This window comes from Benincasa hispida, chromosome 2 (assembly GCF_009727055.1).
Source record: "Benincasa hispida cultivar B227 chromosome 2, ASM972705v1, whole genome shotgun sequence".
Lineage (NCBI taxonomy): Eukaryota > Viridiplantae > Streptophyta > Magnoliopsida > Cucurbitales > Cucurbitaceae > Benincasa > Benincasa hispida.
In genome coordinates this window covers 31,313,556-31,384,196 of record NC_052350.1, presented here as the reverse complement: position 1 = coordinate 31,384,196, position 70,641 = coordinate 31,313,556, and the positions used below count along the sequence as shown (strand labels likewise).

Here is a 70,641-nt window from a genome sequence, read left to right as displayed (position 1 = left end):
AGGACGTTCGGTGCTTTCCTTCTCAAAGTCAAGCATATTTACCCAACTGAGAGAATCAGAGGATCAAATATTAGAGATCGAACCACATCGCATCAAATCAACTCCAACATCAACACCAACTCAAGTTCAACTCCACGAAACACGTTTCTCCAGAAACCTCGTGCGAACAAATTTGAAATTAGTTAAAATTTTACAATATATAAATTTTGTTCACACATTCATCTAGCTTAATTTTAATATTTTACAACAAGACATGTACATAATATTATAATTGAGTTGGATTTAAGTCACATCATTTAAGATAAATGACTTGAGTGAGAAACAATTGTATTAGTCATAAATAATATTTCAAATCAAGTGGAAATGTTTTATAATTATTTTTTATATTTTAATGCATGTTATATATTTTTTACATAATTAAATTATATTTAAACTACAAAATAAATGAAAAGGTAAGAGAAAAAAATATACAAGAAATGAAAAACAGGAAATAGTTGTCGCTATGTATTCAATATGACGCGGAGCGGTCGATGGTCTCTTAAAAGGTTATTTTTAAAAGAAAAATAAAAATGAGTCGTCATCATTCTTTTTTATGGTGTAATTGGACACCGAAATAAAGTGAACAAATTGTTCAATAAAAATCAATAAATTTTTTCTTCAAAAAATTAGAATGTGGTTCGAAAGTCATTTGTGTATGGTGAAGGTGTTAACACCCCACAACACTCGATTAAAAAAGATGGTGACCAAATTATTGAACTTTGTCAACTTATTTTACCCCACATTACTCCAATATTTGAAGTAATAATCTCATAAAATAAGTGGATAAATAATCCACAAATTTGACTATATTAGATTGAGAAAAAATCACCTCAAGAATGTGAGAAATTATTATAATTTCTCAAAATCCATCATAGGAATAACCTTAACATAAAGGAATTTAAAAAAAAAATTAACTAAATTCATTTTTTTCTTGGGATCAAATCTCGAACTCCAAAAAATATGATCCTTCACCTGAAGAATCTAGAAAAATGGACTCCTAGATATTTATGGATTCCATTGTAGGATTATTTTTATGAAAATAGTATGAAAAACAAAGTTATTAGAAAAAAATTATTGGAAAACCTTTTGAATAATATATTCATTTTTTAATATATTCCCTAAAACGAACAAATACAATTTCGGGTAGAAAAACTAACACAACATGGAAAATAATGTGTGTTTGTTCATTTGATATGTTATTCACATATGTCATGTCTAGTTGGAAAGGATCGACCAATGATTCTTGCATACTCCTTCAATGTATAAAAAATTCTAAGAATAAATTTTCTATGTTTAAAAGAGGTATATAATTATGTATTTTAATATTTTAATTCAATATTTTACTCATTAATAAGTTCTTATCTGTTTTATATTTGCAGATTAATACTATCTTAACGATTCATGATATTCAAATATGCCTGGATTTTTAGCACCATTCTACAGCCGAAATACCATTCACGAGATTTTAGAGAAAAGAAACAACATCCTTGAGGCAGATAAGAAGTTTTTAACTATCAATATTCTTTACCATGAAATGTAATCGAACTTTGTTTTTGCGTGTGAAGGCTTGATTCCCTATTCTCAAACAAATACCTCCTTACCCAGTCAACACACAAAATATATACCATCCGCATGTTGCACGATTCACAATTTTATTAGATCGAATGATCGTCCAAATGATCTATTTAATGACTTTAATGTTGAATCGATGATCGTTGAAGATACAGAAAGTTTGAAAGACAATTTGCAGAATGGTATAGTTGAGTTAGATGTTAGTCAAAATCATTTGAGACAAGTGGCTCGAGTTAGAGATAACATTGTCGATCAAATTTGGACAACATATGAAGGATAGATACAATTTTGTTATTATATTTAGTTGTCATCGAGACTTGTATTAAATAATATAAACTTTTGATTATATCTTTTTTTATATTTAATGTTTGATATATCTTATATATATATATATATTATCAAATGGACCCTAAGGTACTCTGTGTAATATGTTTTTGGTATTATAGTAATAGATAAAGGGTCTGTCTATTTCATCAAATTAAAACATAGGGTATTTTAAACTCATTTAAGAAAGTGAGTTTTTAAACTATATCATTGTTTTTTATAGTTAGTTTCATGAAACTACAAAATGATGATGATGATGATAAAAAAAAAAAAAAAGACATAAACCGTGACTTTGAGATTCTTAAAAAAAAAAAAAAAGAAAAAAAAAAGACCGAACTAGAAAAAAGACCTTAACATTAATTAGGAACTTAATTGTAAATATTATTTAATCAAATACGTAGTCTTTAATACTTTCAATTTTAGTTCATTTTGATTATTGGTGTTTTTAAAATGTTCACTCTAGTCCCTCTATTTTCAACTTCTATTCATTTTAGTTATTATACTTTCAATTTTGATATTTTTTTTTTTTTTTAAATATCATTTACATTTCTTAAAGCGAAATAAAAATGAAAGTGAATGATCAAAATGATAACTATTTAGAAGTAGTAGTTACTTAACATGTGCATTGCACGTGACTGTATTTAATTTGATTGGGTCATATGTTGAATTTAAGTTTTTTTTTAATGAAAATGTTCAATATAAATTTAATCATTCAACTATGATCTATTTCAAAATAAGTTTTAATGTTTGTTTTTGTTCTTTTAAATAAATGTCATCAACTATAAAATAATTACAAAATGATAATAGCAAGCGAGAAAGATGAGGCTTTTACATTTATGAATAGTATTTTCAAAGCAAGTTCTACCTTTTTTTCAATATGAAAAAGGCTCTAGGAACAATGTATTGTGATAAAAGAAAGAAAAAAAATTGTAAGAGTTAAAGTGAACATAACTCAACTGATAATATTTTCGAGTTGTAGGAAGTTTTAATTTAATTATCGTAAATTATTGAGTTTTAGTTTCCCTAATCTTTGGAATTTGGAATCAAATTGATGTAGTTGAAGAAGTTTTATTGGTTAATGCGAATTCTTTTGAATAGATATTTAAATTAATTGGAAGGGATAATTGAATTATTTGGATAAGATTTTTTTTTTTTTTTCGAATTTGGAGTTTTTTTAAGGAATTGAAAATTTAGAGGAAAAACAAGAGATTGTGTTTTTAAAATTTTACCCTATTATTATTATTATTATTATTATTACTACTACTACTACTACTGTAAATTGGTTCTATAATCTTTAATTGTGACTTATGCTTAGGTCGGAGTCCATTGGTGAAGTAGTAAAATGGGTTTCAATTTAGTCTGATTTTTGGAATCTAATTCAAAATTTGTGGAAAGCTAGAAAGGAGATCGTTTGCTTGGATTAATATTTGGACTCAATTTGAGATAAATAATCTTACTACTGGAATTGTTCATGTGCCAGGCAAAAATTTAAGTTTTATTGAGGTTCTGAGGTTGTTTGTTTAGAATGATGTTTATGTAATTTGAGGAACTAATTACGTATGAAAGATGTTTGAATGCTAGCATGATTTCAGTATTTTGTTATATGAAATTCTAACTAATCTACGAGTATAATGTGAATTGCTAGATGAACATTGGCATAATGCTATGTATTTGCATGTTGTGAGACTATGTTTTATGATATGCATGTTATGATTATGATAGTGGTAGTTACCCCAGCCGTGATTAGTTATCCACCATAAGTTTATGTCTCCTTCGGGCTTCACCAAAGGTTTGTGTCTCCTTCGGGATTCACCAGAGATTTGTGTTTTATTTGAGATTCACCAGAGGCTTGTGTCTTCTTCGGGATTCACCAGAGGTTTGTGTCTCCTTCGCGATTCACTAGAGGTGGTGATCTTCTTCGGGACTTTACTAAAGGTTTGTGTTTCCTTCAGAATTCACTAGAGGTTTGTGGGTATACCTAATCTACGATAGTGTAGGTTCAACTAACCACTAATTAGCCATCCCATAGAAAATAGAGGTTTATGCATGTCTCACTAAAAAGTCGTATCTAGAGGACATAGATGCTTATCCTCACCCTGGTAGTGGGGTTACTTACTGAGTATTTTATACTCATCATTTCTTATATTGTGTTTTTCAGGCAAATGCAAGGACGTACAGTCGAGTGACAGAAGGAATCCGTGACTGTGCCATTAGATCCAAAGGAATGTTTCCGCTCATGTTTTCATATTTTAGTGTTTTACACTCCAATCTTGATGTGAGAATTTAGAGTTCCGTGGTTAAATTTATTTATTTATTTATATATTTATAAGACTTCATGAAATTTATTTAGAAAGATTTTCAGTTTTTGGATGTTACAAAAGTATTTATGTAAATAAATTCGTTTAGTTTAGTTAAAATCCGTGAGAGAGTCGTTTTGAGATTTATGCATGTATGAAGTAATGGCCTAGTATAAGTTCTAGAAAGCCGAGTTGTTACAATATATATGTCAACGATCAAGAGATATATGTAGGAGTGTTCAAATAACCCAACAACTCGGACTACCCAACTCAAAATGTAAGGGTTGGGTTGGGTTAATTTTGTTATTGGGTTGGATTAGGTTGAACTTTTTCTATTTTTATTGCGTTGGGTTGGGTTGGGTTGTGGGTTAGCTAAAAAAATTTTGAGTTGACCAAACCCAATCTGAATTTTATATATATATATATATATACTTCTTTGTTTAAAGTTTGATTAATTTGTATCGTTTGATCTGTGAATTTCTAATATTTTTCTTTTAAAATTGTTATGATATTTGATATTTGGTATTTGAATTTTATGAAATTTTAGTTATTAATGTGCTATATATAAATTTACATATTTTCATTAAAAATAAAAAATAAGTTATAACCCAACATCTCATCCCAATCCCAATTTTAAAGGGTTGAGCCGGATTGAAAACTTTATTTGGGTTATTTGGTTGCCAACACAATCAATCCGAACGTTCAGGTTGTCCAAAAACAGTCTCAACCCAATCCATATACACCCCTAGATATATGTGATTTGAATTTCCCACACCATTATATATAAAAATAAACAAATTAAGAAAATAAGGTAAAGTTTTATTTTTGTGATCAAATGGATAGAAATCATGTCTTTTGTATTTTTTTAGAAAAAGGAAAAAAAAAACTAGCAAATTTTTTAGCATATTCTCAAATATTTTAAATTGCATGAGGTATCATCAAAATTCTATAAATTAATCAAAGGTAAAATTGTGCAACAGTGAAATTGGTTTAATGGTATTGACATAGCCTCCATCCCAAAAAAAATATTTTTATTTTATTTTATCATATTATCTAAAATATGACGATTCATGATAATAATAATACTAATTATGGTAATTGTTTTAAATGGTAAAACTGTTAAAAATATTTTCAAGTATAGAAAAATATCACCGTGTATTATTGACCCTGATAAATAGAGGTGAACAATGAAACCACATAATCCAAACCGATTTTCAAAATTGAACCGAACCTAACTGAATTATCAACAACGAAAAATGTGGTTCGATGTAATTCTAAAACCGAATTAAACGGTTCAGTTCGTTTTCAATTTCAAAAATTGCTTCTAAAACCGAACAAACAGTTTTTAATAAATAATCTCTCTCTCTCTATATATAGGGTTTTTAGTTGAACTTTGAATATCTTAGTCCGCCTCCTCATTTCTTGATCCCAAACATGAATCCACAATCTCATCTTCCTCCATCTCTCCATCTATGTCGATCGATCTCCGCCTCTTCATCTCTTGCGCAGACGTGAATCCACGATCTCTTCTTCCTTCATCTCTACATCTATCTCTTTTTTATCTCCCCTCCCTTCATCTCTCCATCTCTCTCGATCTTTTCTCCCTCCATCTCTTCCGAGTTTTGCCTACTGTTTCGCCTTCTGCAACGCCTAGTGGTCGCTAACTACTGCAAGTATGTTTTTTTGGTCTCTCATTCTCTTAGTTTCTTTCTCCACCTCACTCTCTATCTCTGCATGTTCTTTTTCTCTCTGTTTTGATTTGTATGTGATTTTTAATTTTTCCTTTTTCCTTCCTTTTCATTCTATCATCTCAGAAACTAGAAGGAAGAAGGAAATAAAAAGCAAAGGAAACAAAACCAAAAGAGTTTTAAAATGAGGGGAAGAAAAACACGAGACCGCTTTTGAAACTAAACTGAACTGTATATACATGGTTTGATTTGGTTTGGTTTGGTTTGAACCACACACAGTGCGGTTCAGTTTCATATACAATTTTTTTAAAAAAAATTAATTCGGTTTGGTTCGACTCCCAAATCAAACAGAGTCGAACCATTTTCACCCTTACGGATTGATATTGATAGACCGTGATAAATGATAGGTTATGCAAGAAATTTATCAACATACGCGTGTAAGAAATTTCACTATATCTTTATAGTATGTTTTTCATGATAAGTTCCGAAGGAAATCTTATTAAAGAGGACCTATGAGTGGAAGCAAGATCGTTCCAAATTCATTGTGATAGAAATACCACATTCACATACATACAACAAGTTATGCATCTACTAACAAATTATGACATGCTCTTAAAACTTAAATACAAAGGAACGAGAAACATACCTCTTGAAGAACTCTTATTCTCTTTATCTCTCACTCTCGTCAAGACTAGCAACTATCGCTATCATGTGTAAGCCAAGGCAATCGTCCACCAAATCTCGTTGTCGTTCACCACCGAATAGTATTCAACACGAACAAGTAGCAAGGAGGACACAAAAACTCGGTAACCTCTGAATTATCGGAGTGAGAATTCATGAGGTGTGGGCTCCGTTGGATTTGATAGAGGAGATGAGGAAACTACGATCATTTATAACGACCAAGCAAATGGGAGAGATTTTGTGTCTATTGTATAGACGGGTGTTTACTCATTTAGCAAAGGGTGCACGATCGTTTAGTAAAACGGGGCAGGTCTTTTAGACGATCATTTAGGAAATCTTGCTCTCGCGTGCGATCGTTTAGAAAAAGCTATACGATCGCGTAGGTAATCTGCGCGTGTACACGATTGTTTAGGAAAACTTGAGCTATCATGTATGATCTCGTTAGCTAGACGATGGGCAGTGTACTAATCGTGAAGCGATTATCCAATCTCTATACAAAATGATAACTATTTTCATTTTATCCTTTAGTTATGAAAACTGAATGTAACCTCCCACTATCATGTACAGTTATGGAGAAAACCACCAACAATTATCTCATAATTGTTTAATTAAAAATAAATATAATCATATTATATTTATAACCTATAGTTTGATATCACATCATAAGTTACATATAAACCATAGTCATTTTCTCCTCCACTAGATATAAATCATATTTATATTCTTTTCCTCCAATTAATGTATCTCATACATCATGTCAACTATATCATATATAATTGACCAGTTTGATCATATCATATATAATCAAACTTTCTCTTGTCAATTTGAACACTTCAAACTGACCCAAAAACTTATTCTCAACTTGAATCCATTGAGCTACCAAGGGGACCTTATAGACCTGTGGCTTGAAGCTCCAACGGTACGTGAATAGCCGACTAAATTCTTTAGCCATGAGATCCACCATTCATTAACTTTCAGGCATTCCACTAAAGATTGACAGCTACACTCTTCTCGCCAAAGATATATTTCTATGTCCATTTGATATAACCAGTCAACAGTATGATAACCTTTCATAGATGCTCGTAAGTACAACTGGGTCAATTTACCGTTTTTCCCCTATAGTTACATCTAACTTCTTAAGTACCACTGATCTCTCTAATGAACAATACAACATAGTCCTACTATGTGTGGACACCTCTCAGGCCATGAAGGTGTGTGGCGCCACATCGTTCAAGCCCCAGAATCAGCCGTTTATGGAGCAATCTATCTACTTACCCCTACTTCGAGAAAGGAGTAAATTCCATATTGTGTAGCTGAGTTCCTAGCTCCCAAATCAGATGAATCCTCAAAGTGGTAGGTTTGAGTTGGCAATCTAGCCACTCGCACCCATGAAAATCAAAGGATCGCCTTCAAAAGTAGGAGTTCCCAACTCACTCATGATTGAGGTCATGTTACCTATGGTCATCTTAGTGAAGTGAAGTATCTATCATGAACGGTGTTATATAGCGAGACTAAAACACTTCGTGGTCTGGTCTTATACAAACTCCTTTGTATAGGATGTCCCGCTCGCATGTCTCCACATGAATGATCAGGATCAAACCATCTATAGCAAGTCACAACTACTGTAACTATTCTACAAAATAAGTCGTATCCGCAGTGTCACTAGGATAAGGTTTCCCTCCTATATCCATATACTACAAACCATTTTAGTTATCATTTAAGACATAATCCACTTATATGTCTCCACATACATGCTTAAGTTACAACGGCAACCAGAGATCTTAGTTTATTGGTTTGTGGTAAAGCAATTAAAACATCTCATGTTTCATAGACAACAGTGAAGAAACTATCATATATTATTACATCACAAGAGCGTTTGTTCAATACAGTGTTTATAAATTATACGACCCAACGAGAGTTTAGGGCATCAACCCCAATAAGGTCAAAATTATTACAAATTGTGAACTATGTGAAACTAAATTATTAATTATTAAAGTTTAGGGACTACAATGATAAAAAATTGAAAGTCCAAAGATTAAATCGATATATAGCTAAAGTTTATAAACCAATTTGTTAGTTTAAATTAATTTTAAAGACCAAATGTGTGTTTTTTTCACCTATATTCTTCTTGGACTTTATCATTTACTCTAGCGAAGTGGACTATAAATTAAATCTCCCCGGCCTTTACAAGAAAACAACGTTGATAAGTAATTGTTGAAATAAATGGTACGTGATCATTTGTGTAGAGTTGCATTGTTTCATGAATAAATATGTCTTTTTGTATTAACCAACTTGAAGAAGATAAATGACTATTTGAATGGTCACGAATAGTCTATTAACGTATATTTTCTTCAAATTTGCTTTAAAGAACTTTTTCTTAAGCACGTTTCTCTCATGAAAATTTCTCAATTTTTATAAAGTATTTGAAGTTCGGTTTATTTTCACAAAATATAGTTTGTTGGATCTTGTGGATGATATGTTGCTTCCATGAGAAAGGTATTTTGTTCTATTTTGGAAGACAATCACTCATGCAATTCAAGCACTAGAGTGAGTAAAATTGTCTTAAGGATACACAAGGTTATGTATTTTCTGTTTTTTTTGTGTGATAATATTATTGGATATATATAATGAAATAAAGTGAAAGTTTGGTGAATATTTGAAACATAAAATGAATATAATTGTGTAGATTCAATTCATTGTTTAGAAATTTTCAAAGTAAATTGAAATTTCAAATTAAAATAATGCTTCATGTATAAATTTAATATGTATGGAAGTTAAATTTGTAGTTTTTTCGATTTGAATGAATTATGTTTGGCAAATGTTTCGATTTTTTTATTTATTTGATTTTATTTTGTAATTTGGAGAGTTACTAAGTTGTTGGCCTATAAATGACAGCATGATTCTTCATTTGTAGCATCTGATTCCAAAGTGAAGAGTTCTCTCATTTCTTTATTTCTTTTGTTCTTGAGTTGAGTTGAGAGCAACTATCCAAGAATTATGTCAAATCCGAATAGTTTGAGGTTGCAGTTTTATCGGAATTAGTTGTTGTATCCTGTTGAGACAATCGCTGTACTCTGCTTGCAGTCTATGCAAAGCGAATAATTGTGTTCAGGACAACGCTGACTAGAAGTGTGCATCGACTATGTTTTGAGTCTCCAAAGATTTTGAAGTTCTTTCACATCTTTGGTTATTTTCGTTTGAGTTTCAGGACAAATCTAAGTCTTGTTACACTATCTGATTTTCGTTTGAGTTTGTACATACATTAAATGTATTATTTTTAGTAATTAAGGTATAAACAATTTGTTAGTATTCAGTTCTATATATACAAATTTTCCATTTATTCATACAATAGTAATGTGCATGCATGTTCATAACTTTAAGCTAATTTGTTGTTAAATGTTGAACACTTAAGTAGGAAAGTAGATATTCATTATTCACTTCTATAATAATTAATTTGTAATTGACCTATCATTATCTCGAGATGCAACCCGTTTGTTTTTCTTTTGGTTGGAAGTTTTTCAAAATAAAAACGGATACAAGCAAGTTACATTCATGTTTGTTACACAATTAAGAATTTTCATCAACATTTTACCTCCAAATAATTTATTCCCAAGCATTCTCTTTTTGAGACAAGGTTTACTTTACCCTTTTAAAAATTGTGCATTTTCTATTGACCTCATTATTTTTCTGTATTTCATCTTATATATAATTTATTTTTTATATAGTTAATTGACTAATCAATATTAATTTAAGAAATTCAATATATATTATTTAGTTGAATAAATCAACAATGATTGTTTTAACATTTAACAAAACTAATATAAATTATTTATTTAAACGTTTGCGAACCAAAATTTATTAAATTAATGCAATTATACTTACTCATACAAATAATTATTTAATTAATTAGTCAATTAGGAATTAGTTAAATTAAGTAAAAAATTCATTTTCAATAATTATAATTAATTACTTATTAATTTTAGTTTTTATCAGCCTACAATGTTTTTAATAATTTTTTTCTAATATTTCTTATTAACTTTTATTATTAACATATAATATTTTGTTCTTTTTACCCTACCTTAATTTTTTTATAAAAAAATATTTTTAATATTATTTAAGTAAGTTTTATTTCATCATTTTGAACTATAATTAACCAAAATTGAATAATTTATTGTAATAAATAAACAGTCATGCACTTATTTAATTAATTTTAGTATTAGTTTCAATAAAAAATAATAATAATTTTAGTACTAGTTAAAATAACTTAGTATAAGTATCTAATTTTTTTTAGTATTACTTATAATTAATCCAATTAGGCTAAAAAGGAAAATTTTTCCACGTAGAAAAAATATCAAACTATTTACAGAAAAGAATACTAAAAGAAAAACACTGATAGACTTCTATTCATCTCTATCAAATAAGATTAAAATTTTGCTATCTTGTATAAATAGTTTATCTTATTTTTCTATTTTTGAAAATCTCCTAAAAAGGCTATCCAATTAAATTGGTTATTTTATTATTGACTAATTAATTTTGTATTAATTAATTTATTAAAACTATATGAAGTTTGCTATAATTAGTTTCATAAAATAAATATAAATATGGCAAAGCGAGCAATAAATGTATGGTTCGAAATTCCTTACCCCTAATGTACTTCAAATAATAATAATAACAAATATAATCCAAACATACTCTTAAAGACGATATCAAGTTGACACAACACACTTGTCAATGGTATATTCACGTACTCAATATTTAGCTTTTTTCCACTCATAAGGTAGATTCTTATTTCAAACTAAAAAATTATTAATCATAATCATTAAGATTGAAAAATTTCAACCCACAAAATTTATCACAATAAAACTACCACCATCATTGCAGAATGGTTCATTCTCATTCGGTTTTTCCTTTTACTCTCGTAATCAGCTGACAAGTCATGCCATTGGCGAAGTCGTTTCCACAAAAGTAGATTCTTTCATCTAATCAAGAGAATTTACAACTCTCATTATTGAGACTCGAATCCTAACCTCGTGAATGATAAAGAACTATCGATATCTCGATGGAGTTCGAATTTTGAAAAGAGAAGAAAAGAGGATGTGCACATATTATGATAGTATCACTCGAAAAAGAAGATTCTAAAATTGACAACAAAAGAAAAGAAAGAATTTCTAAGGAAAAAAGAGAGAAAATTCTAAAGAACTTTAGAAGAGAGAGAGAATATGGGATCTCATGCCAAAATTTCTTCATACACCTCTCTCCCTCTCTTTCTTCTAAATACGTGTCTATAGCAATAGAATCTAATTTTCTTACCCCCACAACGGCTTAATCTCGACCGTCCACGTCAACGGTCTAGATCTCTCCCCTCTTTAGACCTTTTTCTTTATTTTCTCCTATTTATACGCCTTGCCTCTCTCCAATTTCACCTTCGAAAAAACAAATTACTTTCTTTTTGGGGCAATTGTTCTTCTTTGTCTCGTTATTCTTCCGCGATTTTCGAAGAAGTACTCGAAAATTCCAAACTGACGTAGGGTTTGGTTTGGTTTTTCCGAGCTCTCCTCATTTCTTCTCTTCGATTTGATTTTCTTTTACTGTGTAATTTTGTGGGTTTTTGTCGCTGGACCTCCGATCTGTTTTGATCCTTTGAAGGGATCGCGGTGATGATGTCGGTACAGGGCGAGGTTCGCCATCAGCAGCTGCTGCCGGGGACTGGAGCTGTGGTTGGGGTTTCTCGAGCTGCTTTTGGTTCTGATCGCAGCAGCGAATCGTTTGTGGGGAAGGCGGAACCCCCATCACTCAGCCTGGTTACGTTCGAGAGTCCTGATTCTCATGAAGGTTTGTGATTTTGTTTGTGAATTGGGATTTGGGGATTTGGGTGTTGTTCGTTTGTGAAGGAAGTTTAGTTATTTAGTACAGCCTACCTCTTGGAGGTGCTTAATGCAGTGGTTAGTTGATGATGATTTTTTTTCCTAAATCGGTGTTTCTGGAGCGGATATCTTTTCTGTGGTTTAACTCGTTCATATATTGGGGATTTCATGCTCGTATGCTCACATTCTCAACGCTAGCTTGGGGACAAATTTATTCTTATATATCTGTTCTGTATACTGTTCACATAATTTTCCTTCACCAAATAAAAAGAAGAAGAAGAAAAGAAGTGTTTTGTAAGGATTTTTCTGTGTGTATTTGCATTTTTACTATTAATTTAAATATATTTCGAACTGGAGTTTGCATTCATTGCATCTTAACAAACATTAAAGGAAAGAAAAATAGGAAGTCGAGAAAGAGAAGCCATGTGGTTTCACTTCCTTGCCCCCCATCATTGTTATGCTGTCTACATGCATCACAAATTAAATGAAAAAGATGTTTTATTAACTTCCATTCTTTAAAAATACTTGTTCTAATATCATGTTTTTGTTATAGTTGATGAAGAAACCTATCTGGCTCTTGCTCATCAAAAGTACAAGAATGGTGACTATAAGCAGGCGCTGGAGCACAGTACTCTAGTTTATGAGAGGAATTCACTTCGCACAGATAATCTTCTTCTGATGGGTGCCATATACTATCAGGTATTTTGCTCTGCAGGGCTAGGTTTTATACCGAAAAGCTTTTTTTTTTTTAATTTTTTTTTTAAAGAATTTTTAATTATTTTGATATATGATGAATTATTGTTAATGTAGTTATCTATATCTTCAATTCTCCAGTTCTTTTACCTTTCCTTATGCTCATTTTTCCAGTCAGTAATGATTCAATTTCAAGTATGAGCTCGACTTTTTATTTTATTTATTATTATTATTATTTTTTTTTACAGTTGAGCGATTTTGATATGTGTATTGCAAAAAATGAAGAAGCTCTCCGTATAGAGCCACGTTTTGCCGAGTGTTATGGAAACATGGCTAATGCTTGGAAGGTAATCCTTGTGATTGTGTTTGGGATTCTAGTTGTTCTTTATTTGCATTGGGTGCTGATGCTACTGCCTTCATTCACCATACAGGAAAAAGGAAATATAGATCTTGCAATTCGTTACTATCTACTCGCCATTGAGGTTTGTAAAGATTCCTGATCCCATTTCATGTAAAAGTGATGCTGATTTAATGGCTACTAACAATGAACATACTAACCTGTAATTTACTTCTCTTATACTTGGGCTCATAGCTGTATACGAGGTTGACCTCATTTTATTTGATAAACTCTCATGAACCGCATGAATTGTTGCAACAATACTACGTTGTATGTGACTAAAATTGTTTGTCTCAATATCATTTGTTGTCATGACTCCCACCCTTTTGGTGAGTGTCAAAAGTTAGCAATTTTTTGATCTAATTTCAACTGGAGTTTTGATTTGAGCATCTTATTGTATCCAATTTTCTAGGTTTCTTGGTCTGATATTTAAGATTTATAATATTGGAGGAACTGAATAGACTTTAAGATGGCTTGTCATCTGGTGTTTCCACCTTATTTTATGATCTAGATGTTGATTATGGAATTTATTACTTGTTGGGACTTAATTTTGATATCATCATTAAAATGAAGGCTCTATGTTTCTCATAAAAAAAAAAAACTTAGGATCTATGTATTTCTTTCTGGCTAGATGCTTGCTTTTATTAGCGTTTATCCTTAATATTATTTGATGGGCTTGTTTGAAATAATTCTGGAGATTTTCTTTCAATGTTTCCAAGTCCTATTCTTTTATTAAGTTGCTTATGGAGAGTTTAAGGGCTATTGTTCTAGAACTGCATTCATTTATGGTTCTCAATGCCCCTTTTCACTCTGTGCAAGTGTGGTCCTCAACCTATTTTGCTGATGCTGCAGCTTCGACCCAATTTTTGTGATGCATGGTCAAACTTGGCCAGTGCATACATGCGGAAAGGCAGGCTTGGCGAGGCTGCGCAATGTTGTCGTCAGGCCCTTGCATTGAATCCTCTTCTGGTAAATTCTGACCCCCACTCTCCCTCTTTGGTCCCTTTTTGTTTAACTGGAGCCCCTTTTAGATTAGTTGGGCTTTCCTCGGGGGATTTTTTGTATTCCTCATGTATTATTTCAATTTTCTCAATGGAAGTTTGGGGTTTTATCCGGAAAACAAAATCTTCTTCTTTGTTTTTTCTCAATCTCTTCCTCTCCTACTATCAAGTGATGTTTGGATTGATATCATGCAAAATTATACTTGTTCGAAGCAACAAGCATTTTGATACCTTCCTTCTGTGTTCATTGGAAAATAGGTTGATGCTCATAGCAACCTCGGGAATCTCATGAAAGCACAAGGGATGGTTCAAGAAGTAAGTTCCTTAACTATTTTTTGAATGCCCCTCTTTAAGTTTTGCGTGTGTGATTGATAGCTGAACTTTGGACGTTTGGGATCTGGGATCTTGAGTCTTGAGTCCTCCCTTTCCAATATACTATTGAAACTGAGTTTAACTATGAACTTTCCTAACAAAATAATTTCACATGAACCCAAGTAATTTTATTGATGAGAAGAAAATGCGACAAGAGATTGGATCTGAATTCCTTTTGAGCATCACATGTCTTTTTGTTCTTCACACAATGGGTATCCTCCTTTTTTATAAGAAATTGAGATATTATATTAATAGTCAAAATAGTCAAAAGAGTAATATCCTAAGGGTTTTAGGGATGACAAATCCCTAAGCCCAATTTAGAGAAGGTGAAAAAAAAGGCCACGAAGGAGAACATAGATGTTACAAAAAGAATCAAATGAAGTGTTAACTTATGTTTGTTTCCAGTAGTTGGGAGGAAGAGTGTCATCTATTATTTAGTTTTTCATTCTTAATGTCTCTCTTCCTCCAGTAAAGTTACTAATTGAAACAATTCATTGGTGGAACTGTGTTGGAATCCACAGTTCGATACATATTTCAATTTGTTATCTTCAGGCCAGGGAACAGATGATGGTTGGCCTTGTTGTTACTTCCATGCCAAGTCTGCAAATTGTCAAGGAAACTAACATTTTGTGCAGGCGTACAGCTGCTACCTTGAAGCTCTACGTATACAGCCTACATTTGCGATTGCATGGTCAAATCTTGCTGGTCTTTTCATGGAATCTGGTGACCTTAACAGAGCACTTCAATACTACAAGGTATTCTCGCTCTTATTTAATTCACAACATTTCACAATGGAAGTGACTGGTTTCCAATTTCCATTAATCTGTGCATGGAGTTTTATTGATTGCCTAAGTCACTTATATGTCTTTCTGAACCGTTCTTGTACTGTGTAATCTTTCAGGAGGCCGTAAAACTCAAACCCCAATTTCCGGATGCGTACTTGAACCTGGGGAATGTTTATAAGGTAAGGTATCACATGCCTTGTATGAGCAGGTCCGAGGGCTGCAACTGTTTGTCCTTGCATTGGAGAGTGTCTCCTCTACCCTGATATTAGAGAAAAAACAAGAGGTTTCTTTTGATTTTTTTCCAGGCTTTGGGAATGCCTCAGGAGGCAATTGTGTGCTACCAACGTGCCATTCAGATGCGACCGAACTATGCAATAGCATATGGTAAGTGTTCATGCTAGGTTTTTGAATACAATTACAATGTTGTGACACATGGATCTTTCTTGAGCTACTGACTTTTGTTGTGGGATTGGGGCATGTCTTGATATTCTATGAGATAAACACTTCAACCATTCTTTTAGTTTGGCTTCTATCTACTGAAGTGTTTTATCTCATGTGAAATATCTGGGGCTGAGTTTTCCAATTTCGTGCTCAAGAATGGTAGCTTAAGTTGTACACGTTAATTTTATCGTTTACATTCTCCATGTTGTTGGTTAATAGTTGTCTCATTTCAACCTCTCCGCCTCCATAGTTGACACGTGTTGAATATTTCAGGTAATTTGGCAAGTACCTATTATGAACAAAGTCAACTTGATATGGCAATACTTCATTACAAACAAGCTATTACATGTGATCCTAGATTTTTGGAAGCCTACAACAATTTGGTTGGTTTCAAATGATTTATCATCTTAAGTAACCATGAGTTTTTATCTTGTCATCAAATTATCTTCTACTATCTTTTAACATCTACATTGTTCTGTTCCGCTATTTTTAAGGGTAATGCTCTTAAGGAGTTCGGCAGAGTTGATGAGGCTATACAATGTTACAATGTATGTTTTTGTCAATTGTCATTCTATTCTTCGTTTAGTTTATGGTCCTTGTTTCCAGTGATTAACATTATCTTGCTGTGTGAAGCAATGCCTTACTCTGCAACCAAGCCACCCACAAGCTCTTACCAACCTCGGGAATATATACATGGAATGGTATATGTTTCACTGTCTTTATGATCTATATATCCGTTGCTATTTATTTCACTGCTTATTTCGGCGATGATTCATAAGAGCTAAATTCGTACCTACAGGAATATGGTGCCTGCTGCTGCTTCATATTATAAGGCCACACTTAGAGTAACTACTGGACTGTCGGCCCCCTTTAACAATCTTGCCATCATATACAAGCAACAGGTAACAAATTCAGAGATGCTTTAGTCTGTGTTCTGTACCTAATGGTTTGAACAACACCAAAGTAAATTGGACATATGCATTGGGAGAAGTCCCAAGAATAAGTTACAATAGGGAGCTTGTGGGAACTGTTAGAATAGTTTGATTTTCCATTTAGAACTCCTCTATCTGTTTCTAACCCTTTAACTCAATCTACTACAGGGAAATTATGCTGATGCAATTTCTTGCTACAATGAGGTGCTTCGTATTGATCCGTTGGCAGCTGATGGCCTTGTGAATAGGGGAAACACTTATAAGGAAATTGGTAGAGTGAGTGAAGCCATTCAGGACTACATACGGGCCATTAATATCCGCCCTACTATGGCTGAAGCCCATGCTAATTTAGCTTCAGCTTACAAGGACAGGTATTTCTTCTCTCCCTGTAAAGGCAAATTTTAACTATGCCCCTAAAATTCCCGTGCAATTTTGTCTTATTTTAAAATGATCTGATGATGTTGCCTTGAACATCCTTGCAACTTCTTCTTGGCTGTAGTGGACTTGTGGAGGCTGCTATCAAGAGCTATAAACAAGCATTGCTTCTTCGGCCTGAGTTCCCTGAAGCAACATGCAACCTTTTGCATACATTACAGGTAATGTTATGATTTCATTTACATTTCCCATGGTTTTTAGTTGAACAAAAGGGACATGGACTGCATATTTTTACTGGAAGCATGCACTGTGTAAAAGATGATCCATAAGCACACTAAAAAAGGTTTCACTCATCTCTATTTAGCTTGTTTTATAAGTAATCCTAGTCGGGTGCTTATATGATTTAATTTCTTCCATTATAGTGTTTGATGTCAAAATTTTGCAGCCATAAGTTCCACATGTTTGTTGCTTTTGTTGAGAACTCTTCTGATTCTATGCTGTTGTCTATATATTCTCCTATTTGCAACATTTTAGTCAAGAGCTGTTGAGAAAAGCCCCGTGTTTTATGATGCATGTGGTACCTAGCTCCCCAAGTTTTCTGCATCAGTGTTTAGAGGCAAAATTCAAATTTGACGATTGGTGTAACATTTAGCCTTGTTTTTGGCCAGCTCGATGAACTTAGATCTGGTTCTTTGTGTTAGGCTGACACCAATATTTAAGCCTTGAAGTTTTATGAACGAGAATATATGTTCTTCTTTTGCAGTGCGTCTGCAATTGGGAGGACCGTGATAAAATGTTTTCGGAGGTAGAGGGGATTATCAAGAGGCAAATTAATGTTAGTATGACTTATTTTTCCTTTACAGTATTCACCCCTTCTTGTCCTTTGCTCCTTCCGCTTTAATTTATTTTATTCAATTACTATGCAATGTAATTTTGTGCCTGACCACTCTTTGTTTCAGATGTCTGTTCTACCAAGTGTTCAACCTTTTCATGCAATAGCATATCCTATTGACCCATTGCTTGCACTTGAAATTAGGTACAGTAATTCCCCTTTGTATACGTTCTTTAAAATGAATGCAGCGCTCTCAAGTTCTCTCTGTTCTTACAGCCGCAGTTATGCATCACACTGTTTGAAAATTGCATCTCGATTTTCACTTCCTAGTTTCAACCATCCTTCACCAGTTCCTATAAAGCGAAATGGTGGATTTGAGAGGCTGAGGATTGGGTATGCATTTACCTAAGTTGTCCTTTGTATTCTTTAGAAATTGTTCATTTTACTAAAGCTGTTGACCTGCAGCTATGTGAGCAGTGACTTCGGTAATCACCCCTTATCACATCTTATGGGATCTGTTTTTGGCATGCACAACAGAGAACATGTTGAGGTCTGATAATTTATGTTTTGGCATCTTTGAGAAACCTGTTTCTCCCATCTGTTTTTCTGACCCTTTCCTCTTTAGGTCTTTTGCTATGCTTTGAGTCCAAACGATAATACGGAGTGGAGACAGCGTATTCAATTTGAAGCCGAGCACTTTGTGGATATCTCTGCCATGACATCTGATGTGATTGCAAAAATGATCAATGAAGACAAAATTCAAATACTAATAAACTTGAATGGTTATACTAAGGTATACTTTTTGATTTTGTCCTGTTTTGCTTAGTGAAGCTCAACTCACTGTTTAATTTCAGGTTCTTTTATTATTTTTTAATGATTTTTCTTCAGACATCGTTTTCTGTAATTATCTTGAAGATTGCTTTTCATGCATTGGATGTTCAAATAATGTCCTCTCAAAAAATTATGATTTTGTGTCCTAGTGGGTCGATCGATTCTTGTATTAAAAGCATAGAATATAGGAAGATACGTTATTTCTGTGTTGTGTACTATTTTCAAGAGGACTTGCATCTTGCCAAATGATTTTTGAGTTAGAAATGTAATGCCCACTTTTGAAACCTTAAAGCTATTGGTTTAATATATTTGTCTATTTTAGTTCTTCTTAATGTTTATTATTTTTATATAGTATAATAAATATCTAGATGCACTTTGCAGGGAGCTAGAAATGAGATATTTGCCATGCAGCCTGCACCTATTCAGGTTTCATACATGGGGTTTCCAGGAACAACAGGGGCCACTTACATAGATTATTTAGTGACTGATGAGGTGAGCTTAGTATAGCTTACATCATTTTTTTTTTTGTTTTTTGTTTTTTCCCCCTCCCCTGTTGTTGATGTTGTTTTGTTAAATCTTATGAACCTATCTTTCTGCTTTCAGTTTGTTTCACCTTTACGTTATGCACATATTTACTCTGAGAAGATCGTCCATCTTCCACACTGTTACTTTGTTAATGATTATAAGCAGGTTAGTACTTCAAAATGTAATTTCGTACTGCCGAGTTAGTTTGTTTATTAGTTTTACATCTGCCTCACCTATTATTTGCTGTGCAATGCAGAAAAATCTGGATGCGTTGGATCCAAATTGCCAGCATAAACGTTCGGATTATGGGTTACCTGAAGGCAAATTCATTTTTGCTTGTTTTAATCAGTTGTACAAAATGGATCCAGAGATCTTCAACACCTGGTAACGATAGGCCTGTATTTGACTCGTTTTCCACAGTTTCTCATCTCACCAGATGCTTTCTTACTGGTACCAGGTGTAATATTCTCAAACGCGTGCCAAACAGTGCACTTTGGCTTCTCAGATTCCCAGCTGCTGGTGAAATGAGACTTAGAGCATGTATGAATAGTTCATTTGATATTGTTTTTGGCAGTGATAAAAGTTTTCCTGTCTTGAGTCATTTATGCTATCGACATTGGAAAAATAATTTCTACTGGTAAATGAGAGTTTTGATCTCGCACAGATGCTGTCGCACAAGGAGTGCAACCAGAGCAAATAATTTTCACAGATGTTGCGATGAAAAATGAACACATCAGACGTAGTGCTTTAGCAGATTTGTTCCTGGACACGTTAGTCATTCTCTTCATCTCTATGATTGTCCCTTACTATTTTATTCTAATTTCTTTTGGTTTCTGACGTAATATTCATGTTCAGGCCTTTGTGCAATGCACATACAACAGGAACTGACATTTTATGGGCGGGTTTACCAATGATTACGTTGCCCCTCGAGAAAATGGCTACTAGGGTTGCTGGGTCTCTCTGTCTTGCAACTGGACTGGGAGACGAGATGATTGTTAGCAGGTGATTATTTTTATCATTGCACAAGTTCTTGTGAGCTTGTGAAAATCATTAAAATTTTGGGAACTATGCTTTTTAATAATGGAAAGACTGGATATTACCAAATGGGTAAGTGGGAAAAAAAACAGTTGCTTTTACTTTTTTCATCTTTTCAATCTCCATCACTATAATGTGGGTGTCGTTGTTTAGCATGATGAGCAATTAGATTACGAACCGTTCGATTGTTTAAAAATAAAAAACTACAATTAAAAGTAATGCTTCAGGTTCGAATTTAGCATTCAAATGTTTTTCTTCCCTCCATGTGACACTGGTGTGGTCAGTGTTTGTTTCTGAAACAGGAACTTTCATACTAATGCTGAAGTACTGTGTTCATAGTAGTTTATGCTGCAAAAATTTCTACTGTTTGCAATGTTATTTTACTTCAGAATCAGGCAAAATCATAGCCAGGTGGTTTTCTGATTTATTTTGTTTGAAATGTTATGTAGCATGAAAGAATACGAGGAGAAGGCAGTATCACTGGCATTGAATCGGCCGAAACTGCAAGCACTTACCAACAAGTTGAAGTCAGTGAGGATGACCTGCCCTCTATTTGATACAGCTCGATGGGTATGCTCATGTGATGTTAACATTTTATGTTTGTATGTTGGATAAAAAATACTGACCGATTCGATACCATATTTGTAATAGGTGAGGAACTTGGAGAGGTCATACTTCAAAATGTGGAACTTGCATTGTTCAGGGCAGCGTCCGCAACATTTCAAAGTGACCGAAAACAATTTGGAGTATCCCTTCGATAGATAGGTAAGAGAGATGCCACGGGATTGTATATAACAAAAGAGGGAAAAAATTTGTGTAGAATATGTATCAGCAGGGGGTATAATATACTGTGTGGATCAAAACCGATGTTATTGTAGAGAGATATCATAAAATGAATTGAGATAAAGTTATTTGGCTACAGCAGCACAGCCATTTCATGCCACTCATTGTATCTGTAAGCCTTACTGGTAGTTTTGATGTGATCTAGCCTGTTGTGTTTGTTGTGGCATACCAACTTGATGTCGACATTGTATCCCGTGATTGTTTCAAGTCGTCATATGACAGGACCGGCTTCTAGTTAAGTATCATCATGCTTTTAGTTGCGGAATGAACAGGTATATGGTTGTTGGATTACATTGTTGTAAAAGACAAGCAGCGGAATGAAGCAAAAAATTACATACGTTTGTTGGTGAGATTACAATGAAATGTTAGCAGCAGCAGCAGCAGCTTTATTCTTATTATTTTTTGAGAAGTAGTGGCTGATTTTTGAGCCATTTTTTAAAAAAATGTATTATGTACGAGGGTGAAGCAGTTTGATTTGGATTTCTTGCACGGGTTTTAATTTTTCTTTGAATTGGATTGGTGAGGTTTGAGGTGAAGTAAGAAATTACTTGGGTTCCTTTTAGGTTCCAATTTTGTAACCTTAAAACTAAAAATTGGGAGTCTTTTGGGATGTTATGGGCTTTGATCAATTGGATGACCTTTGAGTCAAATTGTTCAAGGACTCAATTTTTGATTTAGTTGTTTTATTTTTTATTTTTATTTTTAGAAATCAATATTTCAGGAGGTGGTTTGTTTCATGGAAGATGTCTATATGGAGGGGGTCCTCATGAAATATGGGTTCTTAGGATTCTCAGGCCTTCTTTACATTTTTAACCATTTTTTTTCATATATATTACAAATGACACTCATATATTTTCATTTTCTGGTTAAAATAAATATTGTGAACAATATATTTTTGAGAAAACGAGTCAACTTATTTCACTCACACCATCCCCATTTTCAAACTATTAATCTAAATTATACATCAATCTCCTTATCCCCATTTTCAAACTATTAATCTAAATTATATATCAATTTCCTTTATTTGTTGCCAAAGTGAACGTAGGCAAAGTATTTGCATTATCATATTGTAAAATAAAATAAAATTTTAAAAAAAGCTCCTTCTTACCTGTTGGATTTATTTTCCCCCAATAATAAACTCGTTTCCCCATAAACATTTGTTTACTTATCTTTTTGTTGACACATACCGATTGCATACAATGGCCTTTTGGTATGAGAAAAATGTAAACAGAAATTCCAAGTCCACTTCTTTGCCTTTATTCAACTCACTCTTATTCAATTAGATCACCAATTATCTGAAGACTCACTACTAATTAGATCACCAATTCTAAGTCCACTTCTTTGCCTTGTTAGTATAGGTAGTGACTTTCCTTTTAAACAGTTTTTAACCATATTTTCATGTCTTTAATATCCCTATTATTCAATATGATCTCCTTCCATCCATGTCCCCCTCCTAAACTCGGAGCGTTACACTGTTGTGGATGTCCAGTCTACTTGTTGCACCAGCAGGACTTTATTTTAAAAACTTGTGTTTTGTGAGCTCAATTAGGGCTATTTTTTTGGGTTGATCCATCTTCTAAGCCCTAGGTTTTCTTTTTATGTGATATGGGGATGACCTAAGGGGAGGAGAGTGGAAAAGAGGCAGAAAATCAAAGAGAAAGGTAGCCGTTCAATTTTTCAACGCTCTCACAAAGTTATCGATTTTCGTATTTTGAACTGGATAGTGCTAAAATTTGGTTAGTTTAAGGACACATAAGATCTCGTTTTGAACGATTGAATTGTTGTTTGGAGCTCTAATTTGTCCATAATCACCGTCGAACAGGATCTGTAAAACTCTTTTTTTTTTTTATCTCTCATGTGTTCATCTTTTACATATGAAAGTATTGGTGGGTAGTGGGTAGTGGATAGTGAACCTTTGTATGACTAATTTGAGTTCTTTTTCTTCAATTTTATCATAATAAAAGGAGTTGCAAAGATGAACTATGAGTGGTTTGGTTTTTACTCTTCACATCAAAGGTTTCTTCACGTATAATTCGTGTGTGCTCATTGCTTTTATTCCTCCAAAATTTTATGGTTTATTGTTGTCCATTGTTGGCTGATTACTTAGAGACCATTTGGAGATTTATTTGTGGTATTTTGGAGAATAATTATTTGGTTGATTATTTTGAAAGAGATCCTAGTGAGTTGTTATATTGTTTGGATTTTATCACATAGTACTAGAAAGTTGTTTTCAACTCTCGTGTAAACTCAACATGACAAAAGCTTATGTGCCCTCCGGTGATGATCGAGAATCAAGGAAGTTGTTTGAGGTTTGAATGAAAAATCTGTAACTTTCATATCGTTGCTTGAAAATTCTAATTCTGTTTTATGTTTTTAGGTTTACAGACTTCGGCAAAATGTGTATTTGACACACAATTTAGATTCGGTTGTTTTTGAAAATTGTTTTTGAATTTTATTATCCAAACAATGCAAATCCTAGAAGCAACATTGTTACAGATTTTAAACAATTATCATTTTAAAAATAGAATATGTATTATGTAATGTATTATAAATGATAAAATACTACAAAAAATAATTATTAAAAAAAATTAATATAAACATGTTCATAAATTGATTAATAATAATTTATATACTGAGAATTTAATTATAAAAGTTTAATAATACAACTTTAATTTATGAATAATAAAGTCTTGAAAAAATAATTAGGAGCTACACGCGATGATTAAAAAATTCATGATAATTTTTCTTAAATCTATTGGATGATTTGATTACACTCTTAATATTAACCTTCAAATTAAACTATGATATATATATATATATATATATAATTTTGATTTGGATTATTTGATTATTATCTTAGTTTTAAACTTTAATTCAAACGAAAATATTGTATTTTTCTATTTTCGTATAACAAGATTTCGTGCAAACCATATGATTATGCTCTTAATTTTAATTTTTTCAGAATTTAATTTTAACCAAAATATTAATATTATTATTATTTTTATGCATATATAAACTCTTAAAACTTATTATCATCATTATTTATTTTTTTATTTTTTTTAGATTTGCATGATTTTTCTCTTGATTTTAAAAATTATTTCAAAATTATACAAATTTGAATTAGTATGTACTTAAACAAATTTGAAAAGAGAAATAAGACCAAAAGCTTGTAAAAAAAAGTAAAAATTATTATAAACCTTTAAACTCATTAGTATGCATTTATAAAAATTTAAATGTGAAAAAAACTATAAAAGCATAAAAGTAATAGATTTCTTCTCAGTCACTTTGATTCTAAATTACTTAACTTTAAGAAATTTTTTGAACTTCAAAAGTAAGGTTTTCTCTCTACTTTTATTAATATGTGAGATCCACGATATAGAAAAAACCTACAAAAACATATAAAAAAAAGTTACATTAAATAATTCTATATGTTTATACAAAATTGAAAAAGTGAAAAAAAAATTGAAATGTGAAAAAATTTGAAAAATGGACATATGTTAATAAAAAAAATAGAGAGATGTGATATCTTCTTATAGAAGACTTGAGATACTTAAAACATGGAAATTAAACTTCTTAAAAATAAGGAAAAAAAACAGGTTGTTATTAACAAAATTAAAAAAGATACCTACAATAAAATTTCTTAAAAAAAAAAAAAAGAGAAAAGAGATACTTGATGAAAAAGAGATTGAAATTAGCTATTTATAGAAAAAATTTAAATCTCAAATCATAATATGATTTTATTTTGTTTTAAAAATACTTATTTATTTAATATGAAGTAGAGATTATTAGAGATAATATATGTTTTTTTTTAAATCGATAAAAAGAGATTAGAAAATAAAATTTGATTTGTTTTTAATTTGTTTTCTCTTTATTTAAGGTGAAGTAGATATTAGAGATAAAATATGAGTTTTTTAAGAGGAATTTTTTTTTTCATGAATAAGATATTAGGGGGAAAATATGATATTTTAAAATAAAAATCCATAAAGATTGTAAGGAAAAAAATCATGTGATTATTTTTAATGATTTAAACGTGAAATTATATAACATATCCATATGATCATCAACTAAAAGAGGTAAAAGTGAAAAATAAATGTTTCTCCCCATAGCCCATTTTAGATAGTATAGATTATTTAACTTAGAATCTAATTTCTGAATTTCTTACCAAATATGTATCTGAAAGCATGAAATATATTATACAACTATTCGTTGAATTTTTATTATCAAATTTTTGTTTTTAGATTACATACCAAAAAAGACACTTTTGCTGCCACATGTTGGGCAGAACCTTGGGTTTACTTTCTTTGTTTCTTATGTGTCTACAATTCAGTCAACAAGTGACTTTGTGAACCCTAAACCCAATTTTGACAGCTCATACATAAAATCAACAAAACACAAAATTTTCCAGAATTTGACACCTTTTTACACTAAAAAAAATCTTAAATTGAAGGGCTAAATAATCGTTAATTTGGGGTTGTTTGAGATACTGAGATGATATAGGATGTGGGGAGTTCTTATGTTTGGAGAGTTTTGATGTCTGAAGAGTTCTGATCGAGTATGTTCAAGCACTGAGATGATATACGATACACGGAAGGAAAATGATGGTGAGATACGAAACACGTTTCGAAAATAGGTTCACGAACAATTAAAATCGGTGAGATAGGATAATGGGCCTCCTGAGATGATGTAGGATGTGAGGATATACCATCTCATGTTGAGCTCCCAAACAGCCCATGAGTTATCAGCGATAATAGAGTTACTAAAGGCAAATGAAAAAGTAAGGCTTTGTTTGATAATCATTTAATTTTTTGTTTTTAATTTTTGAAAATTAAACCTACAAGCACCCCTTCCACTTCTAGGTTTCTTATTTTGTTATACTCTTTCTACCCATATTTTTTTAAAAACCAAGCTCAATTTTGAAAACTGAAAAAAGTAGTTTTTAAAAAGTATTTGTTTTTGTTTTTTGATTTTGGCTAAGAATTCAATTCTTGTCCTCAGAAAAATGTAAACTATGGTAAGAAAATGAGAGAATATAGGGTTGATTTTCACCACAAACGAAATATGAAATAATTACCATATGCGACTAGGTAATTACAAAAAGTTCCCTAGTCCAAGGAAATAACTATAATACACAATGACATGGTAATGAGTATATATATTTGAAAAAACATAAGAAAAGATGCTTTTAATATACAAAATGTGTGTACTAACAAACAACTTATAAGTAGCAAAACATAGTTTTCAATTGTAGTTGTTCATATTGATACACAAAAGTTGGTAAGTAAATAAAACGTTACGTAGGTGTGTTTTACCCAACATTGAAAGCATTGAATACAATGACACAAACATTGTGCAATATAAATAATACGAGCATATCTCAATTGGCATAATGTTCGTACTATCAATCTCGTGGTTTAAGGTTTGATTCCCCCATCCCACACTTTAATTACAATACCTCTTCAAAAAGAAAAAAAAATGATACGAGCAAGCACATACATCAAATTATAATAACCTAAAACAATTTGAGATCAAGTAGCACGATTGACCGTACAAAGTTAAGACACATACAATATGCAAGATCAAATCATTAACAACTGCGTAAATGTAGAAGTCTAATTAAAAAGAAAAAAAAATACTAGAATGCAATTGTAAATGAAATGAAGGAAATGAAATGTATCAATGCAATAACATCCAATGAACCTTTTTCAATGCTTGTTCATTATGGGATAGATGTAATTATAGGGGTAAAAAAAACATTTGATCTAGACTTAATTACGAACAACTCGCGGAAGATCGACTTGTTTTTAATGATTATATCCGTGAATACAACTGGATCTACAATGCATAAGAGTACAACTCTAGACTTATATAGTGGAGTGGCCTATACTTAATGAATGAAAATTGATTAGTTAAAAAGCTTAATTAACTAATTTTGGATCATTGGAGTTTATAATTTGTAGATAAGTCTCATGGCTCTCATATGCATCATTAGAAATCAACTTTGTCGAAAGAAAATTTGAAATATTTCTATATATATATATATATATATAAAAGATTCAAATAAGAATATATATGAGAAGAATTAAAGTATTTGAATAACATCTAAAATAGTTTAATATAGGATTGTTTTTAAATATAGAAAAATGAACTAAAATATTTACAAAATATAGCAAAATTTTAGGACTATCAATGATAGATGCTGATAGTCAGTGACATTGATTTATACCGATAGACTTCTATTAGTGTCTATCAACGTCTATCATTGATAGTTCTAAAATTTTGCTATATCTTGTAATTATTTTTAACAATTTTACCATTTGAAATAATTTTCCTTTAATATATTTATTTTAATATAAGATATTAAAAGATAATTGTGGTTGCTATAGTTACATCACATAAATAGGACCTTCATGAGTTAAAATCTTAAAATTCGACTCGACCGCAAGGACATTAATTAATGCTTAACCCTTATTTTTGTTTTTGTTTAATTTTACATAAACTCAAAGTACATCCAATATTTTCATTGCTGGATGCATTATTCATTCCCTTAAGATGACACATGACATATTTGGATTTACCAATTTTTTCTTTTAAATTTTAATTTATGATACATATTAAAAATGGTTGATTTATTTTTTATTCTCTTTTTTATAAGAAACAAAAAAAAAAAAAATTGAAAGTTAATTTGATTTAGATTGAGTTATTACTCTTCGAAAAAAAAAAACTATTTGATCCCTTGATTTTAAGTTTAGTTTTTATTTGATTTTTAAATATTAGTGTTAATTTTTTTTTCCAAATTTCATTCATTTCAATCAAGACATATATATATATACACACGTATGTATATATATAATAAGTGGTCATGAAAATATCTTCCTTATGAAAGTTTACTTATTCAAATTTAGATAAATAGTGAAAGTTGAAAGTTAAAGTTGCGGTGCAATTTGCTGATATTGTAAATTTATTAGGTAAATATTGATTTATCTTTAACTTGCCAAGTTTGAGGCAATTTGTTTGGGTCCAAAGTTATTTGTACATAATGAAAACACATTATTTTGTAGGAGTGTTATTTTCAAATATTTAATTTAAAAAATAAGTTATTTTAAAGAAATTAAAGTATTTAATAGTTTTTCAAGCATATTTAAGTAACTTTTGATTTAAATAAAAATGAGTTTTTTGAAAAACACTTTTTTTCTTAAATCAATCCAAACGAATCCTAAATCTTTAGGAAAAAAAAAAAAAGAAAAAGAAAGAGAACAATTAGAGAATACAGTAAAGAAAAGTAACAAAAAGTTAATTAATATTTTCAAAATTCATCTAACTATACTTGTTGAATGAAATTGTATTCAATGTGCTCTTTTAGAGCATATTGAATCAGCCTTTTGCTATCATAATGTTGAACAATGCAATTTCAACTATTGAAATGAAGTATTGAATAATTTGTTCTAATTTCCCTTTAGAATCATATACCAATTATTTTTCCTTTCTTTCCTTTTTATCTGTATACCAGTGCATTTTTTTTTTTGGGTATTGAATATAGAATCATACTCAATACAAAATTCAAAACTTCATGCTATCTAGGATATTAGTTTTAAGCCAGAAATAACTAAAAATTGGTTAAAATTAGTTTGATTTGATTTGAATTTTTTTTTTTAAAAAATAAATTTAAGGAATACATTGACACTTATACATATATCTAACCTACTTTAGAAAAATTTTGAATTCTATGATTATTATCACAAGTTTTTAATATTATTATTTTTTTTGTTTTTATAAATATGCTATTAAAAACGAAATTTAGATAAAAGAATTCAAAGTACATATTCTTGTTGATGCAATTTGGATGTGATTTTGTCACAAAATAGTAAAATGAAAAAAAAGAGAGAGAAATAGAGATTTATCACATCTCTATGATAAATTTATTTATTTCGTAACATGAAAATAGTCTCAATCTCACGGCTCTCTCTCAATACATCCACCCATTCAAACATATAACGTAACTCAACGGAGTCATATATCAATATTTCTCCAATACGAGTCGGTAGATTCAAATTATGAACTATCTGATCATACCTTTAAAAAAAAAAAAACCTCATTACTCCAAATTGGAAAAGAAAAAGTGGAGAAAAAGAGAGAGGAAGAGCATAATAAGAGCCAAGAACTTTGACTTGCCGATAAAGGCTACTAACTATAAGGTTTCTTCAAAGCAAGATAGGCCACCTTTGTTCATCAAAGTAATGTCAAACAATTTCCTCCGATCACAGCCTCGTTTTCTCGGCCGCCTTCCGCCCGAAACAACTGCCATCTTCGACCACCACATCCTCCGCGACCGTACCGACAAATCCCCGCTATCGAAAGCGACGACGAGCTGATCGTTAAGGCCTCTTGCTTGACAAATATTTATATACAAAGAACAACTAGTTCATTGTTGTTTCAATGACATAACCGATGAAGATAGGGTTATTATTTAAAAAGAAATAGAGAAAAAGAAAAAGAGAGAGAATTTTGTTTAGTATTGAAATTAATTGAATAAAATGAAAGAATCTTAATATATATTAAAGAAATGAAAATGGGGAATCTTCCAAGAAATAACCTAACTTAATGTGACCCCATTCACAACATTAAAGGACAAAAGAGAATTGATATTAAATAATGTGAAAAAAAGGAATGAAAAGAAAGTGTTTGTTTACAATATTCATATGCCCACCAGCTCAATCCATTTGGAGCATACATATTTGGGGACAGCACCAAATGCTTTTTCTCATTATTATCCATACTACTATATCCTTTTGTCTTTTGTCTTCTTTTGTTTTTGTTTTTTTAAATATTGATTATCATCCAATTGAAAAGTGAGTCGAGTTATTTACAAATATAATCAAATATCATTGTAGTGATAGACATCTATCGTGATCTATTGACAACTATCAGTGTTCGCAATAGATATCTATCGTGGTAGGGTTGGCAACGGGGTCGGGGATTATTCGTTGGGGAAACGAGGTCCCCACGGGGCCCCATTCCCCGTTTCCCCTGGGGAGTCCCCTATTAGATCCCCGTGGGGATTCCCCATTTTTTTCTTTTAATCTTTTAAGTTTGAGCTTGACTTTTGGGCTTAAATTTATTCAATATTGGCTCACAACACTATAAGTCTATAGTATACATTATAAACATATATATAAATAAGTTATTTTATATATTATAAATATATATTTATAAAATATTAAAAATATAACTATATAAAATTGGGGTTGGGGCGGGGATGGCCCCGTCTCTGAATGGGGCCCAAAAAAATTTTCCGATTTGACCCCACCCCCGGTCAAACCGAGGATTCCCTACCCCACCCTGACCCCGCGGAGAATTTTGCCAACCCTATATCGTGGTCTATCACGATCTATTACTGATAGACAGTGACATTTTACTATATTTATAAATATTTTAGTAATTTTACCATTTAAAACAATTACCATTCTATTTTTTTTTTATCTTACAATAGTAAATTAGACAAGTAGTATAGGCAGATCAATTCATTAAAGATCAATTTGGAATTAGATTTCTTCAAGAAAAAACACTTTTCATTTATGTTGATTGTTAGTAACATCCTAGACAAAGTTTAGTTTCAAATTTAAGTTTTAAATTAGTCGATTTTACTAGTTGAGAGAATGATGATGTTTATGAAGAAAAACAGAGGGCTTGCATGTTTTTATAATTAATCGATGAGGAAGAACGTTAATTAGTTAATTAGGTATAATCATAAACAAGCTAGAATTTTATTTAATATAATAATTAGGTGAAATTTATGCATAGTTTAGACCTTAATGTTTGAGTGCCTTCTTTCATGTTTTAAACGTCTAATTTGGATATTTGCTCATTCAAAATTCTAAAAACAATGATTAATAGTAATTTTTATATGTTTTACCAATCAACAACCAAAAAATTATTGTGTAGATTTTCAAGCAAATTCAGTTATAGTAAGTTTTGGTATGTGTATACCTCCTATAAAATAAGTATTTATTATTATTATTATTTTTGAACAAATAATGTATATAGTTTTTTCAATTAACTTTTAACTCAATTAATAAAGTCTATTTTCACGTTATTATCAAATTTTCAAATAATTTGACATTTGGTGAGAATAAGGACTTGATAATTGACTTTTCTAATATATTAAAGTAAAATGGAAAATTTTAAAAGATTAGAGGCTAAAAATTTAAAAAGTACTCAAACATTAGAGATTAAAATATATGTTTAACCTATGGATTAATAGTAAGCTACCTTTTGTTTTATACATGAATTTGTTAAACTATATTGAAATTAACAATAAAAAAAATACTTAGACAAAAAAAAAAAAAAGAAAAATCCATGAGAGAATTTTTATTTTTTTAAATCTTTCGTAGATTCCTAAGTTTCATACAAATTTATACAATGTATTATTTTTTTTTTTTGTAACATACAATGTATGCTCAAGAATATTTTAATTTTAATATATATACGTCTATTAGTGTCAAGGATAGAAGCTTATCGCGATCTATCATTGATAGATAAAGACATTTTGCCATACGTGAAATTTTTTTTAAGAGAAACTCTTTATTAAAAATTTAATTAGTCTTTCAAATGATGACCTTAGTTGATTAAGTAAAACTTTTTTTCTCCCTTAAATTCTATGAACCTTTATTTCTTTTCTTGAAATCATTATTACGATTATATCATAGAACATATTCGGTCAAATATAGAATCTAATTAGTTTTCAAAATCCTATAAAATAAAACTATTATTAAATCAATAAAATTATCACCTTAAATTCTTCTTTAATTAAATGAAATTAATAATAGATATAATATGTATATAAATATTAAATAAACAATAACACGATTTAATTTTGAATACTCATGCCTAGTTAGATAACTCATTATTTTTTTTAGTTTATGAAAATTAAGTTTATAAATATTACTTTCATTTATTATTTTGCTTTGTTATTAATTATTCTTGATTTTTTTTTTCGAAATTCAAGCAAGATTTTTGAAAACTAAAAAAACAAAGAGTATTTAAAAAATTTGTTATTCTTCTGGTGATGTATTTAAAAATTTGTTATTCTTCTTTCCTTAGAAAAAGATGTAACAATTTAAAAAAAATATATGATGAGAAAACAAGAACCATTTTTAAAAACAAGTTTTAACCATCGAGATGTCCATCTTATTGGTTTGGTTTGATTTGTTTTTTTTTTATGATTTCGAGATTGATAATATAAGTACTATAATCAGTTGAGCTATACTCATCTTATAACATATATCAATCTAATTGTCATGTGATGCCCATGTAAACGCATAAGCTAGCCAACAAATGAATATATGTGAGCATTTTTCGTTGGTTAAAGCGTTACAATATATATTAGGAGATGATGTTTCAACAATATTTTCGTTGTTGGATTATATTTTAGTTGACTGTTATTGTTAGAAAAAAAATGATTTTGAGGTACAAGTAATAGTTCATGATTGATAAAGGCAATAAAATCTCTTCCCATTTTCACAATTACATATGATATTATTCATTTTGGGCATATATCCTCGTGACTTTATTTATAAAATCATATAAAAGGATTGTATACCAATGTAAATAATTGTCCTCGCTTATATACCCACAACCACTTTCTTCCTTAATCAATATGAGACTTTGTTTGCAATTCTAACAATAATAACCAATATATGGGTTATAAATTCGTTAAAGGTTAATTAAAGAGTTTAAATGTAAACAATGATATATGGTTAATGTTAATAAAAATCATATGTTTTTAGTGTTTGTCTTAAATCACCAATTGACCTAGAGGTTAAGCTTTTGGATCAATTGGTGATTTAAAATGTTATCAGAACATGTGGTCTAAGGAGGTCATGTGTTCAAGCTCCCAGCATTATTGTTTGCTCCCTGATTAATATTCATTTCCACTTGTTTGACTTTATCAACTTAAGTTTTGGGTGAGTTGGTAATTTAAGATGTTATTGGAGCAGGTAGTTCAGGGAGGTCCTCTGTTCAAGCCTCTAAATTGTTATTTCCTCTCCATTTAATATTCATTTTCACTTGATCAAGTTCAAGTAGATAACCTAAATGGTCTATAGTACCTTATTCTGAGGACACTATTGGATGCGACCAACTTTGTATTTAGTACAAATGATGTAATCTTTAATCATTCATGTGGAGGCATCTTATGCAGAGAGTTTGTATAAAATCGCGATGATCTAGATAACTTGACCTTAATTCTGAGCTAACTATGAACTCCTATTTATTTGGGATTATCCTTATATTTGCATGGGTGAGGGTTGACTCAACAATGACAACTCAATAAGCCTCCCATTTTAGGGATAAGACTGGGCAGATAGCTAGGGACATAGGTGCAAGACGGAATTCACTCCTACCCGCTTTTAGGGATAGTAAAGAGATTGTTTCATTAAGTGTTGACACCGAGTCTTGAACAAGGGGTCCCACTCTCTCATTCGTCAAAGAGGAACTCAGTCTGGTAATTGGATCACAAACCAATTGTTCATTAGAGGATCAACGGGACTTAAGGAGTAAGATTAATCTCAAGGGTAAAACAACTTTTGACCCAGCCATTATTACAAACAACCTGTGAAGGGCCGACTTACTGATTATGGTTAAACCAAGTGGATAGAAATATATCTACGTGAGGGGAGTGCAACCATTAGGTGAGTGACCCAATAGTTAATGAATGTTGATTAATTCGGTTTAAAGAGTTTAGCCAATTAATCTCGGATCGTTGGAGTCCATGATTTGTAAGTACATTAGGTTCCTCTACTAACTCATAAATGGACTAAACCATAGAATAACATGATGAGTAAATTTGAAACATTCAAATTCGAATTAAGGGAATCAATAATTATATGCGATATAATTACGTATTTAATTATTGAATTAAACGAAATTGGAGAATTAGATAATACTTAAATATGATTTAAATATTTGGTTACATGAATAGGGATTCATATTAGAAATTGATGTTTAATTAATTAAATATTTAATATTAAATTAATATAATTAATTAAATTATTTAATTAATTTTATTTAAAATTAATTATTGAATTAATTTTGTATAAAATTAATGAAATTTTATTTAATATTAATTATAGAATTAATATTTTATAAAATTGGTTTTTCATTTTTTGAAATTAGGAGTTAAAATTGATTATAATACAAAACCAATTAAGAAAAATAGAAAAACATGTTTAGTAGGTTTCTCCCACATTGGACACCTATATTCCACCCAAAATTTCATGTTGTGGTGTCAATTCTCAGTGAAAAAGAGTGGCATGTTGATTTTGATAAAAGATGTAATTCTTCTTGCTTAGAAAACACAGGCTGCATGCTGATTTTTTTTTGGAAGAATAGTTCTTCTTTCATACTAGAAAAATCAGAAAAGTTCTCCAACACTTTTGATTCCCTTAAAAAATTCCTACTCATTTTGATTCCACGATCCAATCTAAGGTCCTAGAATATAGTAGAGAAAATCAAGTGGTGGTCTACATCTTGTTAGAGAGAAGATTTAAACTAGGATCGAAGAAACGAAGAGTTTTTCAAAGGTATAATTACTAAAATCTTATTTTCTTCCTTATGATCATACTTACTAAATTACTAAAATTAATAAAATTAGAATGCTTAAGATCCTAATTACTTTCATTTGTTGAATGTCAACGCCAATAAATTGGTGATTCAAGAGTTTAGAATAAAGAAGTGATAAAACAATCAGAGAGGAAAATGTTGTGCTCAACATTGTTGAACTTGAATAGAAGGGTCATAAAATCAACAAACTGTCACCATTCAAAGGTGTCTTCTTAGAGTATAACTAATCTAGTGGGAGAGGTGTTTATGAGGTGAAAGGATGCAATTGTACACGAATGATTACGTCTATTGAGCGTAACTTGTTGGGGATGAATTTGGACCTCACAAATAGGTCAAAAATAGAAAAAGATAAATAAAGATAAATATTAGATAAAGTAAATTTATCTTATCTAATCCTAACTTATTAGGATTAGGAAAGACGTATCTCGTCTTCATCCTAAGAGGAATATGTAATCTCTATCTCATTCTCCCTAAAAATACATCATTATGACTCCATATGAAGAAACGGGTATGGGATCTGAGATCTAGATCTTGATTTTAAATTTCTAAATTCTTCTCCATTCTATAAATCTCTTACTGATTTAGGTATCAAAGCTCTTTTTCTTTGTCTTGTAGGCTCTCTTTTCTTTTAATTACAAATTTACCGTTGTTGTCACGTGGAAATCATGCGTTTTTCCTTAGCCAAAATTTGGCATCAACATATCTAATAGCGAAGGGTGAGAATCATCAGAGTTTGCCTCGATTGGTATTGCTCTTGTGACCTCAACGCATTTTTTGAGAACACATTTTAATTTCTTATTTAAATTTAACTGAACTATTGAAAGTTATCTTCAAAGGTGAATTATTTTCAAATTTCAAACAAGCACAAACTTGTAAGGTTTTAACAAATTGTTTTGAAAGCTACTTTTAAGTCCCTAAACGTTCATAAAAGTAACAATTTAATCCCTAAATTTTAGTTTAATGATTTAGTCCTTATACTTTTAATTTTGTAACAATTTAGTCTCTAAATTTTACTATAACGATTTAGTCCTTATACTTTAAAATCTATAATGATTTAGTCCCTATCTTAGAATTTAGCATTAAGATTCAATGAGATTTCTTGAACAAATAAACCAATAAACTAATTAGAGACTCAATATTTTTGTTATAAAATGAAAAGTCTACATCATAAAATAATAAAAATCGACTTTGAATATCGATGGTTTTTTTACGTTAGGGACTAAATTGTTACAAATTTAAAATTACAAGGACTATATTATTACACACTGAAGTTCGGGGACTAAATTATTGCTTTCATAAAGTTGAGGGACTGAGAGTGTGTTTTAACCAAATACGATAATTATAGATATGATGATTATGTAGACGTCCATGTACAACCTCCATAGGTTAAAACTCATCCATTAACCTCTTCAATTATCTTGTCCCCTTTTGATGTTTTATTCTTGTAATCACCATTCTCACGACCCTATAAATAAAGATTGTAAAGATCATTTGAAAACACACATCAATCGAATGATAGCCCAATCAAAATATAAAATATCAATAGAAGTATCAAATGGAAACATTTGCAAATGTTGGATTCAACAATTGTTAGGCCTTCCTTTAATTAAATAACATTTGATTAAGTAATTAAATTCTATATTGTATATTATTTGTCCATTATAATAACTTAGTGGCCAAGGTCAAATTCTTTCACCTTTTTGTAAAGAAGAATATATAAAGTGGAATGACCAATGTACATAAAATTTTTTCCCCTTTTTTACAAAAAAAAAAAAAAAACAAAATCTTTTTCAGTTTATGTATTAAACAAATATCAGTGTATGAAGGTTTATAGAAAGGCCAAATGGCCTAGCTTCCATTGAATTTTTTTTCAAAGTTATATGAATTATATTTTTCAAAATTTTTAGGATTTAATTAATTCAAACTTATGATTCCATGGTAAGATATATTGGAACAAGGATAAAGGAAAAAAACTTCTCATGTTGTTTTCTTTGACAATCTTTCATGGTGGTTCAAAAAATGGATAACCAAAAAATAATATCTAAATCAACCAAAATATAAAGCGAAGCTTTTATGAGTTTGGTTAAAAATCAACAGCGATGTCGATGTCAATAGAAATGTTGAGGTCTCAATTTTACGAAAATATATTGATAACGATTTCAATAAAATTTCGTTACGATGGATATTTTTGGAACAATTATAAACACAAAAGATATTTAAATTAATAAATAAAAATTTCACACCTTTTAAATAAGTCAAAATGTTTAGTAGTTAATATAAGTATCTAATGACAATTGTTATTGTGCTTTGAAAGCAAAATTCGGTGCTAAATCGTGTATGTCGGTTGTTGCCCAAGATTAACACAACTTCTAAGCTCAAACATGCACTCGTCAGAAAGGAATGAAATCGTTGGAAATTACTGAGATCACATAGAGAAAATAGAGAAGAGAGGGGATCAATATTTTTTATATATTTTTTCCAGTAACTGAGAACCTTTTAAAGGAAAGATAAAATCCATTTTTTAAAAATAAAAAAGAAAACCATTTTGAAATTAATTTTAAAATTATTTTAGAATTAATTGAGATTAATTCTCAGACAATCAATTCTTGGAATAATTTCAAAGGGTAATAAAACCTCTTTTCTGTTTTCCTTTCTTTTGTTAAGTTAGTCATTCCCAACAATCCCCCACGAATGATTGGCATAGCAAATAAAACAAAAAAGACATTTTATAAAACCTGTTTTCTGAACATAGTTAACCAAACTTAAACATCAATATCTTGACGATTTAAATTAATTCAGAGTGAAATGAGGCAACAACTTTGTTATAGAGAGTGAGTTATCTCTCGAACTTTCAATAACTATGGTTGAGACTCCTAATATACGTTTTACTCATTCCGTTGATTCCGTGATAAAAGCGTGCTATTTAAGGTCATGCACATAGAACCTCAGGTCAATGTGAAAACTCTAAAAAAAGATCCTTAACTATGCATAGAAGGCAGTCACACCTTCACATTCATGTTCAGTGCTACATCAAGTCAATCGCAATAAACCACTCAAAAACTGAGTTATGAAGACTTCATATCTAGTCCATACCAAGATCAACTTCATCAAGTTTGTCAAAGACAAACCACTCAAAACTGAGCAATGAAGATTTCATTATTATCCATCAAATCCATACTAGGACCACCCAAAGAAGGGCTATGGAATTTTTAAAGGTTCTAGTTTTGTCTATCAAGCCCGTACCCACCATCCAAATAAAGGGCACCATCAAGTCTATCGTAATAGATCACCCAAATAAAAGGCTATGGACCATCAAATATATCACAATAGACCACCAAATAAAGGGCTATGGACCATCAAGTCTAATGCAATAGACCACCCAGATGAAGAGTTATGGACTACTATAAGGGCTTGAGTCTTATACTTGTTGAAAATTTTAGAATTACTCTCCTTGTTAGGCCTTTAGTGAGAGGATCTACTAAATTCCTCTCAGACCTTACATACTCCAAGGAGATAATCTTCTTTTTCAACAGTTGTTTCACAGCTCCATGTCTCAGGCATATATGCCTTCTTTTACCATTATACACACAATTCTAGGCAATTCCTATGGCAACTTGTGAATTACAGTGCAAAGAGACTGGTATTGATGTCCCACATAATGATGTATCTCCCAGTAGGCTTCTAAGCCATTCAGACTCTTATTTTGCTAATTTTAGAGCAATATATTCAGACTCTGTAGTGGACTTTGCTATATAAGTTTCCTTTTCTAGTTTTCATGAAATAGCTCATCTACCTAATACAAATATCTACTAGTAAAAGCTTACTTCATCATTCTATGTTACCCAGTTTGCATCCACTGCCCTTCTAATATGGCAGAAAAATATTAAAATGCAAACAATCTTATATTGTACCCTTATTAAATGACGAAAGGCAATCAAATGATGTTTTGTCAAGATTATGTGTATATCTACTCAATCTTCATAATTCTCCTACCGTAAACCTTTGAACTTGTTTTACTAGTTAATTAAGTTTAAGTCCTCTTAATTACGTGTTTAAGACGTGTATTAGTAATTATGAAAAAAATGCCCTAAGTATGTTTAATGAAGATTGCATTTGAAAGGTTAAGAGAGGAAGGATTTTCTAAGTGTAGCTTGTATATGCGTCTAGATGGTGTACCTGGTCGACAAGTAGAAAGTTGAGAATAGTAAAGATAAGCCGGAGAAAGGGCAAGAAAATATGTTAAGTATAGAAGCATAAGCTCTCGGGTAGAAAGGTAAACATTAACGGTTAGTAGTAAGACGAAAAAAATGGCTAAGTATGTGAGATACGCGTTGAGAGCCATGGTGAGTTCAAAAAGATAAATGCATAGAGGATGCAGTAGGTGAAAAAGCTAAATCAATGGCAAGATGGGGCGCGAGACATAAGGCGTATGTTGACTAAGGGCCAAGCCTGGGCGTCGTGCTTGTGAGGTGATGACCAAAGGGTTGGAGCTTATGCGGTGGACAGGGACGCGTGTGTTAGCTTTAAAGGATGTTCGAAGAGTGAGATAGAGGCTCATAAGTGTTGAGAAGCAGCATACGTTCACGTGTGGGCTTAAGCCGTGAAGGCATGACGTAAAGGCTGAGAGAAGGGAATGTGTTGCAAATTTAGCCAATGCAATAGTTTAATAACCTAGGCGTTGGTGAGGAGATAGAAGATTTCAGCTTAATCACCCAGCTTAGTGGGACAACTGTCGTTTTTAGATGCTCTAATCATGTTTAGTGGACTAGCTGTCATGTTAAGTAGGCATGATAAACATGCACTCCAAAGTATATAAGGGAGGTTGAAAGAAGAGGTTTGGTTGATCAAATTGTGCTAAGGGAGAAGAGTTCAACTGACTTAGAAATTTCATTGAGGTTGAAGAGGGCTGAAGGTGCCAAGAAGAAATTATCTGATTTTGGGTTGGAACTTGAAGAATTTTCTAAGTGTTCAAGAGCTTGTAAACGTGATCAAGTAAGGTGAGAGAACTGATGATTTATGGGCTCGTTAGGAGGAATCGGGACCTCAAAATTTGTGGTAAGGTAGTTAATATAATTACGAATAAGTTTTTAGAAGGAAATTTCTTGAAATGATGTATGAAATTTAAGTTATTCATGAAGGAAAGTTGAAGTCTAAAAACTAGTAGTTGAATAAGCAGGCAGCTGCTTACGAAGAATAAATAGGTAGCTGGAAGCTCCAGTTGGCCGTTGGTGAGCGCATGAGTATGAATGCCTGTTGTGTGTGCAAGGGGTGAACGCATGACCGCAAATGAGAGCTTTTGGCTGAAGCCGAAAGGAGACATGTGAGCAAATGTGTGACTCATTAGCACGGTAAGCATGTCTTAAGGCATAAACAAACACTTGTGGTGCATGACACCCATAAGCCAAATGCGAGGTAAATTTGGCTAAGTATGGTATGCGTTAGGAGGTGCAATGTGATGACTAGTGTGATGGTTACCCTAAGTTTAATGTTAAGCTTTATTGTTTTAGTTAAGCTCAAAAGGGAGCTAGTGGCATTAACCCAAGTATTCTTTAATGTTACAGGACAAACACCTATAAGAGAAGCCTATCAACCAAGGGAAAAAGTAGCCCAAGACTATGAGTGACAAGTTTTAACAAAAATTTTTTCAACGTGATTTTCGTAAACAAATTTCAATGCATAGGCATTTCATATGTTTTATATCATGATTTTCCTAATGCATGCCTTAAGAATGAATGTTGAACGCACGATCACTGTTTTCACATGTTGAAGTTATTTATATATTTAGCATGTATTTTACAGTGAGACTATCCTATGTTGTATCGCATGATGGAAGTTTTCTAAGGAAATTTTATAAGCATACTCCATACAAGGCACCATGCATTACTATGAAATCATGAAATTTAATCATTTCCAACACATACTCTACATATGTTTTACGTGTTTATATGTCCGTGCCTTGTATATACCCTACTCCAATGTGGGTACTGAAGGTATATTAAGGTATCTAGATTCCAATGATGTTAGGGATCATTGACATGAAGGTATGGTAAGATGGTCAGGACCCATTTCAGCTCTGTGTGCACTGAATATGTTATTGACGTTGATGAGATCAAGCAAAATAGCTCTCTCTCAACTAAGGTTATTAGAGATTGAGCAAAAGGGCTTTCCCACATGACCAGACAATGGAGTAGTGGAGTTTTTTGAATAATGCTAATGAGTTTATTTAAGGGTTTTACATATTGTATTTTATGATTTTAGTTACATTTTTAACACCCTGACTATGGTTTAACGAATACTTCCAGTTTATATTCTTTATGATTTAAAGTATGATTTTTTATTTAAGATAGTCACTCACTGGGCTTCCCAGATCACACTTTTTATATGTTTTCCTCCCCAGGTAGCAATCGACGTCCCAAGGCCTAGCTTCTCTATAAGTCAGTCACATCCCAGATCTCATAGCGAGTGAAAGTTTAGGTGGCTCATTATGTTTTTGTCTTTTAGTTTATGTTCATGTCAAGGGGAAGGAATATGAGGAAAGTTTGTAATGTATATAAATTCAGTCTCTGAACTATTATGTATGTTGATATTGCTGAGTATAATAAACCATGTGTTGAGTTCTAGAATATTATAAACTGTTAATTAGGTTAAACAAGTGTCAGTAACACAGGTGTTCAGGAGTTTGTGGGTAGTAAATGTCATAAAAGGGTTAGCAATTGCCGTCTTCATATTCCTTCTCGGATTAAGAGGGTAATTTGGGGAGGGGTATAACACCCATTACGTCGAGACAATCTCAATTCTTGATATGTATGTGATTAACTAGATGAACCAATTGAAAGAAATCACAAACAGAGATCTCTATGAGCAGCGGAAGTGGATCGTTCCAAATTCCATTCAGAATGAACATATCAATCACAGTCTAACCGGAAACAACAGATTATGCATATACAGAAATTTTATCATGCTACAAGAGTATACAAGGGATAGAGTATGTATACCTTTGAAGAACTATTCTTCAAGTATCCCTCGATCAGTCTCCAATGCGTCCACAACAACACTCGAACGCAACGAACAGAACACCAACAACACGAACATCTTGATACTCCTCGAACCCAATCAAGTCCAACTCGATTCACGAACTAAACAGGAACACCACCACAAGTGTTATCTTGGTATTCTCAGTGTGAGAATCTAGGAATTATGGTCTCTGTATGATTTTGGATTGAGGAAGATAGGAGCAAACGATCGAGTAGATGATCAAGTAATTGGGAGATAAGAACACTGTCTATTGCATAGACAATCTATTTGATCATTTAGTAAATGGAAGCCTATCGCATAGACTTTGCTACTCGATCGTGTAGCAACGATCAACGAGTAATTATCGTATAGTCAACTCTAAGCAATCATGTATGCTCTCAACGACCATCGCTTAGTAAAAACTATTTTTACTTGATAGCCTTTTTATGTGAGAATTTTTTCGAATGAATTCAACCTCTAATTTTGGAAAAAAATTTTTCTTTCATCTCACGGTTACCATAAAACTTCCAATAACCTCCCACTCAAAACGGTTATTTGAGAAAAAGAATTAATTATCATATAATTAATATATTTTAAATAAATATGATAACCAACTTATCATATTATGTATTTAACCTATAGTTTTAATATTTCATCATATGAAACATACAAACCATAGTTCTTTTTCTATTTTATGGTACTTAATATAAATCATATTTATATTAACTCCTCCAATTAATGTATCTAATACATTACACGAATTATATCACATATAATTGAATTCCCTTTTGTTAATTTGAACAATTCAAACTAACCCAAAATCTGATTCTCAACTTGAACCCATTGAGCTATCAAAGGGACCTCATGGACCTGTAGCTTGAAGCTCCAATGGTATGTGAATAACTGACTAAACTTTTTAGTCACGAGATCCACCATTCGTTAACTGTTGGTCACTCCACTAAAGACCGACAGCTGCAATCTTCACACTACAAATATATTTCTTTGTCCATATAACTAATCAACAGTGTGATAACCCTTCACAAATCGCTCGTAAGTATAGCTGGATCAATTCAACGTTTTGCCTCTGTAATTACATCTAACTCCTTAAGTACCACTGATTCCTCTAATGAACAATAAGTTATAGTTCTATTATGACTGAGTCCTCTATTCCAAAGAGAGGGTGTGGCCACTATATTCAAGACCCGGAATCAGATCTTAAGGAAGCAATTTATCTACGTATCTTTGCTTGGGGAAGGAGTGAATTCCGTCTTGTGTAGTTGAGTTCCCGACTCTCCAATTAGACGAATCCCCAAAAAGGTAGGCTTGTTGAGTTGGCAATCTGGGCACTCTTACCCATACTAATCAAAGGATCGCCCTCATAGACAAGAGTTCCCAAAACACTCAAGATTAAGGTCATGTCACCTATCGTCATTTTAGTAAAATGTAAGTCTCAATTATCAACGACGTTATATAAAGAGATAAATGATCTCGTGGCCCGGTCTTATACAAACTCTTTGTATAGGACACCCCCACTCGCATGTCTTCACATGAATGGTCAGGATCAGACCATTTGTAGCACTTTACAACACTTGTAAATATCTACAAAGCTGGCCATATCCATAGTGTCACCAGGATAAGGTACCCCTCCTTTATCCTCATACTACAGACCATTTAGGTTATTACTTAAGGCATGATCCACTTGTATGTCATACATACATGCTTAAGTTACATAAAATAACTACGGATATTAGTCTATTGGATATGAGTAAATGCAAATGAAATAAATCTATTTTATTAATAACAATGTGTACAAAACTGTTTACAAATTACGAGACCACCGGGAGAATTAGGACACAATCCCAACATCAACATCAATAACTCTTGTTGATGTACTAGCATCAACAATCCTTGCTGAAGTCTCAGTAGTCTCATTAGAAATTTCACTTAATACCATTTTGCTTTGTAGTTTGTGGTCCTTCATGGGGGCTTCTTCCAATAAGGTAGCATTTGTCAATACAAACACCTTATTCTCATTTGGATCAAAGAAGTACCCATATCTCGATTCCTTAGGGTAGCCTACAAATAAGCATATTTTTGAACAAGGTTCCAACTTTTTGGGATTTGTCACGAGTACATGTGTCGGACATTCTAAAATTTTGAAGTGGCTACCTTTACGACCTCTCCAAATCTCATAAGGTGTTTCAGAAATACTCTTTGAGGGAACATTGTTCAACATATAAACAATCTCCATTGCACATCCCAAAACGAGTCAGGAAGTTAAGCATAGCTCATCATAAACCGAACTATGTCTAACAGGGTTCTATTTCTCCTTTCTGATACGTTATTCTACTGAGGTATATAGGGGCCGAGAGTTAGGACGTTATTCCATGTTCTATCAAATAGTCTTGAAATCTTAAGTCCATATAATTTCTACCACGATCAGATCGAAGTGTTTTTAGTTTTTTTACCTATAAATTTTCAACCTCAGTCTTATACTCCTTGAACTTTTCAAGAACTTCAGACTTGCATTAGGTAAAGATACCCATATCTTGAACTTTTAAGTTAATATTTTACTTAACCACTTTTAAGTTTGAAATTTCTTATTTTTGGTTTTTTAAAAGCATATTTGACCGGAATCTTTTGCATCGTTCAAGGGGAGTTTTCTTTTTTCCTCTTTTTCATTCCAAATGATTTTTTTTTCATTAATTACCAACGGTTGCTTTTTTTTTTTCTTTGAGAAAGATGGTTGATATAAAATCATAATTAAAATCTAAATTAGATTATTAGTTAAATTCAAATTTCAATGTAGTTACATACCTTTTATTCCAGATTTAATCTATTTTATCTGAATAATATTTTTAGATTTAACTATTGTTTGTTATATATAATAATAGTAGTAATAATAATAATAATTCACAAAGTTTTCACCACTGCATATATTGCTTTAATAATATTTTTTTACTTAGTAAAAAATTAAGAATTTAAATTTCGGAGGAATTGAATAATATATTTTTGTTTACTAAGTAATAATGTATGCTATTATTGTTTATTCCTTTGTTATCCAATAATTAGCTCAAAATATGCTATCTAATGCACCCATAGTATGTATTTTGTAATTAAGAAATGTATTATATTCTATTATTTTTTATAATTGACTTCCTTGATAGGGTTGGTATATATTTAATTATTTTCAAATTTCAAACAAACAGACGCGTAAGGTCTTAACAAATTATTTTGAAAGCTATTTTTAAGTCAATTTTCGTAAAAGCAATAATTTGGTCCTTAAATTTTGATTTGTAATAATTTAGTCCTTATACTTTTAATTTTATAACAATTTAGTCCTTAAAGTGAATGTTTTAATATTTAATCATTAAGGTCGGAATCGTAATAAAGAAAGAAATAATTATTCTATTAAAACCACATATATATAATGTTTTGAAGGAAATTTTCATTTTTCAAATGTGATGCAAAAGAGACAAAAATCTTGTACCGTCGTACAACAAGAAATAAAATCCTTATTACTAAAAAAGAAATAGCGCATAGAAGCAAATTTTGATAATTTATTTGAATCTCTCGAAGAGATCATAATTATCTTTTCAACCCCTAAATATGATATTATATTACAGAATTTCTTAGAATCTCCGGAAGAGATTATTATTATTTTTGAAAAACTTGTATATAAGACATTTAGATTTCTTCTAAATCTCCCGAAGAGAATAAGAATAAATAATATTTATGTTTTGCATATAGTACATCTATGCATACTATAATTACAAGTAGACAATATGTTTTAAAAAAATTCAAATGCTTGAAGCAAAAAATCAAATATGATATTAAGTCTTGTAGGCTCGATTATAGATTGTGAAAAAGATAACAATATTTTGTCAGAGGAGCAAAATTGACAATTGATATACTTTATTCTCTCGTAAATCAAAAAGAAATTTAGTAAATTTGGAAGGTATATGTTGTAATAGTTATCATCTAGAAAGATTGATACTAAGAATAACATATGGTATTTATATACTATATCTATTATCTTTTATGGGAAGTGCATATAGAAAAGTTATGTTTTTTCTTCTAAATTATATTCACACATATTTGTATAGTTGAAATATATGCAACAATATATGCAACAATGAATCTGAAGTTCTTTGATCCGAATATATTTTTCTTTAATACGATAAGTCATTTTTGGTCAATAGTGAAAATAATTATTGAAAATATACATTGACATCATTGAAGAACTAGAAGATTCTTCCATCTAATAAATTGTCATGGTGTCGCGTTCTCAAGAGATTAATTATCAAACCCACTAGCTAAAATTGAAATTGAACATTTCCTACTTTTGGAACAAATTAATAATTTTATGATTTTTGTTGGCGCTCTAGTTGATGATCACATATATATTTATTATTTTGTTTTGATAATGCTAGTGAATTTGCATCTCAAACTTTTGATCATTGATTGGAATAAGGGTTGAAATCCTGTAGCTTATTTTTAAATAGCAAAACTTATAGATCTGTGTAAGATCATGTTAGTATATGCTCGACCAATGACTAATGAGCTTATGGTTAGAAGCCAAATATATTTCATCAAGATATTCAATAAATGTTTAAATTGTTCCACAACAACAATTACGATGATGGGGCAATTAAAATCTATGTTGAAATTGATATTACATCAATTAATTACTTTGAACTCCTGTCGGGTGAATTATTTACTATACAATTTAATTGTTATTAATGAGACAAAATTTTCAACACTAGGGGGAGAAATTAAGGAAAAGTTGAAAAATAAATTTAATAAACTATATAAGTATTATCTCATTTTGATCATCACACAGACCACTTTGAACAAAAAGTTTAAAATATAATTCATTTGTAAATTAATGCAAATCAATGCTAGATGCATTTACAGAACATTTACAGTTGCAAGAAAATGACCAAGTTATATCTCGATGTAATGAGCTGTCAATACTAATGAGTCTGCAACACGCTTGAAGCGTGATAGACGAATGAGTTCCAAAGATAAAGATCCTTGAAAAAGAAGTAGTTAATCAATGACTCAGTAGAGAATATGGATATTCTCGAAAAAATCCTAAATATGAGCATTCATAAGAATCTTGAAGTAAATAAGAATAATAAAGAGATCTCGATAAATTATATGTCATGACAAGAAAAAGATGCAACCATACTTAAATAAGTTGACAATATTTTTGTATACAATGTTGCTTATGATATTATTTATGAAAATGAGTATTTACTCAGATATATCGAAAAATGTTGCGACATAAAAAGGATTGACTTATATGGAAAGAAACAATCCAATAAGAATAAATTCATTTTCAATCGTGAGAACTAGTAGTTCAGACAATAGAGAATGTCAAATATGTGATATACAAGTGAGTATTTATAAGAAAAACAAATAGAATTGGGTCGCAATATATAAAGTGAGACAAGTTCCACAATAATTCTCACAAAGAACTAGTATTGATTATGAAGAGACGTATTATCCTATGGTTGATACAATACCAAGAGATATTTAATTTATTATCTAATTGTGCATGAAAAGCTTAACATGCATTCTACGGATGTAGTTATTGTACATTTATATGAATCTCTTAATAATATATCCTTGAAGGATTAAAGGTACTAAAATCATATAAGTAAAATATTAGAGAATTATATATATATATTAATATATTATATATTATGAATTTGAAAAGAAACTCTTGAAGAGATTTCAAAGACAATAGAGTTTCTTACGAAATAAATTGAGACGGTAAGTTTTGCTTTAACATGCAAATAAAGCATTAAGCAAATAAAATTGTATCAATTTATACATAAAAGATCTTATATGGACTAGTTACATTACCATGGTGGTTATTCACTTAGTGTGAAGAAAAAAAAAAAAATTAAATTTGCATTGAAAAAGTAATATCGAATAAAAACTCAACTTCTTGCTTGGTGCCTGGTGGTGTTGGACCGTTGGTGCTTCGTATACGTATCTTTGATTAAAAGTTGTATATTCTAAACATACCTCTAATATATAATGTAATATTTTAAAAATCATTTAAAATATATTATTCTCTTTTATGAACAAAAACTACAATAATAATAAATAATTTCTTCAATAATCAATGGTTTTTCAAAAATCAACTGAATCACAGTTACCTATCTTCTTTTCTATCATTGAAGGTTGAATCTTCCACCAAATATTTTTGTACTCAAGAAAAATGGTGTTTAAAAGAAATATTTTAAATTGTGTTACGGTTTTATATAATAAAACTAAGTCAGGAGAAACTCATTTTACTAGCATACAGCAAGATCATTTAAATTTTTTTTATTAACAATAGAAAAAAAACCTTATAAATTAAAGTATCATATGCTTTCTTTCCCCAAAAAGTGGGGAAAAAAGAAATACTTTTTAAAAAATAAATCAATATGTTATTAAATAATTTTAAAAAATTGATGAGATATCCTAAAGAAAACCTGGGTTTCTACACTGAAGACACTGGTCTTCATTGGTTGGCCACTGAGATTTAAATCTAATGTCAAACTTAAATTCTTGATCAAATTATCAACAATACGGTTATTAACTTCAAACTAAAATCTAGGGGTGTGAAAGGGTCGGGTCGGATCAAATTTTCCGTTCGACCCAACCTTACTCAATTCAATTTCGTATGGACAAAAACTCGACCCAACCCAATTCAAGTTGGGTCTGAAGCAGGTTGGATCGAGTCGATATCATTTTCTATTTGAGTATATCATATATTCTGAAAAAAAAAATGGCAAACTCAAATTTAAGATGTGGATTAATGGAGGGGACTTAAGAAATATTTGGAATGATAAATGTAAACCCTTTTTCTTCTTCCTTCTACTCCCTCCTTCTTCTTCTTTCTCTTTTTCTTCTTCTTTTTTCTCTTTTTTCTTCTTCTGTTGCTGTTTAGAGAGAAAGGGCAAGATTCTTAGAAAGAGAAAGAGGTGAATATTTCTTTTGGCTGCTTTAGAGAGATGGGGAGATGCTTCTTAGAGAGAGAAGAGGATACGTGGCCTTCTTCTTCATAGAGAGAGAGGGAGGGAGGATTAAGAGAGGGAATTTCATACGGATGGGTCAAATTTTGAGGCCTACTCGAAATTTGACCCATCTTTTAAAAACACTCGAATTTTGGCCTTCTGATGACGTCAACCGTGTGTGAAATGTCCGTTTAGTCCCTAAAACGCTCGAAGTCACGCACGCATCTGTCTCTTATACACATCTAGATGTGTATAAGAGAGCTGTTGTCAGCTGCCTAGTTTTCTATAGATACATCCCCTCGGCCCTAGGTCAAGGTGTGCCGAATTTTGGAGGCCAAATTAATGGAGGTTAAGAAAAACTTCATCCTTCTTCATTTTCCTTCAATTTTCAGTATCTTTAGTAGTCAATCGAGTAATGTCGGATTGTAGCTTCTCATCCCCCATCGGAAGGTAAGATTTTGGTTTCTTAGTTTAGGTATTCGGAGGAACTCGATGTAATTTATGAGATTTTAATTTAATGATTTATTGAACTTGTTTTTGGGTTTTGATCTGAATCTATTTGTATGAATTGCATGATTTTAATTATTGATTGACGCCCAATAATTTTGTCATGTAATTTTAACGCTTTTGTGATTACCTTGTAATATCTGACAAATATTTGTAGGATAATCCCAATAGAAGCAATAGGTTAGTTAAGCAAAAAGTACTGCTCCTAGCAACCTAGAGAAAAACCGTATTGATTGTTTAATTAGACAATGGAAATTAACATTCATCTTAGTGTAATCCCTAGATCTTAATGCAAATTTTTAATTTGTATGGAGCGGATTCGTTTTCTGTGCATTTTGATTAATTAGATAATAAGGACCATTGGTTGGGATCCCGATCAATTGGGCTAAGCATAAGTAAGGAATTTAAGTCATAAATTGGGTTGATGATCTAAATTACATTGGGTGAATCCATTCCTCCAAGTGAAGATATCTCGATTAATTGCGCTTCTATCTTTACTTTCTCGCATTTTTATTTTCATGCAATTTCAATTATCCAACCATACCAATCCTCCCTCATTTATCACTTTAACTGAAAACAAACTTGATGAGCTAATCTTTCGTGCTTCCCTGAGGTTCGACCCCGGACTTGTCACTTGTACTATCAGTTAGCATAAGTAGTTTGTTCGGTGATTTATCAATATTATTTGTATAGCAAGGGTTCGAAAGCGACACCAAAATTTTCGCTGTGAAATTGGCGCCATTGCCGGGGAAGCCAATTAGTTCTTCTTAGTTAGATTTTTGTTAAACTTTCTTTTACTTTGATTTATTTTCTTTTTGTGTCAATTGAGCATGGTAGGATTTTTGAACCAGTCTTCGACGTCCAAAGGTCAAGTTACAAATTTGATGACGAGGTAAGTAGCCTTCGCCACAAGCTTGTCGAGTTGACTTCCTTGGTTGGCCACTTGGTGAGAAGGAGATTGCAACAAGTAGAGGTGTGCGAGAGTTGCCTATTCGAGGGGTATCCTGTCACACCCCGCCCCAAGCCCGCACTCCTGAGCCCGAGGTGAGGCATGATATTAACTGATGCTACTTTGGTTACCCTACTAGTTCTTTATATAATCTTACTAATAACAGCAGCAGAAAAATATTACATGCTTTTATTAGAAACTAGTTTACAAATCAAGTTATATTTACATGAAAACCCTATCTCGATAACCAATCTCATTTAATATTATTTCTAAACTTGTGGCAGACCTTAACCAACACCGCAACTTGGACTCGTCAGCTACCTGCAAGATAGACACAGAGACAAACCATGAGCTTTACAAAGCTCAGTGAGTGGTAAAACAAACACAAATCTTCCACAAACATTATCACAAGGTTCTCAGGCGAACCCCCACCATATCATGAAGCTTTCACAACCCACCTATACACACAGTAGATGGTTAACATATCATAACTAAGATATCAACTTATGTGCACATAGTTCTCCCTATCATGGGCTCAGAAGCTAGGCTCGTCGGCTCTCTGACCATCCCATTTCAAGGTTTCTTTGTCCCACAGGCTCAGGCACTAGACTCCATGGTCCCCTGACCATCCTGTAAGGATTCATTCTAGGCTCAGGTTCTAGGTCCTTAGACCCTCTGACTATTCCAACGTCATACATATCTTATAGCATAACCTACAACATATTAATTCATAATATGCTCAAGAGAACAAAGGAAGAAACCACTCACAGTGATTTGTTGAGAACTTTCTTCGCAGTTCACCCGATTTCCCTTGTTCCACCGTTGGACCCTATTTCAGGTTTAATTTGAAGCTTAGATTACTACCTCTTCCGGATCTTAACTCAAGACATTCTCTTCTTCAAAAATGTGTGAAATGTCCTAACTATAATACCTTAAAGTTTTGCCTTCAAATTCCTTGGCGAAAGTTCCGAGTCGTAAGTTTATTCCTCCTGGCCCGACTGTCTTCTCACTGGTAAGCACCTCTTGGTTTTCATTGATTTTGACAGCATTAAATTAAAATTTCGTTGAGGCAGCCCTGATATTGGAACTACACTTAATTTAGAAACTTTTGGTCTAAAAATCATCTGATGTGCATGAGTAGTTTGGAAGAACTTCTTGTTTGAAGTTAGCCTATGTGTCTGTCCATACAGTTTTGCTCCCTTTTGCGCCTTTGCTTGCACCTCTGACCGAACACTGCTTTCCCTTCTCTTATTTTTCCCTCTCTTTGTGGTTTTTAAGTACTTAATTGATGTGTAGGTCGAAGTGAGGCATTCTCCCCTTTTTATAGGCGTTCAACACTCTCCTTTGCCCGACACCTCCTCCCTTGGCCATATCCAAGAGTTTTCCTTAGCATCTGCCAACTTCCAGCCTTCTCCACCTCCTGCTTGAGGTGTCTTCACCTCACACCATTAATGCAACCCTTGATCAACGCAACCTTAAGTGTTTTTCTCCTTCATAGCCAACACTTGAGGCTTAACTTTGCATGTCTACTCGTGCACCCACCTCATTTCCTTAAGGCCTAAGACTCCTTCCTAGCAAGCCACATGTCTGATGACGTCCTCTATATGCGTTCATTCTCTATATGCGCTCATCCTTCATATGCGCTCATCCTTCATATGCGTTCATCCCTCATATGCGTCCATCTAACTCAATATGCGTTCAACTAAGATGATGACCAACACCCCTTTCAACGCATACTACTAGCCTCGGATATCAACGCATAGCCATCACCAACGCATAGTATATCATCAACGCATAGTATACCATCAACGCATAGTATATCATCAACGCATAGTATATCACCAACGCATAGTATATCATCAACGCATAGAAACCCTTGGCTCAACTTGGTTCTCAACTCAACACCATTGCATCTCCTACAACGCAACCCAACTCATTTACTTTGTCACTGCAAGCCTAACGCAAGGGAAAACCACTATGCGTCCCACCTAGCTCTTTCCATCGCATGGCCTCTGCATCCAACGTATCAATCGTGTATGCCATCGCATACTACCAACGCACTCCCTCGGCCGCATTCCTTCGGTCGCATACCATAGGCCGCTCTATCGCACGCCCTTGGTCGCACACTTTTGCGTAGCAAGGCTGCCACAAACCATCAACGCATAACACCTGGCGCATGTCGTCAACGTATAGCACGGTCGCATGTCCTCAACACATAGTACAGGCTGCCGCAAACCATCAACGCATAACACCTAGCGCATGTCATCAACGTATAGCACGGTCGCATGACATCAACACATAGTACGGTCGCATGACATCAACGTATAGGACGGTCGTATGACATCAATGCATAGGATGGTCGCATGACATCAACGCATAGGACAGTCGCATGTCATCAATGCATACCTTCGAACGCAAACCATCAGCCGCATATTCTCGCATCCAACGCGACCATCGCATCCGCCTTCATTGTCGTATATCTCTACCGCCGCATATCATCCACCAGCGTAAGCCTCGCACCGCGTCATCGCATGCTCTCGTATCACTGCATGCCCTTTGCATCGCGTGCCCTTGCACCACTGCAACCTACCAATGCATCTTCTTCAGCTGCATGCCTTCGGCCGTATGGACGCATTCCATCGTGTCCAATGCATCCAACGTAGCCGTCGCACCACATGCGTTGATCTAACCTCCAAAAGAAGTGGCTGCCGCATGCGTTATTCTTGGCCCTACCTTAACCTTTCTCCATGCTCAAGTAACCTCTCAAACCCTTATGGCCAACATATGGCACTACATCAATGCATAGTCTAACACTTAATTTTTTCCACCGCATGGTTATACTTAGCCACATCTTCACTAGTTATGGTTTATTTCAAAAGTACTTAAATTCTTTTCATCATTTAGGGATCTTCATACTCTTGTTTTAGAATTTTAACTCTTAGTTAATTCCTTTTATTTTCTGCTATGGACTCTGGGTTTCACACATCCCACACAAGTATGGCCAAGGCTGCAGTGGATGCCAGCACCATGTGCATTCGTCGAGGAAGGGTATTATAGTCCTTGGGACTACGGGCCTCGCCATTCTTGGTGGGGGGTGCCCTTTGACCATGGATACTCAGGATGGCAACAGAGCTTTGGCAACCAAGATTTCACAGCACCATACCAGTCGACTCACGCTCAGCCTTCAGGGTCTGTCTCTTATACACATCTAGATGTGTATAAGAGACAGCCTTGGGACTGCGAGCCTCACCATTATTAGGAGGGGAGTCCTTTGACCATGGATACTCAGGATGGCAACAGAGCTTTGGCAACCAAGATTTCACAGCACCATACAAGTCGAGTCATGCTCCTGTCTCTTATACACATCTAGATGTGTATAAGAGACAGAGGTAGAGGCCAGGACTGATTTGCAAAGTCTGAGTGACCTTGTTGCTCGAATCGCAACTTCAGCTGGGAGGCCAGACGAGCCATTGCCAGACCATTCCTTTTATTTTCTAGAGACTCAGACGTATGAGGTAGTCCACGTCAACATGGTGGAGGAGCAGGAACCACTCCCTGGAGATTCGTGCCTAGGTATGACTTTAGAGTTTTTAGTTTATGAACTTGCTAATAGTACTTCTCAATTTCAGAAGGATACAAAGAATTTTCAGTAGGATTTTCAAGCTCGGCTGCAACGATTGATCATCCATGTTGCCCAGCTGACGAGGTCATGCAGAAACTGAAGAGCACATCAGAGCAGTCCATCGTCTATACCTCAGAGGCCGAGTTCTTTGCGGAGTACTACTACTCTAGTGATGATGAGGATGTCACTCCATGCTTGCCAGTTTGTGAGGTTAAGTATGAATATGGAATTAATTTGGAAGAATCCCAAGTAAATGAGTTAGAGGCTCCCAAGCCTCGTCCTGTTCTTTGTACTAGTATTCCTCTCATTTTTGAATTTTGCTCACCTTTGCCTCACGAGTCAGTCGAGTCAGTTGAGTCAGAGTCTTTATTTTCAGTTGAATCAGTCCTTGAGTCTTTTGATTTTTCTTTTTCCTCATTTTCGAACAAAATTAAAAAAACTCGATCTGTTTGGTTCTCTTCAAAAGATGAGAAATCTTATAGCCTTACCAGACTGTATCGACTCATCCAAGAAGGGACCAGAGAAATATGAGAATTTCTTTATGCCTTGACAGGGGACGAGTCACATCGAGCAATTGACGTTAAAAATTTTCCCTTCCTAGAGGGAGCCAGGTGAAAAAGTTTACTGTTTTCTTTATTTGTTTTCTATATTAGATTTCTTTTTGTTTCTATTTTATAGGCTTTCTTTCCCTCTGCCCTAAAGAATAGGAAGACCAATTTAACGCAACCCTCTTACCACCATCCCGTGTGCAGAAATGTCATCAGGGGACGTTTTCTGTTTCTTTGACTATTTTATTTCATTGAGCTTAGATTAGAGATACATTGGGGACAATGTATCATTTTAAGTTGGGAGTGGGGTATGTTGTGATTGTTAGGGTCCTTGAGCACTATGCTTGGACAATGTTTGTGTGCTTAATTTTCTTGATTGCTCTCTTGCCTGGTTTGTTATGTTGAGTAGTTGATGACGCACCCCTTTTTGTGATTAGGTTTGCATTAAACTATGTTTAAAGAGCATGATCATGATTTTTAGCCCGTTTAAAAAAAAAAATTCTTATCTCTCATGCATCTTTAAGTCCCTTGTCCAACAAAGTTAGGTCTTGCGTGGTTAGAGTTGTATTATTTTGCTTATGTTTTTGTTGTCACCCCGAAAGGCCTAGGTGATACGTGTTAGTGACTGAAAGCTCAACCAAGTATTGCATGCCTAAGTTTTTGCGGAACTCTTGTTTTTGTTGGGGTTTGTGCCTTAAAGTCTCGTGTCCTGTAGCTTGTAAAAAATTTTGTATGAACGCTTGTGATGTATAATATATATGATATTTACTTCACTTCTTGACTTTGCACATTTAGATGTATTTATTTTACCACAAACCAATAAACTAAATATCTCTGGTTGTCTTTATATAACTTAAGCATGTATGTAGTGACATACAAGTAGATCATATCTTAAGTGACAACCAAAATGGTCTTTAGTATATGGATATAGGAGGGAAACCTTATCCTAGTAACACCACGGATGCGGCCTGCTTTGTAGAATAGTTACAAATTTTGTGACTTTTCACAGATGGTCTTATCCTGATCATTCGTGTAGGGAACATGTGAGTGGGGGCGTCCTATACAAAGAGTTTGTATAAGACCTGACCTCGAAGTGTTAATGTCTCATCATATAACTCCGTTCATGACAGAGACTTCACTTCACTAGGATGACCATAGGTAACATGACTTCAATCCTGAGTGAGTTGAGAACTCTTGCCATTGAGGGCGGTTCTTTGATTTGCATGGGTGCAGTGGCCAGAGCGCGGACACAAACCTACCACTTTGGGGATTTGTCTGATTTAGGAGCTGGGAACTCAACTTCACAAGATGAAGTTCACTCCTTCCCGAAGCAAGGGTAAGTAGATAGATTGCTCTCTTAAGGATTGATCCAGGGCTTGAAGATGTGGTGCCACACCCTGCTCATGGCCCGAGAGGTGTTCACACATAGTAGGACTATGTTGTATTATTCATTAGAGGGATTAGTAGTACTTAAGGTGTAAGATGTAACTACAAGGGTAAAACGGTAAATTAGCCAGCTGCACTTACGAGCATCTGTAAAGGGTCATCGTATTGATGATTGGTTATATCCAATGGCATAGAAATATATCTATGATAAGAAGAGTTCAACTATCAGTCTTTAATGGAATGCCTGGCAGTTAACGGATGGTAGATATCGTGGCTAAAGAGTTTAGTCAGTTATTCACGTACCATTGGAGCTTTGAGCCATAGGTTCATAAGGTCCCCTTGGTAGCTTGGATACAAGTTGAGAATCAGTTTTTGGGTCAGTTTGAAATGTTCAAATTGACAAAAGAAAGTTTGATTATATATGATATAATTGAACTAGTTAATTATATATGATTAACTTTATGTATGAGATACATTAATTTGGAGAAAATTGGATATAAATATGATTTATATCTAGTGGAGGAAAAATACTATGATTAATATATGATATTAATCCATAGGTTATGAATATGATGTGATTATATTCATTGTTTATTAATTGGACGGTTAAGGGATATTAGGTTATCGTCTCTTCTGTTTTCATAATGGATGAGTAAGTTGAAGAATCTCTTTGAGGCGCTTAAATAGCTCTTGGTGTGTTAAGCATTGGTATGTGCGGACATTGTGTTGAAGCATGTCATCGCTTAGCAAAACCTGTGCCTATACGTAGTGCTTGAACGATTTCTTACCTATACGATAGTATTGAGCGGTCGCTTCATGCTTACACCCGTGCGTGCTATTTACTAAACGATCATTTACCTTTTTCTAAGTGATGTTTTAGCACCTGATATTTACTAAACGATCATATAGACGACCGCTTAGCTTTTCCTACACGATCGTTTAGACGATCGTATACTTCACCTAAACGATCAAGCATTTTATCTATATGATAGACGAGCCTATCTCCCACTTGCTTGATTGTTGTGTATGATCTTCCTTCCTCCTTCCTCCTTCCCTCTACCAAATATGAACAAAGCCCACCCTTTGGATTCTCACTCCAAGAATATTGAGGGCTCTGAGTGATGGTGTCATCCATGTTTCCTACTGTTCATGTGAAGACTGTTCAAGGTAGACGATTGGGATTATCTGAGGGATAGCATATCGTCTCAGCGAAAGGGAGATTTGCTGTGAAGAATAAGTCTTCAACTGGTACGATCTCTCGATCTCTTATTTATTGTTTCTTTGAGCATGCCAATAATTTAACATTATGAATGCATATTAGTATCTTCGAATGTATATGTGGAAATTCTGTCACAATAAATTGAAAAGATCCGCTTCCGCTCATAGGTACTCTTGATTAAGAGTTCCTTCAGTTTTGTGTTGTAAAAGCCAAGTGTAAAGTATGTAAAAAAAAAGCAATTTGTAAAAGGCAGTATGTTGTAAAGTAAAAACAATTTTGTATGTTATTTTTTAAGGGGATTACTCTTCTTTCTTGAGTTATGATTAACCTGGGGTGGCTATGGCACCCGTAGTTTCCCTTTAAGCTAAAGTACCTCGAGGAATGAGTAAGCTTCGACATCTTGTTAGGAGACATTGCTCGTAGTTGGATGACTCGCATGACAACCGTGGGGGCAAACTAAAACAAAGGTGATGTGTCTAGATAAGGTTTCCTCTTTTGTGTAAAGTAAAAAAAAACATATAAAAAATAATAATAATTAAATAAAAGTTTGATTTCCTTAAGTGTGTCATGACAAAGTTAAGTCTACGAAGCTTGACTCTTGAACCTTCGAGCCAGTGTAGGGGGAAAACGAATTGAGGGCCCTATAAAGCCATTTCGAGCTTTGAGAGCTTAATTAGTAGGGCTTTTGACTCACTCATGCATGAAAAGTTGAGAATTATTTTTAAATGTGCTTTATTGATTGATTGTAATCAAATTTCATTTTTTGATTGAAAATCTCATCCTTCTAGACTGTTGAGACTAGAGAAACGATCCTTGTGATTGAGCAAGTATATTTTTTGTGTGAATGTGTGATTTTACCTTGCTCGAGGATGATTAAGAATTAAGTTGGGGGTGTTTGATAGAACCAAAATTGTGCTATTTTCCTCTTCTTAATTCTCGATCGTTATTACGTTTAATGTGTTTATTTGATATTTTGTAGGTATCGAGCATCTTGGAGGTTCATTACGAGCTATTTAGGGTTAATTTGGAGCAATTAGGAGAAAATTTGAGCAACCAGGCTTCAAAGGGACGTGAATGGACGAAAATACCCCTATTGGAGCGTCACAACGCTTAAGATTGGCCTAAGTCTGACGCTCGTGCAATGCTTGGAGGCCATAGCTTGGAATGCGAGGGAACGTTACAACATTGCCCTCAGCGTCGTAATGCTTCGGATTTTCACCAACGTCAGCGTCATAACGTTGCGCAACGCTTCAACCCAACGCTCTGGGACATAATGCTCAGCATTGCAACGCTCCTCTAGAGCATTGCAATGCTACGATATTTGACGGAAGTAGAGCATAGTGCGCATGCAAGTGAGCGTTGCAACACTGTTTTCAGCATTGCGAGTTTTCTATAAATACATCCCCTCGACCCTAGGGCAAGGTGTGCCAAATTTTGGAGGCCAAATTGATGGAGGTTGAGGAAAAAGCTTCATTCTTCTTCATTTTCTTTCAATTTTCAACATCTTTAGTAGTTAATCAAGTAATGTCGGATTGTAGCTTTTCATCCCCCATGGGAAGGTAAGATTTTGATTTCTTAGTTTAGGGATTTGGAGGATCTCGATGTAATTTATGAGATTTTAATTTAATGATTTATTAGAACTTGTTTATGGATTTTGATCTGAATCTATATGTATGAATTGCATGATTTTAATTGTTGATTGACGCCCAATAATTTTGTCATGTAATTTTAACGCTTTTGTGATTACCTTGGAGTATCTGACAAATATTTATAGGATAATCCCAATAGAAGTAATAGGTTAGTTAGGCAAAAAGGACTGCTCCTAGCAATCTAAAGAAAAACCGTATTGATTGTTTAATTAGACGATGGAAATTAACATTCATCTTAGCATAATCCCTAAATCTTAATGCAATTTGTTAATTTGTATGGCTCAAATTCATTTTCTATGCATTTTGACTAATTAGATAATAAAGACCATTGGTTGGGATCCCAATCAATTGGGCTAAGCATAAGCAAGGAATTTAAGTCATAAATTGGGTCGGTGATCTAAATTACATTGGGTGAATCCAATCCTCCAAGCTATTTATTGCGCTTCTGTCTTTACTTTTCTCGCATTTTTATTTTCATGTAATTTAAATTGTCCAACATAACAATCCCCCTTCATTTATCACTTTAACTGAAAACAAACTTGATGAGCTAATCTTCTGTGCTTCTCTGAGGTTTGACCCCGGACTTGTCGCTTGTACTACCAGTTAGTATAAGTAGTTTGTTCGGTAATTTATCAAATATTATTTGTATAGCTGTTTGTTCGATATGGAGGGTCATGGGATGAGAAGGAACAATGCTATAATGGAGAATGTTTGAAGGGTATTAATTCTTCAGAGTTCCAATGACATTGAAGTATAGTGAATTGAGAGATCGATTGTTTAATGTTATGAAAATTAATTTTCAGAGTTCAACTTGATAATAAGAGTGAAATATAAATTGGATTGTGAATGTCCTCCTATATTTTTTATGAACGACCACGATGTTAAATTTATGCTTTTGGAGTTGGATCGTAACAGACTATTTATATTCATAAGTGTTGAGAAAATCCATCAAGTGGCAGAATTCGATGACATAGAGGCAAAATGCAAACCAATATATGTGGGTGATATTAATAATGAATTAGATACTTTTCCATCAGTTGTCGATGGGAGACGACAAATGAATCCATGGGATTTTTATACTCATGGCTAGAAGTGGGGTCGTAATGAGAATGCTGTGAATGAGAATATTGTGAATGAGTATGTTGTGAATGATTATGTTGTGAATGAGAACGTTGGGAATGAGAACGTTGTGAATGAGAACGTTGTGAATGAGAAAGTTGTGAATGAAAATGTTGTAAATGAGATTTAGGCTACTGAAAGGGGTGGTTTCGTCCTTACTCCAACCCCGATTCTCCATTTTATTGGTAATTTGCATTGAAGGACTGGGGCAGTAGAAGAGAGTTGTCTTCTTGAAGTTCGATCATATGCGAGTATTATGAGAAATGGAGACCTGATCATGCAACCGCAGTCTTCATCTATATTGGATATTGAGGACGACCAAATTTTCTTTTGCAAGAACAATATGAAAATGAGGTTGTCAATGTTGGCCATTGATAACTTGTAGATATACAAGTTATTGTATCTCTTACATTTAAAAAAAATAAGAAAAAGATATGAAATTACGACACTTATACCAAAGAATTCATACAAAAATCGAAGTATGCGATCATACAATTTCAACATATAATATATCTGAATTACGGGCTGATATTGTTATCTTTATACAGAAAACTCGATAACGCGATCAGGCAAACACATGATTGCATGAACTAAGCACCCACTGATGAGATCAAGAAAGAGCTATAAGAGAAACATAAATATTAAAAAAAAGGTCAAAACCATATCAGAGAAACATAAATAGTTAAAGATCGTAGTCTGCATAAAAGACCCATAAATATTAAAAAAAAAAAAAGAGTCAAAACCACTAAAAAGTTCTGTATAAATTATGCATCTACTATATCTTATCTTCAACCTATCATTTAAAACAACAAAAATCAGGCAACCTGACAGAGATATCCAATCAAAATTACACATAACAAGAAAAAGAACCAGAGTAAGGAAATCTTAGGAGTAAAATCAAAGATCTTAGCCATGGGTACGAGTTGACGAAACCCAAAACTTTGACTATGGGCAGAAGGGCAATAAAAAACCTCCAAAGAGAGCAAAAAAAGAGAGACCCAATATAGGTGAAGACGAGAATCACCAAGTTTTCAAGTGAAAAAAGCTGGTGCATGAGGGACATGGAAGATAAAATAACATGGAAACCTATCAGATAGGGGAAAAAAAGGGAGAAGAGGAAGAAGAAAAGGAAAATGAAGGGTAAGGAGAAAAATATGGATTGAATGAACTGTTTTCAAACATTTGGAGAAGAAACAAAACATAAATTCAAAAGCATATGCGAAATGCCTAATGATACAACCTTAAGCATGTGCGAACTTGAAAGGAATCGATTTCTTGCAATGAAAGCGAAAGATTGTCTTTCTTTGAAACTTGTTTTACATAACTTCAAATATAGATGAATGATGGAAACTTGCAGGATAAATAACACACCCTTAAACATGCTTCTAATAAGAATTTAGAGAAGAAAATGGAAGAAATTAAACTTACCCTAGAAGATTTGGTCTTCTTGCTTCCTCTCTACTGCAAGATCACGATCAAAATTCTCTACTTCTCCCAAAAACAACAACATAACAACCTTTGCTTCTTGGACACCACCAAGAAAATCTTCCTTGTTATTCTCAAGGAGAGAATTACAGGAGAGGAATGGGCTTCCCTGTGATTAATTTTGGTAAAGAGATTATTTTGTTCTTCGATGAGAGAGCAATGCAGAGAAGAGAAGAGGAAGATGAAGAAGGGCTCCGTGAAAAACAATTTTTTCACGTTCACTCATAACCAACATTTTCTCTCTCTCTTTCTTGCATTTTTTAAAAGTTTTTTAGGGATTGATCGAAAATAACTCCCTAAGGAATTATAATTATAATTTTAAATTCAAAAAAATGAATACAAATGAAGTTAATTGAAATTCAACCTATATATATATATAGACACACATAACTTTTATATCATATATATATACATAACCTATAGTTTATAATCTCCCATTTAACGTATAATATTAATATAAACCATTTTCATGTTAATTTTAATCTGTAGTTTCTATATGAATCAAATTCATATAGTTTAATAATTGAATTATATTCAAATAACAACTTCTCTCATCCAACTATATAGTTTTAATATCAATCATATTCATATTAATTTTAATCAAAAATTCTTATATGAATCATATTCTAATGGAACTCGAGACATATGCAACAGAAAAAGGACCTAATTACACTCTAATGCTTTTAATTTAAAGGAAAAAATGAATGCAATTGAAGGAAAAAACAGTAAATTAACTTACCTTTGAAGCTCCCGAAAACCGATTTTCCTTGCTGAATCTCGACCCGAACTCTTTCAGACCACCACTAGAGTTGACCTATTATCCTTTGGACTCAAAACCGGGTTGTGGACCCGGTGGATGAAGAAAAACGAGAGAGAAAAAAGAGATGGAAAATAAGATGGAATTTGGGTAGGGTTTGAGTTTGTTTTTCCAGCCCAATTTTTAAAAACCAAAATTGGAAAAAAATGGCAAAGCCCCTCTGGAATTTAAATTCAAAAGCACATTTTGATAGAAAAAACCATGCAACAATTGCATAAACCAGATCCATAAAAACCCAACACCTAGAATCCACTATCTAAGTGGGCTTAATATCTCCACTATAAGCCAACACCTAGCTCACTATTTTGTTAGTGGAATTATCCATAAGAGTTTGAATTTCCCACTAACTTTAGTCAAAGAGCAAAATAGTCATTTGGTCAAAGTAACTCTGACCAAAAAGTCAACATTTTGATTTTTTATGATTTTTTTCGTGTTGACATTATTGACTCCCGAGCATGAATCCGCATTTATTTTCTCGAAATTCAAATCACATTTGAATATAAGGTCGGTCAAAGTTTGACTTTCAAAGTAAAAAAGTCAATCTTTGACTTTTACATATTTGACCATTTCCATCATTTCCAGAGCTTCGAATATGAACATATTCATATATGATATTTAAAGCACATTTAAATATTAAAGTTGTATCTCTAAACTGAAAAACCGACTACTATATCACATATACTTGTCGTTTCTCTCTCTTCACCTAATTAAAAAATCGAATTATTCTATCATACTGTTTTAAGTTTATTCCATATGAGTTAGTAGGGGAACCTAATGAACCTATAGATCATGGGCTCCAACGATCCGAGATTTGCTGGCTAAATTCTTTTAGACGGAGCTAATCAACATTCGTTTAACTAACGGGTCATTCCACTATAGTTCTGTAGTTGCACTCCCTTCACTATAGATATATTTGTGTCTATCTGATATAAATATAATCAATAAGCTAAACCTTCACAGGTTGTTCGTAATCTCGGCTGGGTCATAAAAACTGTTTTACCCCCGAGACTACATCTTATTCCTAAGTCCCTGATCCTCTAATGAACATTGGTTAAGGTCCAACCTATAAACTGAATCCTCTTGGGCCAAGGAGAGGGTGGGGCCCTTGTTCAAGACTTGGATTCAGTACTAAAGGAACAACCTATCTACTATCCCTATAACGGGTAGGAGTGAATTCGTCTTGCACCCTATGTTCCCAGCTATCCACACCGATTACCCTGAAATGGAGGCTTATTGGGCCAGTGATGATGAACTACCCTCACCTATGCAGATCTAAGGATAATCCGATGAACAGAGTTCATAGTCAGCTCGATAGATTAAGTTTACCTAGTCATCAATTAACGAAATACCAGTTTATAATTAAAACGCATTCTTAGAACGTAAAAAAGTGAACTATTTCTATGGTTCATCTTATTCAACATCATTGCATAGTTGACCCCCCACTCACATATCCTCATATATGAACATTAGGATCACACTTTCGTTGTACAAATACCACAAGTGGCGCATCCATGTTCCCCGAATAAGGCGCCCAAAGAAGCTTTTTCATATACTATAGACCATTGTTGCATATATATTTGAACTTGATCCACATTTTATGTCACTACAAAAGTTCAAACTACATCAAATAGCCTCAGGACCTTAGTTTATTGGATTCAAGATTTACAATTTTTCAATAACAAACTTTTACTCGAAAAACAAAAACAAATATGTTTATTAATTTACAAACTTCGAGTTTTAAGACATAAAAAATCCAACAAACTCCCCACTTGGACTAAACTCCTAGTGGAAGGTATACAATGTTGAATTTAAAGTGAGAAAAACATATGATGTATAATAAACATATGAATACAATAAACTAGGGCATATACCCAAAAGTTCTCCCACTTGTCCTAGTTTACAAACTTCGTATACCTAGACTCTGTAGGTGACCTTCAAACGTTTTAGCCATGAGGGCCTTTGTAAAAGGATCAACAATGTTTTGCTCAGAAGATATCTGGGTTACTACAACGTCTCCGCGATGTATAATCTCTCAGATCAGATGGTATTTGTGCTCAATATACATGCCGCGCTTGTGGCTTCTTGGTTCTCATGAATTTGCAACTGCACCACTATTATCACAATATAGGGTGATAGGCCGATGCATATTTGGAACAACTTCCAAATCGGTCAAGAATTTCCTCATCCATACTGCTTTCTTTGCTGCTTCACATGCAACTATGTATTCAGTTTCCATTGTGGAGTCCGCAATACAATTTTGCTTCACACTTCTCCACACTACTGCTCCTCCATTCTGAATGAACACTGATCCCGATGTAGACTTTCTAGCATCTTTATCAGTTTGAAAATCAGAGTTAGTGTATCTAGTAAGGATCAAATCCTTAGTACCATACACGAGCATGTAGTTCCTCATTCTTCTAAGATACTTGAGGATATTTTTAACGGCAGTCCAATGATCATATCTAGGATTGGACTGATACCTACTGACTATCCCTACTGCGTAGCATATGTCAGGTCTAGTACATAATATTGCATACACCAGGCTCCCTACTGCAGAAGCATAGGGAATGCGTCTCATATCCTCAACCTCTTGAGGTGTCTTAGGACATTGATCCTTTGATAAATGAATTTCATATCTGTAAGGTAATAGACCTCTTTTGGAATTCTGCATCTTAGACCTAGACAATATTTTATCTATATAAGATGCTTGAGACATGGCTAGTGTCCTATTCTTGCGATTCCAAACATTTTGGATCCCAAGAATATAATGCGCATTTCCCAAATCTTTCATTTGGAATTGCGTTGCTAGCCATTTCTTGATGTCAGTTAGGTAACCTACTTCATTCCCAATGATCGTCAACATATAAAACTAAGAACGCTATAGTAAAATTGATGATCTTCTTATAAACACAAGGCTCGTCTACATTCTGTTCAAAACCATAAGATTTGATCGCAGTATCAAACCTTATATTCTAGGATCTAGAAGCTTGTTTCAACCCATAAATGGATTTTTGAAACTTACACACCTTTTATTCTTGACCCTGTGCAATAAACTCCTCTGGTTGAGACATATAGATATTCTTCTCAAGATTGCCGTTTAGAAAGGCTGTCTTGACATCCATTTGCCAAATTTCATAGTCATAAAAGGTGGCAATGGATAAGAGTATTCTAATCGACTTAAGCATGGCAACGGGAGAGAAAGTTTCTTCATAGTTCACTCCCCCTCTTTGAGTATAACCCTTTGCCACATGTCGAGCCTTAAAAGTCTGTACTTTACCGGCTTGGTCTCATTTTCTCTTGTAGATCCACTTACAACCAATTGGTTTTACATCATTTGGTTGATCTACAAGTTCCCAGACAGAATTGAAGTACATAGACCCCATTTCGAGGTCCATGGCTTTGACCCACTGATCACGGTCCACATCTTTCATCGCCAGGTTGATGGATCCTCTATGCTGTCATCAGGTATGACGACTTGTGTTTCTGTTAAACCCAAGTAACGATCAGGCTGATGAACAACCCTCCCACTACGTCGAGGCATTCTCAACTCTTAAGAATGATGTGACTGACCAGATGTACTAGTTTTATCTACTACTTTAGTAGATGAACTAGCTCTATCTGTAGCGTTTTTGGAAATTTCATTCAACTAGTCTATTGCGAGGATAATGACTTTTTATGTGGTATTCCTCTAAGAATGTCACATTTTTCGATACAAATACCTTATTCTCTTAAGGATCGTAAAATAGACCACCTTTTGTTTCTTTTGGATAACCTACAAATAGGCATAGTTTTGAATGACGTTCCAATTTTTTAGGATTTTGCACCAACACGTGTGTTGAGCATCCCCAAATCCTAAAGTGACATAAACTGCCTTTATGCCCTTTCCATAGCTCATAAGATGTTTCTGAAACACTTTTAGAGGGAATGTTATTCAAAATATAGACAGCAGTCTCTAATGCATGTGCCCAAAAGAAATCAAGTAACTTAGCAAAGCTCATCATTGAGCGAACTATGTCCAACAAGGTTCTGTTTCTTCTTTCAGATACACCGTTCTGCTGTGGCATATTAGGTGTAGAGAGTTGTGACTTGATTCCGTGTTCTATCATATAATCCTTGAATTTTAAGTCCATGTACTCCCCATCTCGATCTGATCGTAGTGTCTTAATTGTTTTACCTAACTGGTTCTCAACCTCAGCCTTATATTCTTTGAACTTTTCAAAAGAATCAGACTTGTGATGCATTGGTAAATATAACCATACCTTGAATAATCATCAATAAAACTGATGAAACATTCATACCCACCTTGAGCTTTGACATTCATCGTTCCACAGAGGTCCGAATGTACGAGCTCTAAGGGTATTGTGGCTCTGAGACCTTTTCCAGAAAAAGATCTCTTAGTCATTTTTCCCACAAGACAAGACTTACATGGAGGTAAAGAATTGTTTTCTAATTGATTTAGGAGTCCATTCTTAAATCAATCTCTCAATCCTTTTGAGATTTATGCGGCCAAGTCTTAAGTGCCATAGATAGGCATTAGAAAAAACTTTTTTTTTTCTTTTATTCTGAGTTTCGACTGTTCTAAACATCTCAGTATTTAAGAAAAATTTTGCTTTAGTTGGTCTTAACTTATATAAGTTGTTTTCAAGTATAGCTGAACATATTTGAATACCTTTTCTGAAAATGAACGCTTCATTAACTTTAAAAAGTATTTTATACATTTTTTCCAATATACATGTGATAGATATCAAATTCCGTCTCATTTTAGGAGCATACAAAACATCTTTAAGTATGATATATCTATCGTTGAAAAACAACTTCAAGTCTTCCACTACTTCGACCGAGACAACCTCTCCTGTTCCAACCTTAAGGGTCATCTCGTCTTCTTCAAGCTTTTTCCAGGAACTAGTTTCCTGAAAAAAGAAGAAAATATGATTAGTGGCTCCTGAATCCAATATTCAGGTTGAGGTATCATACTCCACTAAACATGTTTCAGTAACTAGTAAATCATATTTACCTTGTGCTTCTTTCGAGGCAGGGGCTTGAGGACATTCCTTAGTTAAGACAAATCTTAGGTCATCTATTACTAGTGTTGAATTCAGATTGTTTTTCCATGTCGAGTAATTATCGCCGTTTAGTTTCTCGAAAGCTAAGAGTTGATCTAAAGAGCTAGTCATGCTGAAAAGAAAAACACATCATATTTTAGTAGAAACATTAATCTTTTAAATCCAATCAAATTTAGCAAAAAATCTATGTACCCTTCATCATTATATTTTACAACGATATTTCAATGGTTTAGAATAACCTTAACCGAGGGGTGATTGACTATTCCTCCATTGAACCAAGACTATCTTGACTAAATATTATCACCAGAATAACTCTTATTCCTATAGTAACTCAGTTATCGCTACTTTGGTCAAGAATTTACTAACACTTAGTAATTCTCGTAAGTGTGACCCTCCATTTTCAGACTTCAAAGATCAGAATCATTATGCTCCCGAAGTTGGAAAGACAAGAATGAAAACGGACCTGAGAGACCCTATCAATTTCTAGAGTTCGTGGAGTTTCGAATCCTATAATACAACCCTCCGATTGGTAAGGTCGCTCTAGGGCAGACATGCAGGCGTATTATAAGAATCTCACGGTGCGACCTAATGGAAGAGACCGTAGGATGTGTTGACACAGTTCCTTCTCCCACTTACTATGAACAACTTCCCCTATTCACCTTGGTATTGACTCATGCAAATACTCTTCGAATAGAGTCTGCTCCCAGGGCGGCCTAAAAGCCAAGCATAATCTCACGGTGTGAACTCTTAGGACGCTAAAGCTAAAGTACATTACTTTCTCTCCAGCTGAAGTGTTCTAATGTTAGGGTAAAATAATTTATCGATACTATTTCGGTCTAACTAAGACTAAACATATCCTAAGTCTAGGTATTCACCAAGTATAAATTTTTTATACTGGATTTTTAACCTACGATGTCTAGGTGATAAACAAATTTTATTACGTCACAGCCGGCTCACGCGCATGCTCATAACCGTTTAACCTAACTCAGACGCCGGCTGTCGATAATCTGAGGGTATAGCGTGTTCCCGTGAACTGTCCAACTTAAGAAACTTCAACCTTAGTCATTCTTATCTGACTTTTTTGCCAAGAATCTTGCCGGTGATTTTCTTGTAACTTCGGTTTTACAAGATATCGACCTATGTTCTATGAAAAAAAAGGATTGCTCGAAGGTAACCCTAAGTGAGCATGCATCTTATATTTATTATAGATTTTAGAAGTCTAGGTTATTTTATAACAATTATAAAATAAATTATAACAACTATAACTCTAGAGCATTCATCTATAACATGCTTCCTTCAATTAAACATGCTTTAATATAACACTTATATTAAAACTAAGCATGCATAGTATATATTTTATAACACTTATAACATATAACAAATACATGTCACATGCTTTTCTTATGGTGGGGTTTTAAAACTATATGGTATACTATTGCACACATAATCAAACAACATTATATATCACATGCATAATAGGTAAACAACACTAAAGTGGACCAATTTTGGCATTAAAAAACAAACAAATAACTAATTTATTACAAAAGACAGCAACCATCTTCCCAAAACTGGCTTCAAACACTACCATCTGAAACTGCTTAGAAACCACTCGAACCGGCCCAAAAACCAAGTGCATGGATGCGCGGGGGGCTGGCTCAGTCAACGGAAAACTCCAGATGGTTCAGTCAAACCGGCTCAACCAGGTCAAACGAACCAGTCCAGACGGTGTGGACCAGTTGGTCAATGGGCGCTGGCGCAGTCAACGGAAGCGTGGGCGGGTCGGGTCGACGAAAACGTGTGGGTCGCGAGCAGCCAGGTGCATGGATGCACGGGGCGGGAGGTGAGGGTCACGATAGTCGGATCCGGACGGACAGCATGCGAGCCAGGTGTGTGTGTGAGCAATCCGGGTCGGACCGGGTCTGGGAGCTTTCTCTCAGGTCTGTGGCCAAATTCGGGTCTGTGAGAAATTTTCCTTCATTTTGCTGCTGTCCTCTCTCCCAGAATCAAGAGATTACAGCCTAATTTCAACTCTAATGACTCCAACAAATTTACAGACAATTTTTCACACATTAATGCTCATAAACATGTGAGCAATTACAATTTTCCATAAGAAATTTAAAGAAAAACAATGCCAAAATCATAATAAATCCACTTTAGTCCAAATTTCATTCAACACTTGAATAGAAAGGAAAAAAATACCCACCAAAAGCAATTGAGTGTAATTAAAGCATGCTCTGATACCACATGATGGAACTCGAGACATACGCAGTGGAAAAAGGACCTAATTACACTCTAATTGCTTTTAATTTAAAGGAAATAGTGCATGCAATTGAAGAAAAAACCAGTAAATTAACTTACCTTTGAAGCTCCCGAAAATCGTTTTTCCTTACTGAATCTCGACCCAAACTCTTTCGGACCACCACTAGAGTTGACCTACTATCCTCTAGACTTAGAACTGGGTTGTGGGACTCGGTGGATGAAGAAAAATGAGAGAGAGAAAAGAGATGGAAAATAAGATGGAATTTGGGTAGGGTTTGGGTATGTTTTTCTAACCCAATTTTTAAAAACCAAAATTGGCAAAAAATGGCAAAGCTCCTTTGGAATTTAAATTCAAAAGCCCATTTTATAGAAAAGAAAAACCATGCAACAATTGCATGAACCAAATCTATAAAAACTCAACACCTAGAATCTACTATCTAAGTGGGCTTAATGTCTCCACTATAAGCCAACACCTAGCCCACTATTTTGTTAGTGGAATTATCCAACAAAAGTTTGGATTTTCCCACTAACTTTAGTCAAAGGGCAAAATAGTCATTCCAAAAAGTCAACATTCTGACTTTTTATGACTTTTTTCGTGTTGACTAATTTTGACCTCCCGAGCATGAATCCGCACTCATTTTCTTGAAATTCAAATCACATATGAATATAAGGTCGATCAAAGTTTGACTTTTCAAAGTAAAAAAGTCAACTCTTTGACTTTTTACATTGTTGACCATTTCCATCATTTCCGAGCTTTCGAATATGAACATATTCATATTCTTGATATTTAAATCACATTTAAATATTAAAGTTGTATTTCTAAACTGAAAAACCCGACCACTAT

At 33.1% G+C, this 70,641-nt stretch overlaps 1 protein-coding gene and 1 long non-coding RNA gene across 2 annotated transcripts; one reads left to right on the top strand and one right to left on the bottom strand.

The window, feature by feature from the left end:
• The first annotated feature begins 12,258 nt into the window (after positions 1 to 12,258).
• Positions 12,259 to 22,188, top strand: LOC120071005 (probable UDP-N-acetylglucosamine--peptide N-acetylglucosaminyltransferase SEC). The gene is made up of 28 exons (XM_039022988.1): positions 12,259 to 12,433; positions 13,019 to 13,164; positions 13,407 to 13,505; positions 13,590 to 13,640; positions 14,408 to 14,524; positions 14,815 to 14,871; positions 15,564 to 15,683; positions 15,830 to 15,892; positions 16,019 to 16,097; positions 16,428 to 16,537; positions 16,649 to 16,702; positions 16,788 to 16,855; positions 16,954 to 17,056; positions 17,255 to 17,457; positions 17,586 to 17,682; positions 18,225 to 18,296; positions 18,421 to 18,497; positions 18,570 to 18,686; positions 18,759 to 18,843; positions 18,919 to 19,086; positions 19,506 to 19,616; positions 19,728 to 19,814; positions 19,906 to 20,033; positions 20,107 to 20,189; positions 20,314 to 20,419; positions 20,505 to 20,651; positions 21,134 to 21,254; positions 21,336 to 22,188. Exons 1-28 carry the CDS (start codon positions 12,259 to 12,261, stop codon positions 21,447 to 21,449), a joined length of 2,958 nt encoding a protein of 985 aa, XP_038878916.1. The 3' UTR covers positions 21,450 to 22,188.
• A 7,165-nt stretch (positions 22,189 to 29,353) lies between these two features.
• Positions 29,354 to 30,069, bottom strand: LOC120071671. Its single transcript, XR_005480308.1, has 2 exons — positions 29,745 to 30,069; positions 29,354 to 29,597 (listed from the first exon to the last, which is right to left on the bottom strand). It is a non-coding gene; the product is annotated as an uncharacterized LOC120071671 (long non-coding RNA).
• Between the last annotated feature and the right edge of the window lie 40,572 nt (positions 30,070 to 70,641).

Coding starts and splice junctions, on each gene's coding strand:
- LOC120071005 (XM_039022988.1), top strand. CDS start 12,259: ATGATGTCGGTACAGGGCGAGGTTCGCCATCAGCAGCTGCTGCCGGGG. Junction 18,687..18,758: donor TTTGAGAGGCTGAGGATTGG/GTATGCATTTAC, acceptor GTTGACCTGCAG/CTATGTGAGCAGTGACTTCG. Junction 19,617..19,727: donor ATTATTTAGTGACTGATGAG/GTGAGCTTAGTA, acceptor TTCTGCTTTCAG/TTTGTTTCACCTTTACGTTA.